Here is a 72,089-nt window from a genome sequence, read left to right on the forward strand (position 1 = left end):
GTTTCTCATAAATAAGTTTCACATTAGAAAAATGTGTTTTTAATATTTGGGGCTCGTTAAATATCGGGGGCCCTGTGCGGTTGCACTAGTTACACTTGCGAAAGTGCGGCTCTGTATATAAAATATCAATATATATATTTCTGTAAAGAGTTATTATAATTCATGGTCTTTTATAAATAGTAATAAACTAATCTGAAGTAAACACCTGACAGTGTTTACTTTAGATTAACGTTTTATTAACTTGACACTATGACAACGTGATATTTCATATTGAGACAATAAAGTTAACTTTAGTTTAATCTCCCGAAGATTTCTCTCCTGAAGATTCAAGACTCTTCAAATAAGCTGTAACAAAAAATAAAAATTTTAAACTAAGAAAAACAGCCACATTAATGACTAATTATTAGTGTGGCTAATAATTAGTCATTATTAATGTGACTAATTCACTAAGCACGAATGATTTTTCTTAAAAAAAGAACCTGTTAAAAAAATGTTAAAAATAAAATTACGAAGAGTAAAAAAAAACTAATAAAGAAAGTTTATACTTAATGGAAAAGTAAAAAAATAGAAAAAAAAAACTGAATCATTAAAATAGCTCTGGTAAAAAGGAATTTTTTGTTTAAGTTTTGTTGGAATCTTTTATTAAAGCAAACCAGTGTAAGTTTGGGTTCAAAATGTCATTTATGAGTCCTGAATAAAAAAACTTGTTTTTCATTTGGGATGATGGTAATGATGATTGGTGATAAAGTAGCAACAATCAACAATTTTAAATATTCATTTTGTATAACATTATTAATGGTAGTTTAAAATAACTGTTTTTTTTAACTCTCGGCAACTTTTTTTTAATTTCTAGGATAGATAATTTTCAGAAAGCTTAATGCTTGGGTATGTTTATATCAAATGAGAATGCTTTGCAAAAAATCACAAAAAATCAGCCTCATCGAAGTCTGGAAAAACAAAAATCCTAAAACTTATGAAAATTTGTGATGCATATTGAACTAAATAATTTTCAACCAACTTTCTTCGTCGTTTTTCTAACCAACTATCTTCGTCGTTTAACTATATATATATATATATATATATATATATATATATATATATATATATTATATATATATATATATATATATATATATATATATATATATATATATATATATATATATATATATATATATATATGTGTGTGTATATACAACCCGTAGATGTTGTCCGAAAGTTTTTTCTAGTCGATGTAGCAACACTCCCTTGCAGGTCAGGCTAAAAGATAGTAGATGTAGCAGCACTCCCTTGCATGTCAGGCTATTTGTCAGTCGATGTAGCAGCACTCCCTTGCGAGTCAGGCTATTTGTCAGTCGATGTAGCAGCAGTTTCCTTCCGCTCTTCCCAAAGACAACAAACTATAGATCTATGTATATATATATATATATATATATATATATATATATATATATAATATATATATATATATATATATATATATATATATATATATATATAAACATGTATATGAGTACTAAACAATATGCAAAGAATAATTGCAATTGCAACAAACATCATGTGTTATTTTTTTGATTTGTTATTATTATAAATGATTTATGATTCAAATAACACTTAAACTTACAAAAAACAACACAATATACTTAATTGTATATTACAAAATCAACTTTGAAAAAGAAATATTAACACCCATTTCTTTTAAATGACGATTTCGCTTATTTGAAAGTTGGGGTCGTTCCCAGCGAGTACACTGTGGTAACTTCAACACTTTATGAATTTTAGCAAATATACTCCTAAATTACAATTTATAGTAATATAGTATTTTTATGTATTCTTTAAAAATACTGAAAGCCAGAAATAATAGTTGACTTACGCAATTTGCCGCTTCTTTACTTTTAAAAGATATTCAGACTCATCAAGCTCAAAACGAGATCCTTTGCAATTCTTAATAAAAAAAAATTACATATTTAGTACATTAGGTTCAAAATGATATCAACACTCGCAAACTAAGTTATTGCGATTAACAAAGCAGTATAACAAAAGGATTGAAATCTCAGATAACACAGGTCAACAAAGATTTTTCATCGGAGATAATTTTGGGTTGTATACAATTTTTGACTTTGATTTCAAAACTGCAATCAAATTTTTTGTAGCGCTTATAGTTTTTTTTTAAGTGAATTATTTTATTATACGGCTTTTTGTTTATTTGTTAATGTTATGATTGGGTAAAAATACCGCTATAATCTTTAATTTAGTCTTTGTATATACAGTATTAAATTTGGTATCCTTTGAAGCCCATTTGTCCCACATTCCTACTAAAATTGTCATGAAGCCTTCTCGGTTTATTGTTTGAAATGTTGTAAAAAGTTTACCTCTTTTTTTGTCATATTCACGATGCATGTTCTGATTAGGACTTTGATCTAATAGTTGAGTCACCCCAGTTGTATCAGGAGGACATATAAACAAGTTAATTTTCTTTTCATGGAGGAAATGTATAACATTTCTTCCAAATCTTAAACTTTGTCCATCTGCTAGCATTACAACAGGTCGCTGAAAGTTTTCTTCTGACAAATATATATTAAACTTTTTGTGTAAAGGATGATAATCCTGAATTCCTTTTTCCGTAGATGATATAATTAAATTTTTTATATTTTTGACAGCTGTTTTTGGGGCGATATGACTTTTTTTAATTTTAAATGAATTCTACAATAGAGTATTCTTCTAATTTTTGTAATTATATTACATGCTGCTGATGCCGGTGCCTATAATCTGGCGAAAATTTCATATAAATTATTTAGTATTGAGACAATTCTTATTACATGTTTTAATGTTGATGTCCCTAGAACTCTCTTTATTGCTCTCTAAAGTGTTTAACAAGTGTTTAAATTATTCTGGAAAATAGTTACAATTCTTGAAAAATGCTGGAAAATAGTTACAATTCTTGAAAAACTCTAAAGATTACTTTGACCCCTCAAACTGATACCCAATTAGTTTTATTGTTTTATTACCAAAGTGTTAGAATCTTTAATTAACAAACTTTTAAAACCTTGAGAGAAAGAGCTTACTCTCTGACAATCTATACAGATTTTGATTCTATCTTTTTACTGCTGACTTTATGTTAACCATTATAATAGGAAGGTTTTGTCGTACATTAGATAAAATCTAACTCGTTTTAACCATGTTCTTACTACTGATTTGTTTTCTACCTCAATAAATCATATTCGTCCTAGCACAGAATACTGTTGTCATATTTGGTCTAATTTTTTGTTAAGCAGATGTGACATAATAGTTAGAACCTTATGCTAATTAGAAGTTAACACAGCATGTTCAATTAAATCTAAATTTCCTAGTTTTAATAAAATTAAAATAACAATACAAAAAATAACACTTAAAATAAAAACAAAAATAAGATTTTCTACAAAAGCAGAAATTATTAATTTTGTATTAACTTTTAATATAGTTTGGTAAGTTAATATTTTAAAGTATAAAATTCAGATATATTATTTCAAAATATATAGTTAATATGCTTTTTTCAAACGGTTTACCCTTCAAAAAAAGTCGATATTTAAGTCGATAAATTAACGTTTACTCTATTAAACTTTGAAAATTAAAAACAATAAATAGATATAACTAAAATACATCAATGATGATTAAGAAAAAAAGAAACAGTGGGAACTGAACCCTCCAAAATACAAATGTAACACAACATCCACAGCACTATATGACAGCGTTGAAGTATGCAGAAGTATAAAAAAAATTAAAAATAATTACTTAAAACGTCACGTAACATTTAAGATACATCATTTTCACGAAAACATGAGCTATTTGCCAAGCAGGGGGGGATCTAGGTGGTATCCTGTGTTGCCCAGGATTCACCCATAATATTCCAAGAAGCTATAAAAAATTCCGTTTCATAATATAAAAAAATACTAAACTTAAATTTATAATATACTAATATGTATATATGAGTTCTTTAAAAAAATAAATATTGCCTTTAAAGAAAATAATACACGGCTTTAACAATGTTTCAAAGACTTCGCTCTCCTCCGTGATGTTTTAAAACGCCGCTATTAATCAGGATTCTTTTTTTAAAGTAAACGGAACCGAAAGAACCCTTTTAATCAATCGTTATTGCAATGTATTTATTTTGGTTGCCGTAATTAAGGCCAAAAAAATCCCTATTGTTTCAGGATTCATTTGGCCCGAATTTCCGGTAGACAACAAAAAAAAGTTGCAGGAACGTTTAATCAAAAAGGTTCTCTCGGTTCCGTTTATATATAAAAATGAATCCTTAATTATTCCAATAACGCCTTAATTATTCGTATAAACTTTAACGCTTTAAAATAAAGCTCTACGTATTCCAATAAATTGAAGTTTTATCAAAAATTAGTTTAAAGTAATTTTAAATACAAATTTTATTTTTGTTTGTAATTATGGATTTGTTGCTATCCAATGCCATTAAAGCCAAGCATTTGCCTAATATTACGACTTACAAAGTAAAGCTTCGTAATAATCTCAAAGATTTAAATTCAAAGTTTCCTGTTGTAAACAAAGATCTTCTTTCTTTAAGAAATTCTGAAATGGAAGCTTTTATTCCCATGCAAAAAGAAAATGAAGACTATTGTTTTAAAGTATGAGTTTAAACGCGTTTTTTTATGTTTTATTTTGTTTATAAAACAATTGTTAACAAATAACCTTTAGTTACATATATTTTTTTTAGTAATATTTAGTTTATATATGATATGACTTTACAGGTCAATGGAAAATTCTTTACAACTAATGTCTTTACAACTCTGCTGCTTTATTAATAAATTCATCAGATAAAACACATGAAATTCTTCGACTATTAACTTCTGTTGAGTTGTTTGAGAAAGCAACCTTTTATTCAAGATACCCAATAATCTTAAACCAAGTAGAATCTAAAAGTTTTTCTTCACTCTCTAGTGTTTTCACGGCATGTGTTTCATTTGAGTCTTCTGATTCTTTTACAGAATTAAATGATATAAATATTTCTGAACTTATAGAAAAAGATGCCTATAACAATTGCAGAAACAATAAATTTGCTTCTTTTCTTTGTTTCATTTCATTATCTAAATTCTGAGTATTTTATGGTGTAACACTGATTGTCGCTCTATTTCCAAGGATAAAGATATGTGGTCACCAAATCATTTTGTCCCTATTGTGAAAAGAGAAGTTTTATGCTTAAAGAAATTTGTCAAAAGTGATTTAAAAAGAGGATCGTGTTCAGTTTTGCCAAGTGTTCTATCGCATTCTTATGTTACCACTAAGGTTCTTAATTTATCTTGTCAATCTCCTAAAAATCTATTTTCAAATAAAAAATCATTAGTTCAATCTCACATAAAGTTTTGCATAGATAATGAAACTAAAGTTGTAGATGTAAATATTGATATTACACCTAATCCAATCTTAGTTAATTGTATTCCTTGTACATCAGATCAGTCTTCAAGCCTTCCTTTTTATGATGTTTATATATACTATTTTTGTTCACTGCACATGCCATAAACTTAATTTAGTTATTAGTAAATCATGCAATGTTCAGAGTGTTAGAAATGCTCTTGATCAAATCAAAGATATATCATATTTTTTTAACTTATCACCTAAACGTGCTAGCTGTCTCAATAAATTCATTTTTCCTGGTCAAGCAAAATTAATTGATACATGTCGAACTAGATGGGTTCAGAAACTTAAAGGTCTGGATGTTTTTTTTGATAACTACATATCCGTTTTTCATTCAATGGAAGAAATGGCATACAATGAAGGTAAGAGTTATAATATTGATACTTCTTCAAAAGCTTCATGTTTTTTAAATCTTATGAAAAATTTATCTTTTATTGTGAGCTTAGTTTTAACAAAACAAATAATGGACTATTTCTACGCCATCACTGTTGTTCTCCAAACTAAAGCATTTGATATATCACAACAGTGTAATGAAATAAATTGTTTGAAAACTCAAATTTTAGATTTGAAAAAAAAATATTGATGTCTATCATAACGAATGGTACTTAATTGCTCTTGACCTAGCTAAGACTATTGATGTTTCGAAAGTTAAACCAAGGCTCTGTGGCAGACAAGTTTATAGAGATAATTATCCTTCTGACACAGTTTCAGATTATTTCAAATATTCCATTACATCTCCTCTTCGATAGATTTGATGAAGGTGAGATGATTGTTTACAAAGGTTTATCTGGTATTCTTGCAACTGTTGTAAAAAAAATAAAGAAAAATGTTTTTGGAAGTCAGATTTTATGGAATTTTTACATTTTTATATATCGGATATGCCTCATCCTACATCAATTCATGGTGAATTAGATTTGTGGGAAACATTTTGGAACAATCAATCTGTGATCCCATCCACTATTACAGAGACTTTAAAGTCTATTGATATAAGGGGTTTCCCAAACATTAGGAAAGGTTTTTTAATAATGGGAACAATTCTAATTACTACATGTGAATGCGAGAGGAGCATTTCTGTTATACGCAGACTGAAAACTTATATGCGAAGCCGCATGACAGAGTCAAGATTTAATTCTTTAGCTCTGATGTCTTTCATCAAGAAATAATTCCTGATGTAGAAAGAGTTTTAAATATTTTTTCTGTTTTAGGGGAACGACGCTTAGAGTTGGTTTTACCTAATAATAATTTATCAATTTCTTTTTAGTTTATTGACTATATTCGTGTATTTTATTTTATATTTAAGTTTATCTTATATTTAGTGAAAATTAGAAAAACCAGCATAAAAATTAAAAAAAAACAACCTATTAAAAAAAATTTGGCCTAACTGCCTATCAAGAAAAGGAAAGAATCCAGAAATGGTGGACTAACCTAAGGCAACAATATTAATACTTTACATAAACTGCCTTTCAAAAAAAAGAAAGAATCCAGAAATGGAGGGCTAACCTTTGGCCACATGACAGTTTACAGATGGAGTGCAAAGTCCTTTGGCTTACCTTCTCGTTGGTGCACTTCGTTAAATAGGTTAGACAAGTAAATAATGTCTAATTTATGAACAGAATAGCCAAGGCAATATTTTTATTAGTTTTGTTTTATATGGGTAATTGAGAACAATGCCAAGTAAATAATAATAAAGTACTGATGCCGTTTTGATGACGAATTACCAAAATATACTCAGCGATATTTTTTTGCAACCTCCCCCCCCTCGCTAGCCCGGGGGAGGGGTTTACAAAAAAATATCGCCGACTATATTTTGGCAACTCGAAAAAAAACAGGCAACACCCACAAAAAATCCTGCATCCGCCCCTGCCAAGTGTAATATAATTGCCACGTGTACCACCATTTTCAAGGAGTGTCATTTCTTTTTGAAAGTTTAATAACAATGTCTTAACTGGTTACATCGGTGATTGTCCTTCTTTAATAACACAATCAATTTCCTCTTCAATACTTAAAGGATTACTTACAGACAGGTATTGCAGAAGTCTACCTATCAGTTCGGCGTGCTTCAACCATTCCTTTAAACTTAAGTTGTAATAATCTCTGATAGTATTATCACTTCATGTGACAGAGCTATAGAATTATCTTGGACTAAGTAAATACCAATTTACTTAGCCCAAACTTTCTTTTTAGAAAAAACATCATTTAAAGTCAATTTACATTATTTGTCAAGAGACAAAGAAAATCTCTCTCCTACCTCGAGTTCCGTTTTTTTGCTCGCTTTAAATTTAGTTTACTGACATTAGTAGATTTCTGAATACCATAGCAGTTAGAGCATCACATAAGTCTGTTGAAAAGCAAATCACAATAAATGAAAGCCATCAGACGCCGTTAGGCATGCAAGTGTACCATAAAGTGTTTTATATTTCCTTTTATAAATGGAAAAGTATTCTGTAAGTGGTTTGGGTTTCTTTTTGGTGGTAAATATTAGGTTGGGTTGGACTTTCGTCCTTCACATATGCACCGACAATATGTGTATATAAAGTTATTTTCTTGAACCACTTTCTTTAAAATCCTTTTGCATTTTAACAATTTAAACATCGTTGTCTAGCTTTTCTCATCCCGTAAAAAATATTTCTAAAGAGCTGAGTTACTTTTGATTGTAGAATCCACATACTTCATGTTTATTTAATTTTTAATTTTAAGAAACGCGCTTTTTTTTCAGTTTGAGTAAAGTTTATTTTGCAGAATTACCGAACAAAACAGAATAACCAACCAGCCAACATATATCGCGAACGATATATCACGAAGATTTTCACTTATTTTTTTCTCTAAATCAAACCTTTTCGATAACTTTTTTTTTGCACAACTGAAAATACAATTATTTTCTGCAATTTTATACTATTTTTAAACTAATTTATTGAGACGCAGAAATAGTTGTTGTTTTTATATACTTTTTCATTACGCTTTGTTTTGTTCAATCTTATAGGGAATCTTATAGGGATTTCGGAATTATAAAAAACGGCTGGGAATTTCGGGATCCCGGGATTGCAATCGCTACTTATCATATACATATGTTGAAATAATTAAAAAAAAAGAAATGTTACAACTATTTAGGTTAAAAAGTTTCGTTTTTTTACGTAGGATTAATATGCTTCGTTACGTAAAAATGTTACGGCTCGTTACGTAATAGCGGACTTTTGGACGCAAATTATCCTTAATAAAGTTACGATACGTAACGTTACCTAAAAATGCTATAGGGGCATTACACCACTATTAATGACTTGGTTTAATTAATTAAGTACAAATTCTTTAATGACCTTGGCATCTTATGAAATCAATTTTAAAAAGTTTGACAAAAATTAATAACTTTATACGTTTATTATCTTTGTTTCTATTCTTTTAAAGAATGAGATTAATAATGGTATAATGGTTGACACTAATACAAAGAATGAGTATGAGTATAACTGTGGTATCTATAGACACTAGTGTTTTCACTTTACATGATTTATCACGTTTTGCTTTTTTTTGACAAGATTTTTTGACATCTTATTTTGCAATTAACGTGCTAGTAGTTACGTCGATAAACGTGTCACGTAAAAAAGTTTGTTTTAATGACTATTGTAATAATGAGGAATTATCAAGAGAGTATATAACTTTGCATATAAAGTATTTCGTGAACATTTTAATGATGATTGTTACTTTTTCAAGAGAAACACTAAAGTTTGTGTGATAAAGATGAACTTAAAGTATAAAACAATATAAATACACAAACGCAACACGTATATGACATGTCAGTAGAGTTTTTACGTATCACGTATATGACATGTCAGTAGAGGTTTTTGCGTTAGGGATTACTTTATTTTTAATATTCGTATATATATATATATATATATATATATATATATATATATATATATATATATATATATATATATATATATATATATATATATATATATATAAATATGTATATATATATATATTATATATATATATATATATACATATATATATATATATATATATATATATATATATATATATATATATATATATATATATATATATATATAAATATACATATATATTATATGTTATTAAAGTGTATTTGATAAATTCAAAAAAAGTTACTCTTAGGGTAAAAAAAAAAAATGTCAATACAATGAAATTGTTTTAGTGTTTTTGATTGGTTATATGCTATGGTTGATAGTTATGGTTGGATGAAGAGTGAGGCAAAAAAAAACTTTAAATTTTATGACACAAAATCGTAATGGCATGGAAGTATTATGCAAATTAGAGTATACAATAATTTGCAAAAATTTGCCTTAAACCTAGATGCTACAACGCATGTCAACCCAATAAAGTTATAACATGTCAGCAATAAAAGAAAATTGTTTATAAAATCCTAAAAACTAAATTATAATAAATTTAGAATTTGTTTATCGGAGTTTCACTAAATATTGTAATAAATATATTTTAATATTTATTTGTATGAATTTTAGTAGCGTTACACACCCATAACAACCCATACTCTAAGATGTTATGTATCTTTCCAATGCTGACATTCATAGATTAGAATGGAGTCTACCAAAGTCTTGTGATTTTGCTGGTAAGCTTAGTTTTAGAAGTGCAGTCAAATTTTTTCTGGCTTTTTTTTTAATTGCCCATCGATTTTCAGATACATTGAGTTCTGGGGAGTTAGCTTGGCACTCTCATGTGTTTTAATGTTTTGATTTTTAATTTTTTGCTAAGAATTTTTTTACTTTTGGGGATGCATGACTTATGGCCAAATCCTGCCAGGAATGTTTTGAATACGTTTTTAACTTCTTTGAGTTTAATTTTGTTTCTAGAACCTCGAAGTTCATCAAGTCAGTAACTGGGTAAAGTGTTAATATTATTTGTGTGTATAGTTTTATAGATTTTATTGGTTCATTCAAAAAATAACTATAATCAAATCAAAAAATAACTATAATAATACAACTCTCGTAACTTTAGTAAGTTGCACTTAAATAGTAGCTATTTTAAATACTTATGATTATATAAATATAAAGTAGCTGTATAGTCATAGGCGATTTTAGGAATAAAAAATGAGGGAGTGGGGAGCGAATCCTTAAAAAAAGTACCGGCTGTTTGTCCTCAAAACTGAAAATCGCCCTACTCAAATGTGTCAAATATAAGACTAGCTGATTATATTCCTCAGAAACCAACTATAACTTGAAAACCACCTTCTTTAGGAGAGGGAGGATTTAAGACATCCCCGTAAAATCGTCTCTTTGTATAGTTAACAACTATAAATTGCATATTACTTTTCTCCGTTGTTATTTGGTCAACTTTTTGTGTTTCAATGCTATCAAGTAATTCTACTTCATGACATCGTAGAGTAATTATTTTTATGAGGTTTTTGGGCAAATCTTCTAGCAACTAACAACCTCTTAATAAACTATTACTAAATATTACTCTCAAACTCCTTTTTTTTTCAAAAATATTCGATGAAAAATAGCAGTCATCAAATACTTCTTGTTAGAGTAAAGCGTTGTGAAAATAATTGTATATTTTTCAAGCTATTGTTACATTAACACACACACACACACACACGCACACACACACACAAAAGATAAAAAAAAATATATTTAAACATTCAGGTAGTCTAAAATTTGATATAAATATTTTTGTTATAATTGCTTTTTAAGAAAACCGGATTAGTTATGCATATTGCAAGTCCAAGTTTCTAATTGTAAAAAAGAAGAAAAAAAAAAAGAGCAACTGTAAAAACTTGACTTTAACTAAATGATATAAATATAGAATGGCTAAACGATTAATAAAACCTTAAGAACTTAGCGACATTTCAATGTTCTTATTCAAGATCAGAGAAAAGCCGTAGGAACATAATTGTCCCGGTAGATTGTAAAATGCATGAGCGAAAGTTTTCTCGTCTGACATCCCGAACTTTTTAGGGAAAAAATTCATATGAAAAATCGTCTTAAACTCAAACTAAAGTTGAAATGAAAGAAACGAACTTGAAATTTGAAATCATACTTCAAATTTAAAATTTGACTTGGGCGTATGCAAAAAACGAACTTAAACTGAAGCTATACTTTAAACCAGGCGTTTTCAAGTTAGACTTAAAAAGCAACTTGGGTAAGCAAAATTCACTTCCGAAGAACATGCAAGAAGTGTACATACATCGACTCAAGGTTTGGGTAAGAGCAGGCAATCTTAATGCCAACCCTAAACCTTTCCCTGTGTTTGTATACTCCCTGCATGTTTTCCCTATTTCACTCAGTCAATGTATGTACACTCCCTGCATGTATCTAATAAATGTAAGAACTTTTTTTCTATTTCATATATTAAACTAAATGGCCACACTCTTCCGGTGTTTTTTTTTAAACATTCAAACCGCTCCTGCTTCTGAAGTTATTTCTCACTTATATTCTTCTACAGCTTGTTGTCCGGATGACTTTCTCATTACAAATTTACAAATATGTTCTCCAGAACTTTCTTTATTGCTCTCTAAACTGTTTAACAAGTGTTTAAATCATTCTTTCCTGCTGGAAAATAGTTACAATTCTTGCAAAAACTCTAAAAATTACTTTGACCCCTCAAACTGATACCCAATTAGTTTTATCATTTTTATTGGCAAAGTGTTAGAATCTTTAATTAACAAACTTTTAAAACCTTTAGAGAAACAACTTACTTTCTGACAACCTATCCCAGTGGGCATGCGTCGTCCGGGGGACGCCCGTCGGACGTCCAGGAGACGTCTTACGGACGACCTCCGGACGTCCACTGGGATAGCATGCCCACTGGGATAGCAGGGATGGATTCAGCATTTTTTTGTCTTTGAGATAATTAAACTATGATAAATTTTAAGTTTCATAGTATAATTTCTCAGCGTTCAAAAATTATGACCATGTAAAATTTGTAACCTCCAATATTTAAAGTTTCAAAGCATCGTTATTTGACATAAGTATAAACATATGTCAAAGTCTGTAACTTACAGAGATGTTAGTTAGCTATTTTTATAGACCAAGAAATGCTGGATCAACCCCTGAACTATACAGACTTGATCTATATAATATATTGATCCTATCGTTCTACTGCTGACTTTATTGTTAACCACTATAATAAAAAGGTTTTGTCGTACATTAGATGAAATCTAATTTGTTTTAACCATTTTTTTACTACTGATTTTGTTCTCTACCTCTATATATATAATATTCGTCTATGTATAGAATACTGTTGTCATATTTGGTCTAATTTTAACTCCAAACGTAATTAATGTTTGCTTGCAGCATTATTGGAGTTGAACTTTTTTATTTAAACAAAAATTTCAACAAGAAAAATTATTAATAACAACCATAAATTCAATATATATGCTTTGCTGATAACCGCACAACAAAGCGGGGCCACCGAGAAAGGGAGGGGATGATAGGGGCAGTTTGTCCCGGGCGGCAGATATCCAAGGGGCGCCAAATAGAAGAAGATACCTAAAGAAAAAAAAAAAAAAAAAGAGGTTCCATCTATAATATAGGGAAATTTTGATAAATAAAGGCGTCAATCAGGATAGCGATCATAGTCACTGTTCCTTTGAGCCAGGGCTCTCGGGGGCTTTTATTTAACTTGTTTTTTTCCCCGCACTCTAACCCTTTTGAACATCTAATTTTTACGTTTTCCTGAATCATATAACCTACAACTTTTCAAGTTTTCCATCAACCATTTCCTTGCACTTTAACTCTATTCTTTTTATCTAGCAACTCTCAACTTTATTGTGGTTGCTTGCAACCTTTTTTTTTTTTTTCATTCTGATTCCCAACCTTGTTGGGAATCAGAGAAAAAAAAAAGAGTTAAGAAAATACCTTTGTAAAAATGTGACAGGAAAGTTGTCAGGATCACAGGCCGTAAAAAAGTGGAAAACCACTTTAGAAATTGATGCTATAATAATTCAAGTCTAGTGTCAGCACAAGTATGATCTTTAGATTCAAGAGATAAAGATTTAGTTGTATGACAATAATGAATCTTTTTGCATCGATTTCTTGTAATAATGAAAAAACATTTTCAAGAGAGTTGCTACGGTGAAAAGAAGAAACGATCACGATTAAGCTGCAAAACACTATGCGCACCATAATTTCTATTTTGTACTTTTTTAAAATTTTCTTATTCACTGATTTGTTACTTGATTGACTTTATTATCTGATCAATTTTATTTTTGTTTTTACTTTATTTGTTTAATCTTTTTTATTTATATTCTCTTTAGAGTTATCTCCTTAACTATATATGCTTTTTTTTTCGTTTTTTTTCTTTTACTCCTTAACCCGTAAGTGCCGGACGTCTTTAAAGGGACGTAAAACTATGTCCACATTAAACTAGGGTATTTCAAATATTTTTCAAAGGATAAGTACATAACTTTGCATAATGGTTTGACACACATGCATCTTGCTTCTCACTTAACGGCAACCGATTACCTTTGATAGTTTTTCAGAAGCAACTGCTCAAAGTTAACGCAAAAAAAACATGTGGAGTGGCAAGAAGCTCATCAAAGAAACCCATTCTAAAAGGTAACTTGTTGTTGTTTTTAATATTGCTTTATAGAAATAAAACCCAAAACTATATTCGTAAATAATAATTTGATTTATATTTTTTGATTTTCTACTGAATATAACTGCATAAACATTACACGTTCTTTTAAGGACGTGTCGGCAGTATCTGGATACCATCTTAATAAATAAACAATTTGCACAAAAAGTTTCAAATTTATTTTTTTAATAAATAACAATAATTTTATTAATTTTCTAGAGAAAATAAAGTTAAAAAATAAGTAAAAATTAAGAATTTTATTTTTTTATAGACAAGTTGGTCTGACTCTAAATGAGATAGCAGCCTTGTTAGAAAATCAGGATACAAATAATGTTATTGAAATTATCATGATTCCATTTGTTGATGAAACCCTTACTGACGAAGACAGTGACGAGGAAGAGGATGGAGAACATGGTAAAGACATTAATCATCTTGGAGCTGGTATTCTCAACCAACAAGCAGAGATTGTCATAAATGACAAAGATGACTAATTGCCTGATATTCAAATGGTAAGAATGCAATAAAAAATATATATACTTTTTACATATTAGTTTTATGATTGAAAAATGAAATTAAAAATAAATTCTGACTGATTTGTTTTATATAGATAAACACTGATGGTGATGTAATTAACAGTGTAGACAGTGACACTGGCAATACTAACAATACAAGTGATATTTTCAAAGACGAGGTCATGTCATAGTAATAAAAAGAAAAATCGTTATTCTGTCGAACGTAGTGAAGCTGTTGGTACACTTCTAAGGTAAGATAACTAACCATTAATGTAAATTTGTTTTAGTTTGTAATGGTGAATATTATTTAATCAAAAATGTATTTTACTTAAAGTTAAAACAAATTTTTAAGAAAATTTAAAAAAAAGGTTAGTGCATCAATCTGAGTTTGTTAGTGCCGATGAGACGATGGTCAGATATTTTGGACCTCATCCACTGAAACAAGCCATTCGAGAAAAGCCTGAAAGGTAAAATCTTTGTTTCGTTATATTTATTTGCTTTTTTTAGACAATAAATAAATCTCGATTTAAGTAAAGCAATACATATATAATATAGCTTATTTATAGGTATGGCTGGAAGGTTTGGTGTCTAGCAACTGCTGAGGGAGAACTTTTGGCCTGTCAGCCTTATGCTGGGTTGAAAACAAAAATTAAAAACAATGGGCTAGGTCAAGGCCCAGATGTTGTTTTGAGTCTTTCTGAACAGTATGGTTTGAAGAAAGGGACAAAAGTAGCCTGTGATAATCTTTTTACATCTTTTGATTTTCTTGATCATATGGGAGAACATGGCTGGGGCGTTGTAGGTTAATTTTTTGATAGTTTATTTGGTATGTTTTGAAATTTTTTTGTTTAGCCTAATCTTAAAAATACATTTTACCTCAGGTACTGTCCGGCAGAACAGGCTTGTAGGTGTACCGATGCCTACTAAGAAGCAGGCTAAAAAGGAAATGACCAGAGGTACTATGAAATCAGTTTATGATAATAACAACTGTGTAACCATCTGGATGGATAGCAAAGCTGTAGTTCTTGCGAGTAATTATACTGGTCCTAACCCTGCAGGTATTTTGTTTCATTTTAAAGTTTTAGAGTTTAAAAAAATAAAAGTTTGTTTGAAATAATACAAGTTATTTATAATTCTAAATCTCAAATTTATAAAGGCTTCAATATTGCTTTTATTTACCAGGTATTTGCGAGAGGTACAGTGGCAAGGACAAGGCATACATCAAGCTTTCTTGTCCCCGTATGGTGATTGACTACAACAAGACAATGGATGGAGTTGACTTGTTTAACCAGAATACAAAGAACTACAGCATCTCAACCCGTCTGAAAAAGTGGTATTGGTCACTCTGGACATGGTTCTTAAACGTGTAGATGATTCAGGCTTGTATTGCTACACTTGGAGAAACCGATATTTAATGGATCAGGAAAAGAATCATCACGAAGATGTTGAATTTGAAGATAATCTTAATGCAGCTGGCTTATCCAAATTCGCAAAAAGTAGGCAAAGGATTATTAGAAACAAGGGTAAGATGAAAAAAAGAGAAGAAGGTATATGAGATTACATTGTTGGAATTTATTCGACAGTTAGTTGAACTTATGTTAATGAATCACTCTGACCATAAATACAGCTTGTTAGTTCCCCAGAGAGAGGTATCCAGGCTATCTGCCAACAGCAAGCAAGCAATCAGGTTTTCAACTTTTATGATTTTTTTTAACAATTTTTTTATACAAAACTTACTTATCATAATACTCTTTTATTTTAAAGGTAAAATCAAATTATTATTTTAGGTACGACCACACCAGAGCTCACTTTGTTACAAAAACAGAGGTAAAAGGAGTCTGCCAATATTGGCATGACAGAAGCAATTTTAGATGTGAAAGTTGTGATGTTGCTCTACACCCTGGTTGCTTTGTAAACTACCACAGACCTGAAAATAAGTTATAAAAAATATTTTTATATAATTTAATAAAATATTATTTTAAAGAATAGCGTTTTTAATCATATTTTTATTATTTTCCCTATTATGTAGTCAAGTTTGAATTTTTTTCATATATTTCTATAATCCTAATTTTCCGTGATAATCAAGAGGTTCAAAATATGTACATTATTTTAAATATTTACTTTTTGTTACGTTAAGTGCCGACGCGTCCTTAAAAGAACGTGGGTGTTTGTGGGTGTTTTGGGGTGTTACACAGAAAATATTAGATTAAATTAAAAAATCTCTTCATGTATAATCAATTTTACCCCTAAGTAACATGTAAAATAAGTTTCAAAAAAAAATTCGCAAAAAAATTTCTCCGGCACTAATGGGTTAATATAGACGAGTCTGTTATTTACAATTTCTTTGCCATGAATGAATAATATTTAAATAAAATTAAAACCTGAAAAATTCACTTGTTTTTCTATGAACAGATTTTTAAAAAACAAAGCAAAACAAAACAAAAAAAACAGCATTAAATCAAACAATGATTTGATAAATAATTGATGGGCTTTTACTGAACCTATTTTTTAACTTTTTAATTTCATAGATTATGACAATTTGAAATTTCAACAACCAACACTTGTTTTTTATATTTATATCAAATTTTAACATGAACTACTAATTTTTCAACATACTGAGATTTCAATCGACTAAATTTTCTACCTACTGTACTTTTTAAAGATTTTTCAATCAACTTAAATAATGTTTATTCTGGTTAGGGGTGCACAGAGGCTGTGGGATTTGTGTCAGTATCCCCTGAGCATAATTATTAATAGGCCTCATAAAAAAAAATCCCAGAAATAATAATACTAATATTAAAATAATGTAATATACACTGATTTGATTTCGAGGTTTTAAATTAAACTAAAAGGTACCCATCCGACAAGAAAATTTAATGCGCACCATATGTGATACCTACACTCGATTTATAGGATGGTGTAGATGTGGGCTATGTATGGTAATGGTATTTATAATACATAAGTGGGCCATATGTGGCTACCACCTAAAGTGTATAAGCACCATACAGTGGCGGATCCAGCATTTTTTAATCTTTGAGATAACTTTCAGACATTGAGCTGACTCCAAACATTTTTATATTTATACTTATATCAAATGAGGGTTTGCAAAAAATTGCGGTGATTGGAGGCTGGGAACAAAAAAGCCCCAAAATTTTTGCTACACCTGCTCCAGACGTGAGAGCAACATGTTGATGAAATATTTTTTGTATTATTCTCAAACTTATATTCATCGATAATTTTTAAGTTTCATAGTATTATCTCTCAGCGTTCAAAAATTATGACCATATAAAAATTACAACCCCCTCAAATTGAGGGGGGTTTAAACTTTATATCGTCATAATTTTTGAACGCTGAGAGATAATACTATGAAACTTAAAAATTATCGATGAATATAAGTCTAGTTGAGAATAATACAAAAAATATTTCATCAACATGTTGCTCTCACGTCTGGGGCAGGTGTAGCAAAAATTTTGGGGCTTCTATGTTCCCAGCCTCCAATCACCGCAATTTTTTGCAAACCCTCATTATTTGATATAAGTATAAACATGAAAATGTTTGGAGTTAGCTCCATGTCTGGAAGTTAGCTATCTCAACGAATAAAAAATGCTGGATCCGCCACTGCCATAAACACATACGGCCCACATTTACGCCATCGCATAAACCGAGTGTGGTTATCATTTAATAAAACATGTGGCCCACATCAAATTTTCTTGTCGGGCAATAATAATTGGTACCGATGATGTGTTAAAACATATCAATACTTTACATGTGCATATGTATTCTATTGAAATCAAAAAAAAATAGACTCTCTTTTCTGAATTTTCATACATTTTTTAATAATCACTTAATTCTGCAGAATTAACCTGACTATCTAAAAACTTGAATATCTTTGAAATGAAAGAACATAGAAACTTTATGAAACACATAGAGACTTTATTTAAAAAAATCTAATCTAGAAAGTCAGTTAAATATTTTGTTTTTAAATAATCTTATTATGCGAAATTTTCAAGATTTATTATGAGCTCCTTTGTTTTATATTTAACATTTTTTTAAACATAGAAAGGTTAATGCATAAAGGCTGTTTTAAAAATTGTTTGAAATTTAGTTATCATAAAAAATCATAAACCTAAATTAAAAAACTCACAGTATTGTGTTAAAATGAACTAACAAGCAAAGATTTTATACCGAAAATGTAACTCATTGTCCTATACACGGATTCAGGGTTTAGTTTTGGTTTAAATTTTTAGTTTGGATTAGTTTGCATTTTAAAATTGTTCGTTATGTTTAATACAGATTTTATATTTACATTTATATGTAGTTAGAAACTTTTTATTACCTTTTTTTAATAAAAGCATTTTTTAAATATGTTAAAAATGGTTTTATTTAATATCAATTTTATTTATATCAATTCTCTATCATCTGGAGTTTGTTCCACATGTGAAACAAACTCCAGACGATAGAGAATTGATATAAATAAAATTGATATTAAATAAAACCATTTTTAACATATTTAAAAAATGCTTTTATTAAAAAAAGGTAATAAAAAGTTTCTAACTACATATAAATGTAAATATAAAATCTGTATTAAACATAACGAACAATTTTAAAATGCAAAATTCCTTGAAAATTGGAAAAAATTTAATACAGAATCTAGGTAGATTGCAGGATATTGGCTTATGTGCATACCCTATTTGCTGTTTTACAAAAGACAAGAAAAACTACCAAAAGATCAATTTTTCTGAACTCATTGAGTATGTTAGTAATGAACCTGAATCCTCAAATGCGAATAATGTTTCTTTTTGCACCAATTGCTTTCAAAAGATAGGTTAAAGGTAACAGACATCTTTTCACAAAATCTGCAACAGTGCAAAATTTACAATTCCACAAATCATCCTACAAGTTTTCTTCTATACTAAAAGATATGGTTAAAACCAATGACAGTAAAGAATTAACTCTAGCAACAAGTAAATGTGTATTATATCTATCTATTGCTATTATTAATATTATAATAAAGTCAAAACTTGGTGAATAGACATTTGTCAGAAAAATATCTTTTGAGGTGGTAAAGCCCTTTCTGTGACTCTCTCCTCTGGAGATGTGCATAAACCTATGAGAAAAATTTCTGCAGATACATTATTTAGTATAAAAAAGAAAATGGATCTTACCTTGTCAGCAATGGGTTGTTTAGTAAGATACATAAAAAATTGGGTTGTGGAGATAAAGATCTAATGATCTTTTCACAGAGCACAAAAGATAGGCGCGGGTGGAGAGGGGAGTTTTAAAATGAAAACATATTGGTTGAAAATAAAAAAGAATATAATTGCTTCAAAGCAACTAATGTCTCCTTAAGACTTCTGAAAATTATTTCCATATTTTGAAATAATAATAACAAATAAACACCATATTTTTTCTTATTTTGGTGGATGTTTTTTTTGAACGTTAATTCTTAACATGTTAGTTATTTTTCAACATGTTAGTGTTGTTATATGAAAAAACAAAAATGTTTTTTGTTTATTGTTAGAGATGTTTAGTGAGACTAATTTAAACTTTGCTATTCTTTCTTCAGATCTCAGTGTTGATGAGTACTATCCTTTGATTAGCGAAGAATCCAATAGTCCCATGCTTGGCTTGGGAGTATACATACGCATCAATTCACCTATTTGTCATGAAATCAGGTTTGAATCCTTTGAACATTCTGTTATGTGCTTCTGCTTAGCATCTCTTTACTCTATCGCCTTTCTCTTTGTTCTTTATTGTTCTCCTTCTTCCTTCTACACTCTTTTAGATATAATTTCTGATCAAATTGACCATGCTTTCTCTCTTTACCACTCTGCTAATATTGTTGCTATTGGTAACTTTATTGCTCATCAAACTGAATGGCTAGGCTCTAACGCCACTGACCCTGCTGGCACAAATGCCTATAACTTCTGCATTTCTTAATCTCTTACTCAGAAGGTTAACTTTGTGACTCGTTTTCCTGACAACCCTAATCATTTATCTTCACTCCTTGATTTATGTCTGGTTTCTGATTCTAGCTTGTGTTCAATTTCTCCTTTTTCTTCTTAGGTGGTTCTGACCATGAATGATCTCTTGAAATCTTTCATCTCATACTTCCTTTTCGGACACACCCTATCATCGCACTACTTACTACTGCCCTAAACCGAACTGGGATTATTTTCGTGACAGTCCTTGGGCTGAAGTCTTTTCTCTCTCAGCTGATAATTGCGCCTCCTAGCTCTTTGATTCAGGCAGGAATGAAAGCCTTCTTGTCGGTTCCAAGTCAAGCCTTATTCTACTCTAAGGTTTTCACCTTCTTGTGCAGCTGCTATATCTAATCGTAATCATCTTTTTCATCTCTTTCAAAAGAACAACTCTCTTGAGAACATGCGGCAATTTATTATTGCAAGAAATTGATGTAAAAAGGTGCTACCTGATGCTAAGCTCTATTATTCTCAGTTCACTAAATCTCGAGTCTTGTCTCAGAAGTTAGGCTCTTGAAACTTTTGGAAAAATTTTAACAACGTCATTAACAATGGCTGGTCTAACATTTCATTTCTCATTCATGGGAATGATCTTGTTACTTCTCCCAAGGATAAGGCAGAACTATTTGCAAAGAACTTTTCTTCAAATTTAAGTTTTGAACCTTATGGTCACTCTCTTCCTTCCATTCTAATTAAACAAGTTAACCCATTGTAAGACAATCAAATCACTCTAGCTTCCGTTGCTAAAGTCATATCTCAATTAAACTCTTGTAATGCTTGTGGTTCAGACAACATTCCTGTCATAATCTTACAAAACTGTTCTCCAGAACTCTCTTCAATTTGCTTTAATTTTCTCTAAACTATTTAATAAATGCTTGACTTAGTCTTGTTTTCCTGCCTGCTGGAAAATAACATCTGTTGTTCCAATTTTTAAAAACTCCAGTGAACATTCTGGCCCCTCCAATTATCATCTAAGTAGTCTTCTATCTCTTATTAGCAAGGTCTTTGATCAACAAATTTCACATATCCAATTTTGAGTCATACAACTTACTGTCAGACAATAAATATGGTTTTCGATCCTATCACTCTATGGCTGACTTATTAATTGCTGTAACTGAAAATTTTTATCGTGAATTAGATAAAGGTGGAGAGGCTAGGGCTATTGCTCTTGACACATCTAAGGCGTTCGACAAACTTTGGCATGCTGGTCTTCTCCATAAGCTTGTTTCATATGGTAAATCTAGGAAAGCTTTTGAGATTATCAAATCGTTTCGTTCTTATCGCTTTATTAAAGTAATCCTCAAAGGCCAATCTGTTCTTTATTTCCAGTAACTTCTGAAGTATTTTAAGATACTATCCTTGGTCCTGTTTGTTTATTTCCTACATTAATGATCTTGCCAACAACCTTACATCTAAAGTAGCTCTTTTTTGATGATGACTCAACTTTAAACTCCTGTCTTGACAAAAAGACTTCCCTTATAGATCGCTTAGAACAGACAGTTGATCTTAAATCTGAACTCATTTCTGTAACAGATTGGAACTTACAATGGCTTGTAAATTTTCAACTCCAACAAAATTTAGTTATTTACAGCAAACAGCTATCGCAATACTGTCAAAATTGTTGTATTACAAAAAGGCAACCCTCTCACTGAGTCATCTTCTTTACGTCTTCCATTTTCTTACTCTGGACTCCATTCTCTAACTCTACAAATCTCTTATTTGTCCCTGTTCAGAATACTGTTGTCATATATATATATATATATATATATATATATATATATATATATATATATATATATATATATATATATATATATATATATATATATATATATATATATATATATATATATATATATATATATATATATATATATATATATATATATATATATGACAACAGTATTCCATACAGGGAATACTGTTGTCATATATATTAGAACTTTAATGATTTACTTTTTTTAATCAATCAACAACATTCAAACATCTAGCCACTTAATTATTAAAAAATATTTTTTGAACTGGTCTATATATCTATCTATCTATGTATATATATATATATATATATATATATATATATATATATATATATATATATATATATATATATATATATATATATATATATATATATATATAAATATATATAAAAATATATATATATATATATATATATATATATATATACATATATATATATATACATAGATAGATAGATATATAGACCAGTTCAAAAAATATTTTTTAATAATTAAGTGGCTAGATGTTTAAATGTTGTTAATTGATGAAAAAAAGTAAATCATTAAAGTTTCAAAGCATTATTCCAATATTTAGTAACAGCTCAAATAAGTTTACTTTTCAATAGGGTCCTAAAATTAAAAAAAAAAAAGTTCCTTAAAAGTAGGTCAACCTGGTACTCAAAAGAAGCAAAATAATATATAAATTTCAAAAATAACAATTGTTTTATAAAAAATAAATTAAAAATTTTTTATTTTTATTAAAAATTTGTAAAAATGTACTTTTTTTATTTCTTGTTAAAAAACCATAGTTTTTGCGCAATTAAATCTAAAATAATAAGTGCAGTATTAAATTATCATTTTTTTTTGAAATTTTTATATAACTTCACATTAATTAAGTTTGCAATTTTGAACTAATTTTCCTGACCACAACCACATCAAATCAAAGGGTAGCCCAAATAAAGTTCAAAAATTATTTTTTTTATATACAATTTTGAAATAGTCTAATACATATATATATATATATATATATATATATATATATATATATATATATATATATATATATATATATATATATATATATATATATATATATATATATATATATATATATGCATATACATATGTTATACATCATAACCTTATTTATACATAAAAAATATATTTAATAAGAAACATTTTTTAATTGATAAAAAAAAGACTTACTTTTATTTTCGCAGCAACATTGAACCTGATGTTTTGTTTATTGATAGAAAGTAGAAGACTAATATTATACTAAAATAAACAGAAAAGCAATGTTGAAGGTAAAAACAAACAAAAAATAATAATTTCAATTTTTTTAAGACAAAATAACATACTAAAGCATGCTAAATATTTCATATAAAAATATACTAAAATTAGCTTAGATTAATATATTGAACATAACTTATTTTTTTCATGTGTAAAAGTTAAAACTGCAAAATAAAAGTATAAATTACTCTAGCTATCTTATTTTTTAACATTGTTGCTTAGGTTACACAAAGATGATGATAAAACTTTTTTGGGTGCAGACTAAAATTACTAAGGTATTCTAATAATAAACATTAAAATTTGTATTAATTTAAATTAAACGAAGGAAATTTTATATTTTTAGAATAATCATTATGAATGTAAGACTCTTATTTATAATAATTTAGGATATCTAAGGACTTTATTTTTATTTTAACTAGTAATAAATTTTTATTAGTAATAATATTTTTAAATTACCGTTTAATAATTTAACAATTTTTAAAACAAAAATATCATAATATTATAAATTATACTTGATCTTGATAACGAACAGAGATATATTTATTCAGAGAGAAACACAAAGGGTGAAATGGAGGTGTTCGTTTATGACCTTGAACCCAGTACCATTGCCATCTACTATGTTTCTCACCATTTCTTTTAAGTTCAATTCCACCTCTTGAATTTACAAACAATCTGTAAAAAACAGTTCAAGCTTAGCAATAGGTTTGTATATATATATATATATATATATATATATATATATATATATATATATATATATATATATATATATATATATATATATATATATATACATATATATATAAACATTTATAAATGTTACCTTATTTTATGCTCATCAGAGTAATGACAAATAGAGTTTCCATTAGATTCAAATACAGCCAAAATTTGAGGAGAGTGATTAGAATTCATCTTATTCTAAATTTTTATTCATGTAAGTTATTACCAACTTAAAACAGCTAACACTAATTCACAGCTAATTCTGATAAAATAAATTCCAGTTTTATAGTAATTTTATTTGTATAAATTTACATATTTTTTATTTTAGCAATAATATATATATTTACATATAAGATTTTTAAAATTGATTTAGTGGATCCAGAAACCATATAGTAGAGGGAGGGTGATTTTTGGGGGTGATTTATGATTTTTGGTCATAATACATTTTTAGTAAATTTTTCTTTGAATATCAGTCTCCTGTTGTCTTAATCTCTGTAACTATGAAATGATTTAGTATATCAATATCTCATAAGTCTGATTTAAAATTTACATTTTACAATATTGTTTAAATTTCAAATCATTTTTAAACGGTCTGCCTATTAGGCCAAATTCACTTTCTACTTTTTCAAACAACATGCTGTATATGCAAAATATATATATATTTAAAAAAAAAGTTAAAGAGGTTATCATTCATATCGCTCCCTTTCCTATGGAACCACCCTGATATATATATACATATATATATATATATATATATATATATATATATATATATATATATATATATATATATATATATATATATATATATATATATATATATATATATATATATATATATATATATATATATATATATATATGTATATGTATATATATATATATAAATATATATATATATATATATATATATATGTATATATATATATATATATATATATATATATATATATATATATATATATATATATATATATATATATATATTATATATATAAATAAATAAAAAAATCCATAAAAAAGGACATTTTTATTTTTTAGTTAAAAAATGTCATACTTTATGCAAAAAAATCTGAATTAATAACTTATTTATAAAATGATTAGAGTAGAGCAGGGTCAAACCACACACCACACCCGCACACTGATCAAAATTTTCAAATAAAATTGAATGAATATAACTATGAAAAAAATAAATATAGATTCGAACACATAATTATCTCATCTGTTCGAATTGAAAAAATTATATGCCAATTTAACTTTATTTTTATCTTATTCAACTTTAACGGGAAGTAAAATTTTTTTATATATTTCTTATCATTACAAACAAAATAGCCGAAAATAATATAAAAATAACTTTAGCACTATCTCGTTGAAAATTTTATTTCTATTCTGATAGTATAATTTTTATGCCGCTAAAACAAAAAGTTAAATAAAAAATCAAAAAGTAAAAAAATCTTCCTTTTCTGATAAAACCGCACACTTGATTATTTACTTAGTTTAGTTTTTCGCAAGTGACTAAGTGCCTATCTTTATTCAACTAACAGTGTTGATTCTGGTTTAATTAAAAAGAGTATTATGTTATTTGTCAAAACAATTATCACTCACTTAATTCAAAAATAATAAAAGCATACAAGGAAGATGATATACTAGCTGCATTAAATGGTATGAAAGAAAACAATACATCACTGAGAAATGCTGTTTTCAATCACAGTGTTCTAGTCTCAAAAATAACAACAAAGGTCTCCATGGCTCAGGTACAAAAACGGTACTCTTAAATGAAACAGAAAAAATAATGGTGCATGCGTTCCAATCACTTGGTTATGGTTTAACCCAAACGCTGGAGTTATGGTTTAACCCAAAATGAACTCCTTGAATTTGTAACCGGCTACCCTAAACGCGAAGATCAATTGTACTTACTCAAAAATGGCAAACCTGGCAAAGACTGGTTTTATCCCTTTATGAAAAGATGGGCAAAAGCAATTTGACCAAAAAAATCAAACAACTTAGCATCTAGCAAAGCCGGTTTTATGTCAGAAATAATCGATTGTTATTTTGAATGCGTTACCAAGCAATACCAACAGACTGGTATAACTTCTGGGTTGCATATTTGGAAATGAAACAGGTTTTTCGGGTGATCAAGGAAAAGCAACCGCAGTTGCTTTCATCAAGAAGGAACAAAATGTTCATTTATGTTTACTGGCAGCAATGAAAAAATTTATTATACTGTGAACAATTGCTGCAATGCTGAACCTTTTCCACCACCATTTGTGATATACAAAGCTAAATAAAACTTTCATCCTAATTGGGCATGAAGTGGTCCACTTGGCACTAAATAATCAATTTCAAATTCAGGTTGGATGGAGCATGATACGTTATTGAAATGCTGAAAGAAGTATTTATACGCAAAACTGAGCAAATTAGTGGTTTTCATATTTTAGAACTAAATAGGCATATAACTTTGGAATAGGTATTATTGTGCAAAAAAAAACAATATAATCTTGACTGCTCTACCAGAGTTCTTTACATATTCTACAAACATTTGATAGAGGTGTCTACTGCTATGTTAAACAATTGTGGAAAGAAATTCTAAACAAGTATTACAAAGACTCAAAATTTAAGAACTTGGAAAAAATTTTCCACTCTTGCTCAAACTGCTGTATGAGAGTGGTATATGTTTTACAAGCTTGCATGCATTAGCAATCACACAAACGTTTAACCTACCATTATCATCTTTTGCAGCCTTCACAGCACTTATACTATCTTGCTCAATCACAGCTTTATCATCTTCAACAGCCGTTGCATCACACACTTCAACTACACACCGATTACCATCTTTATCAAAAGTTTTGATAGGTATCAAAGATGTGTTGAGCATTGCAAAAACAGTATTGAGATGAAATTAAAGCAATTTTTTCAAGCCAGAAATTATATGCATGTTAAGAAATTGAAGCAGTGCAAAATCTCAATACATGGCAGAAAATGTGTTACCAAAGAAAATGTGATCAATTTCCTCAAACAAAAAGAAAAAGTTTCAAAGGATGCTGTAAAAGTTATAAACTTAACGGAAAGCAAACTCTCTAAGCCAAGTACTAAAATACCTGAGCAAAACAATGCTGAGCAACCAAAGCTAAACAATAGTTAAATGAAAAAATTTGTTAGAATTTGAAAAACGTAAATTACAATTACACACAGAATGTTACAATGTGAGAATTTGGTGTGCCAGGAATGGTTGTGATTGTGTTTACCAAAAAAATATGTTCGCACAAAACTTTTTTGTTGCAAAAAATGTAAAAATTTATTATAGTTTCTCAAATACAAGTTGTGTTAAAAATAATAATAATAAAAAACTCAAAATTTAAAAAAATTCAGTGTTTTCTCAAGTGTGTGGTTTTATCAGAATGTCGCACAAAACAGCACATTAAATATTTTCAATAAATTTATTATTTTTTAAATAAAGATTTATATAAACTTATATAGTTCTTTAATACATATCTAATGAAAAAGAAAAAAAATTTAAAAAGTTTAGAATAAAAAAGTTATTTAATTTTCATTGATCAAAGTTTTTTCTTTTAACATCTTCACTTCCAACAAGGCTGCAATCAACCACTATTAAAGTTGGAAGTTACAGGAAGAAAAAAGATAAAATTTATAGAGCAAGATAACGATTGACAGACGACTTAAAAGATTGAAAGTTATATGAATTAGGAAAACAAGATAAAAGAATGGAATTCCAAAGAACTGAGGTTAGAGGAAAAAAACTAAACAAATATAAATTTTTGGAGCACTTAGGAACAGTCACAGTAAAAGGATGAGACTTTATTTAGACTTTATTGACGAGTAACACAAGAATGAATTTTAGTAGATGGGACAAGAGACGCTAGCTCATTTGAGCAGCGCCCATAGTAGTATTTGTAGAAAAGTGAAAGTGAAGCAACATTACGATGATACGATAATGGTTGGAGGTTGGCTCCAAGAGCAGGTCCAACTATGTTTACAATACATTTTTGCACCTTGTCTAAAAGAGAAAGGACATCATTAGAAGATTCGCCACAGATATGGCAACAGTATTCCAACAAGGATGGATTTGAAATTTATAGAGATAAAGAATAGAATCCTGAGTAAGAAAGTGGCGAGCACAATAAAAAGATGCAATCTTAACAGATGTTAATTTTGCAATGAATTTGATATGTGGTTTCCAAGAAAGATCTGAAGTAAGAGTTAATCCTAGAAGATAAAGGGTAGATGACTCATCGAGTACATTACTGTTCATAAAAATAGGAAGACCTAAATTATTGCAATAACAATTAGGTTAAAAACATTGAGTTTCATCTGAGTTAAAGCCACTGAGAGCCACAAGCTGTAGCAGAAGTGAGATCCTTTTCAAGCTCAAATGTCCAATCCAAGCAATCAAAGAGTGTTGGCTTTTTATCAAGACTATATAGTAGTATTATCAGCAAACAATGCCAACTTAGATGTGAGAATTTCTGGGAGATCGTTAATGTAAATTAAAAAAAGTATAGGACTAAGGATAGAACCTTGAGGAACCCCTGAAGTTACAGGATATGAAGAAGAGTGCTGTTCATCAAGGACAACTCTTATACCACAATTGGTAAAGAAAAAGTTCATAATCTTTAACATGTTACCTGATACACTGTGAGAAGAAAGCTTATGGAGAAGACCAGCATGCCAAACTTTATCAAAAGCTTTAGAAATGTCAAGAGCAATAGCCTTAAGCTCTCCACCTCTGTCTAATGCATGATAGATAGTTATTACTGTAAGCAAATCAGCACTAGAACAAGAAGATCAAAATCCATATTGATGATCAGAAAGTAAGTTATTAGATTCAAGATGAGAGATTAGGTGTTTATTAATTAAAGACTTAAAAACCTTGCTTATGAAAGGAAGAAAACTAATGGGACGGTAGCAAGTCAGATCGCTCTCCAGAATTTTTGAAAATAGGAAATTTCCAGCAGGCTTGAAAACAAGACTGATAAGCACTTGTTAAATAGTTTTAAAAGTATAGGCGAAAGCTCCAGAGAACACTTCTGCAAGACTATAACAGCTATGTTACTGGGACCACCAGCTGTAGAAGAGTTTAAGCAAGAAATCACTTTAGATACAGAAGCTGAAGTGATATGAAGATCAGGCAATGGATTAACCTATTTGTTGGCTATTTCAGGTAGAATGCAACTAGTGGAATCAAGAGATGATATCAATGAGAAGTTCTTAGCAAACAATTCAGCTTTGTCTTAAGGTGGGTGACAAAATCTAAACCCTACAAAAGAGGTGGAATAACTGATTTACCCTTGTTATAGGTGCTGTTAAAGATTCTCCTGAAATCACAAGTGCCTAATTTTTGAGATGAAATACAAGATTTTGTGACCTGAGAAGAGCGGGGTATGACATTGACAAAACCTTTTACAATGGTTTTTAGCAGTAGTAAACATAAGCTTTTTTTCTGGAGAATTGTTTTGCTGATAGATATGAAAGTAATGGTTATGATTGGAGCATTGCAAGATTGCAGCAGCACAATGAAAGGAAAATCATGGAGAAGAGTGAGACTTGACTTGAAATCGTCTAAAGAAAAAAAAGGATTCTATGCCAGCCTGAATTCAAGAAGTTGGAGTACCCCAATATCATTTTATCTCTTACAACTATCTAAAAGCTGACTGCGACTTTTTCAGTGATTTTCTTCATTATAGCCCATGGGTAGAAATCTTTTTTCTTCCTGCTGATAAATGTAAGAAACATATTTGTCAGCAGGAAGACAAAAGATTTCTACCCAAGGGCTATAACAAAGAAAATCACAGAAATGGATTCCCAGTCAGCTTTAAGGTAGTTGTAAGAGGAACAACCAGAGGGGGATTCTGGTGATGAAGAAGAATGAGATAGCTTTAGAGAGATCAAACTGTGATCAGAAGCACTGAAGGGTGAATGCGGAGAAACTGAGCACTTACTAGAATCAGAAACAAGATATAAGTCGAGTAGAGAAGGTAAATGATTCGGATTGTCTGGAAAGCGAGTTGGAAAGTTGACTATTTGTGTAAGAGATTGTGGCCTTAACGCCTGCAGAGTCAGTGACACAATAGCCAAGGCATTTAGTGTGATGAGTATTAAATTCACCAACAACAATGATATGGCTGAAGGATAAAGAGAAAGGGCTCGGTCAATTTAATCAGAAATAACATCGAAAAGAGTGCAGTCTTGAGATGAAGGAGAGTGATATATAACAAAGAGAAAGGCAATAGAGTGAAGTGGTGCTAAACAAAAGCACATAAAAGAATAATCTGTGGATTCAAACTTAGTTGTCGACAAATAGGGAATTCTTACAAGTGTAAATATCCATGCTTCGCATGTAACTATTGGAGTCTTAACAAGTTTAAGAAAGATAACCATCAACACTAAGATCACAAGATGAAACAGACAAACTCAAATTAGTCTCACAAAGAGCAAGTAGGTCTAGTAAAATAAGACTCAACAGAAGAAAAGTTACTTCGAAGACCACGAATATTAATGAATGATTTAGAGAACTTGTTGATGACAGTCATTTTTTGTGTTTTTTTTTTGTTGTTACTTTAGTCATTTATAAATTTGTTAAAGAACTTGACTCAAAGCACAGATAGCACTCAGTACATTATTTAATAGTTCAAGCAATTGTCTCATTAATCCTAAGCTGTAACAAAGGGCTCAAAATGTGGCCTTGATAATGCACAACAAAAGTACAAACAGGGACACCATCTATGTGCAACATGGCACTGTTAGTACTCCGATATTTTACAGCTATTGATGAACTCTCAGTTTTATGGTTCTCAGTTTTATGGTTACAGCTGTTGATTGAACTCTCAGTTTTATGGTTCTGAGCCGGTCTCAGAACCATAAAACTGAGAGTTTTAGAGCTGCACCCTTATTTGGAAATAATAAAATTAGTTGCCTAGTCATATAACCAGAGACACAAGCAAAACCCATGTAACAAATCAAGAAGATTCAGCATTCAACATCTTAAACTGGAAGCAATGTATTATAAATACATCTAACTCAACCTAATAGATAAAGAAGGAGTGCGAAGTTGATCAACAGATAGAATCTGTTTACCTATTTGCCTAGGAGGCCTTCTACAAGACAGTAGCCAGATGCATCTAATATCTGCCCAAGATCTATTATTCTTATCGAGACACTATCTCTAGCCTTTACGCAACTAAGAGATCCAAGGCAAAGAGTAATTTAAGTCAGAGTTGGCTTCATCTAGCCTTTGCGTAAAAAAGCAAGTCCTGCAAGGCAGCAGGACATGAAGCAGGTTGTACTGGGTTACATGTTACCAGTAGCAGGATAACCTGACCTAACAATAAGTGTGCGGTTTGAACTGATTTTTTAAAACTTTTATATAATTTTGTTTTATTTGAGATCCAACATGACATAATTTTGAAAAACTATTTTTTTGATAATACTAGGGACCTATGAATTTTTCAAGGGTCTTAAGACACCTCTTAAAATATTTTTTTTATTCCGAAAGTGTTAAAATTAAATGTTATTTTGTTATATAGAACAGTTTTAGAGGGTAAGAGCAGACTTTTTTTTTAATTATTTTTAAGGACCACTCTAATATATATATATATATATATATATATATATATATATATATATATATATATATATATATATATATATATATATATATATATATATATATATATATATATATATATATATACATATACATATATCGAAACCAAAAAAGGTGATTCGCAGGGCCCTAACATATTGTATTATTGTAGTAAATTATACTAAAAGTTTGTGTGTAACTATATAAACTGTAAATATTTATTACTGTAAATAAATACTCTACCTGAAATATAATAAATGTTGACTGATGTTTTTCAGTAGATAAAATCATAACAGCAACTTCTCCATTTGGATAAATATTTAAAAGTTAAGGAAGCAGATTCTACATCATTACAAGCTGTACTTTTACTGAACAAATTTTCATTATTAAAGTTTTTATTATAAAATATAATTTTATTATAAACTTTACTTTAGTGATGCAATTTATTTTGCGCATTCAATTTATTTTGTACAATTATTAACAACAATAAAAAATATTATTACGTTCTTTTTTTTTTGTGTGTAATTTTTGTTAGCCCTTTATAATGTTCATAAAAAATGAGTTTTAAACATGTTGCAAACTCAATGATTATCAAACCAATAATTATATTTTTAACAACTCAATACTATAATTGTGGACACACACATATGAAATTTAAAACCAATTTAGAAAAGCTTGAGAGATATGAAAAAAAAATTAAAAAAGAAATGTAAAAGTAGAGAAGGTTCAGAGGAAAGATCAAGTGGTAATACAACAACAACAACAAAAATGAATTCACCATAACAACATGTACAAAAATATGAAATAGATACTAACAACAACCACTTCCATCTGGAAAAATTGTCATAAACTTTTCTCCATTTTCATAAAACTTTTCATTAATGAAAAGATTTTCCTAAAATAAAAAAACTTGGAAAATACTGAATCTAATATTATATATAATATATATATATATATATATATATATATATATATATATATATATATATATATATATATATATATATATATATATATATATATATATATATATAATACATAAAAAATATCTGATAAACAATAAATTAAAAATATCCTGCGCAATTAAATTCCAATGAAATTCTAGAGGCATCATGATTAAACCATGATTTTTGACTCACGGGCCGTGTTGCACCCCATGTGTTTCATAGTTACCCTATGGGTCTTCATGGGAAATCTTCATAGTTACCTCATGAGTCCCAAATATTAATTCATGGGTTCCAATAAATTATCCATTAATCCTAATGATTATTCCATGGCATTCAAAATATTAAAACCATGGTAACATATTACTTATAACATGGTAACATATAACATATTAACCATATAACATGATTAAGAATACTTTACCATAGTTTTAAAAGATTATATTTAAAAGATTTAAGATTTAAAAATTAAAAGAATATATACAACCTATTATCTAGGTGGTAACTGTAAACATGATTTTTTTTGTTGAGTTGGTTTTTTTATTTTGGTCACACAATAAGGCTGCAAGCAACCACTATTAAGTTAGGAGTTACTAGAAAAAAAGTATAGAGCTATACAGCAAGGAAACCGCTGACAGAAGACTTAAAAAGTTGAAGGTTGTATGAGTCATGAAAACATGAAGAGATGGAAAAGAGTTCCAAAGCATTAAAGTGCAGGGAAAAAAACTAGACAAATAAAAGTTTTAAGAGCATGCAGGGACAGATACAGTAAAAGAATGAGACTTTGCTGAATGACGAGTCAAGCGAGAATGAGTTTTAGTTGATGGAACTAGAGATGAAAGCTCCTTTAAGCAGCAACCATGATAGTACTTATAGAAAAGAGAAAAAGATGCAACTTTATGACGATGGGAGAGAGGCTCAAGCTTAGCAGATAGAGGGGTCCAACTACGTTTTCAATGTGTTTTTGGACCTTGTCTAGAAGAAAAAGAGCATCATTAGAAGAACCAGCTAAATATGACAACAGCATTCCATACAGAGACAAATAAGAGATTTGTAGAGGTAGCAAATGGAATCAAGAGAAGCAACCTTAGCAAATGCTAATTGTATTATATTCTATATATGGTTTCCATAAAAGTTCAGTAGTAAACAATAATCCAAGAAGACATAGAAAAGAGGACTCTTTGAGAGGGTTGACATTCATTAATATAGGAATGTCGACAGTATTGAGATAGTTGTTTGCAGTAAATAACTTGATTTGTTGGGGATAAAATTTACTAGCCACTGTGAGCCCTAAATTTGTAACAGAATTGAGATCAGATTTAAGATCGGCTTCCTGTTCTAAGCAATCAAAAAGAGAAGACTTTTTGTCAAGACAGGAGTTTAAAGTTGAGTCATTATCAAAAAAGAGCTACTTTAGATGTAAGGTTGTTGGGAAGATCATTAATGCAGATAAGAAACAAAACAGGACCAAGGATAGAACCTTGAGGTACCCCAGAAGTTACTGGAAATAAAGAACAGTGTTGATCTTCAAGGATGACTTTAATAAAGCGGTTAGAAACGAATTGATAACCTCAAAAACTTTCCTAGATACGCCATATGAAACAAGCTTATGGAAAGGACCAACATGCCAATCCTTGTCGAAAGCCTTAAATATGTCAAGAGCAATAGCCCTAGCCTCTCCGCCTCCATCTAATGCATGATAATCTTTCAGTCACAGCAGTTAGCAAGTCAGCCATAGAGCGAGAGGATCGAAAACTGTATTGATTGTCTGACAGTAAGTTATTTGACTTAAGATAGGATGTGAGAAATTTGTTTATCAAAGACTCAAAGACCTTGCTAATAACAGAAAGAAGACTGATTGGACAATAATTAGAGGGGTCAAAATGTTCACCAGAGTTTTTGAAAATTGGAACAACAGATACTATTTTTATTTCCAGTAGACAGGAAAACGACTCAGTCAGGCACTTATTAAAAAGTTTAGAGAGAATTGAAAAAGGTTCTGGAGAACAACTTTGTAAGATTATGACAGAAATGTTGTTTGAATCACAAGCCTTTGAAGAGTTTAATCAAGGTATGACTTTAGTAATGGAAGCTGGAGTGATTTGAATGTCTAACAATGGGTTAACCTGTTTAATTGGAATGGAAGGAAGAGAATTGCCATAAGATTCGAGAGTTGAATTAGAAGAAAAGTTCTTTGCAAATAGTTCTGTCTTAGGGTAGTAGTAACTACTAATTTAATATTATCACACATGTATTAATAAAAAATTGTTCAGCTTCTAAAAAGAGCTTTTGAAAAAAAAAATTTATCTTGTGAATCTCATGAATGCAGTGTTAGGGAGAGTTCGAGTAGGAAGTATGAGATGAAAGATTTAAATATTGCATGGCCAGAACCAAATAAGGGAGAAAAAGGAGAAATTGAACACAAGCTAGTATCAGAGACTAGACATAAATCAAGGAGTAAGGGTAAATGATTAGGGTTATCAGGAAAAGGAGTCACAAAGTTAACTACCTGAGTAAGAGATTGAGAAATGCAGAAGTTATAAGCTTTAGTGCCAGCAGGGTCAGTGGCCTTAGAGCCAAGCCATTCAGTGTGATGAATAATGAAGTCACCAATAACAACAATATTGGCAGAGTGGTAAAGAGAGAGGGCATAGTCAATTTGATTAGAAATTATATCTAGAAGAGTGCAGTCTTGAAAAGAAGGAGAATGATAAAGAACAAAAAGGGTGATAGAGTGAAGAAGTGCTAAGTGGAAGCACATAAAAGTTTGTTCATTGAATGGAAAAATCCAGATATGAACAAACAGTTGAATCATTATAAGATATCTCTTTTCACATAACAGTTACCATTTTATAAGTCGTTAACCCTTTTTTTTATATTTTAATATCCTTCTTATTGCAGTTTTAGCCATTGCCTATTTTTTTATAATAAAAAATTGTAACTGTTTCATTACCATTATCCTGCAGATATATCTATAACATAACAGTTAAAAAATTGTTTAAAACTTTTAAAGTTTTATGTAAAATTTGTTTTACAAGATATTCAAAAATGAAGAAATTACCAACCTAGTGTGATAATTTAAGCACAATGATTTGGTACATACTATAGGAAATTAAGAAGTTCATTAAAAACCCATTGATATATTTAAAATATCATTAACAAATATAAATCTGCATCCTATAAAGTAATTGTCTTTTAAATGGAATTTAATACACCTAGTTAGCATATTTAAGGCATTGTAAATACCTTCATTAATTAAGAATTCATGTTTATAAACTCATAAGTAGATTATAAAATGTTATTTTAGATAACTCAAAAGTTGAACATAAAAAAATAAATTGTCAAAGACAACTTCAAAACAAGTGATTTATTTGAGAAAGAAAAACAGTTTATCAATATATGAAATTTTTTCAAAAGCATCAGTGTTTCATACAGACATCACAAGCAAATGCTTTTTTAACATATAACACCACATATAGCAGCACATGTTTCATGCCACCATCTACAGTGTTTATGACATTTATTCCAATTATCCTTTAAATAAGTATCAACAGGATAGCTGTATTGACACATTGCACAAGATTGTTTATCAATCAGCACCAGGGTTATTCAAACATGTCTTTTGATTTGTAGATATATATTTTTTAATGCACTTTTTATGTGGTTATGTTCTTTTGTTTCAAAGTTAAAGATTCCTCTAGCTGAGATTTATATGGTAATCGAGTAATTTTTCCAGCATGATTTACCCTCCTTTTCTTACCTGTTTGTTTTCTATTTTTAATGTAAAATCCGGTGTAAATGATGAAGTTTATTTATTTATTTATTGTAAAATATTTATACAGGTAATGCCAAATCAGCACAATAAATTAGGCTGTTATCCTATTGGGCCTTGATACATTAAAATATAAATAAATTTAACAGTTATTTAAGAATATAAAATAATATTAAAACATTAGTAGATTTATCACAGAATAAAATAGAATTTAAAAATTAGAAATATCCATTAGTTTAGTTTTAAATTCTCTCAGGTTCTTACTCTGGCGAGCAGCGAATGGAAGACTATTATACAAAATTACTCCTTGGTAAAAGAAACCATTTTTCGTGAATTCAAGCTTTACTTTAGGTATGATCAGTGATATTTCATTATTTCTTGTGTTTGCTGAATGACAAATTGCCTTAAAACTGTTAGAAAATACACATGAACTTCTTTAAAATGCGACAAATTTATATTATTGTTTGAAATTTTATTTGCATTTAATATTATTTGGTTTATTCTACTATATAAACGGTTGATTTAGTATAATTGGGTTGCAGTGTGGTTTAAGTTGATTAAACCACAGTATGTAAAAACTGGCAATATCATTGAGACATAAATTAATTTAGCAGCGTTTATTGTTAGCAGGTGTCGTGTTTTGTTTAGTAAGCTAATACCCCCACTGATCTTATTACATTTAAAATTAAAATCGTCATTAAGTGAAAGGGTTGGATCTAGATGGATTCCTAAATATTTGTATGTTTTGGTATTGTTTATTTGAACTTCACTGATATGTAGATTTAAGCACCGACATTTAGATAATTTTCTTGCGGTTCCAAAAAGCATTGCTTCAGTTTTACCTTTTTGAAGGTTTAACAATAAGTCATTTATTTCAAACCATTCTAATATTCCGTTTAAGTCTTCAAGTAGTTTTTCCTCTATTAATTGAATGTCATTATTAGCTACAAAAATAATCGTGTCATCAGCATACTTTAATCGAGCTATGTTTTAAAACGTCTGATACATCATTAAATTCAATCAAAGTTAGTGAAAAAATTGTACATCTTTTAAAATTATTTATTGTAAACACATTTCTATTAACATGGATATATTCCACATTTTTTTAACCCTGACTGACAATTTTGAACAGTTGATGCTTGCCCATAGGCTATTGCAAATAATTTACTAACCCCTAATTCAGTTACAGGGCGACCTGGATGGTGACGAAGCCAAGTACCAACTTTAATAGAATATTTGAGGCTTTTTAAGAATGAAACATCAAGTGGTTACAGTTTGTGCATGCAGTGAGATAGAAATGATTTTTTTAAAATTTTTTTTATGACTATGAAAAATTTTTATGACTTGAATGTCCACCCAAAGAGCTGGTTGGTTTCTTGACTGTAGCTGGACTGCTTATAAAAATTATCAAACCATTTTTCAAACAACTCAATTAAAACCTAGCCATTTTTGCTGCAACAAGAAATAGAACATTTTGGAGCTTTATCTAAAAATTCAGGTCTCACTTGAATACGTGGATAGATCGGCATTTGTGGACAAAAATCTGCTGGCTGTTTGACAACAAAATATTGTGATTGTTTTTCCTCTTTTGGAGCTTGTTGAGCCACTAACACTGTGTTTTCTCTTCAGGTCAAAAATATTTTCTGTTTTATGACATATAGGCAATCCAGATTTGTCTACATTGAACAAGTTTGATATAGGAGTAATCTGCATTCCATAAGCATTAAAAATTATTTTTTCTAGTTCATCATAAAATCAATTAATCTTAATTCTATTAAAACCAATGGCTCAATGCAATGACATTGACTCAGCAACTCTCACAGAGAGTTTATTACGATGTTTCAAAAATCCATTCTTTTCATCCTGATGTAGTTTTACAATTAAACTTGTGAATAACCTTGTGTAATTGTCTTTACAAAACTGGAATACCATTTGTTTCACATCTTTTGGAGACCAAAAAACCTCTGTGTTGTTTGGTCTCCAAAAGAAGAAGAGCTTGTAGAAGTACTTTCTGTGGTCAGAAAGTACTTCTACAAGTTCTTCTTCTTGAAAAACAAATATATATATATATATATACATATATATATATATATATATATATATATATATATATATATATATATATATATATATATATATATATATATATATATATATATATATATATTTGTTACATAATATTAATTCATACTTTGGGGAACTACTATTTTATTAGGTTTTACAGAGGCACTAATGAATTCACTTTTTACTATCTCGTTATTATTGTATTACTATCTGAATGCAAATAAACTATTAACAAATATCAACTTCTTTTATACATAATATCTCAAACGCTTTTTTCCATTTTAGTTTTGTAGAAAGCACAGGTCGGCAAAATTCAGCGCTGCCAAAATAAAAAACTGTTTATCATCCAAAATTATCTCCATACTTTGAGTTTCATATTATTGTTGCTCACATTTTATTCAGTTCATATTTTTGAATAAAATAAATAATAATTTTTAATTATTAATAAATAAAAAATTCACAAGAAAAAATCATTTATCCTACATTTTCAAAAAAGGTAAAAATGTTAATTACATTACCCTATATATATATATATATATATATATATATATATATATATATATATATATATATATATATATATATATATATATATATATATATATATATATATATATATATATATATATATATATATATGTATATATATATATATATATGTATGTATATATATATATATAAATATATATATATATATAAATATATATATATATATATATATATATATATATATATATATATATATATATATATATATATATATATATATATATGTATGTATATATATATATATATATATATATATGTATATATATATATATATTATATATATATATATATATATATATATATATATATATATATATATATATATATACATATACACAGTGCCGGCTCAAGGTATTTTGCTGCCAAAGGCAAGATCCCAGTTTGTTGCTCTAACTAAAAAGCACCAATATATTAAAAAAATACCTTAAAGTAAAACTATGAGTGACATATAAAATTGTATATTTGCACAACATTAAATCCAAACAGTACAAACACAAAAAGCAAGCAAAATACATACAAAATGAGCATATTTTAACACGACTTAGTGAAAGGAGTTTACTTTCCTACTCTTTTCAGATGCAAAAGCCTTCAATAATTCAGTAAAATCTAATTTTTTAGCCATATCACTTTCTATGGAAATTAAAGAAAGACCTGTCAAACGATTTTGTGACATAGTAGATCTTATGTAATCTTTAATTAATTTCAGTTTTGAAAAACTACGCTCTCCATATGCAACTGATACTGTGGCTGTGTTAACAGAATTTGTAAAGCAATAGAAACATTTGGAGTGAAATTATTGTTTCTTAAAACAAACTCTAGTACTTTTAATGGTGATGTTTTTGGTTCAATTAATTCAGACTATGCAAGCAATTCATCTAATAATTCCATGCCATCAATATCTGCAGAAGTATCTGTGCTTAATATTTTTTGAAGATTTAAACATTTTTCTCTAAAACTTTCCTTTGAAAAATCTTTTTTAATATTTGCAATATTGTACAGGAATTGAAAAGCATCACAGTGTTCATTTAACTGGTTAAATCTTTCTTCAATCGAATTTATAGCACTATCCAAAATGCAATTAAAACATTCTATTTTAAATCTATCTTTTGGATTTATAATGGGATCATCTCAAGTTTCATAAGATAGTATTTGTTTTTTAAACCTTGGTCTAATAGAAACTTCAAATGAAAATGATGGCTCCAAATCTAATTCAGTTGCAATTAATTCTGCATCAGAAATAACTTTTTCAAAAGCTTCATCTGAGCGATTTAACTTTAAGAAGTTAACAGTTTTGTTCAAAGTTTGTTTGGCTTCAGAAATGTCAATTTCAATATTCTGAATAACTTTGCTTGCTAAGTTTACTTGATTCAAAGTATTGAACCATATCATAGTACAACAACAAAATTTAAAATTTTTTATCTTTTGAGCTAATACCTCTGCTTCATGACGTGAAGATGGATCATAAGAAATGTCCTGGCTGATTTCAAAAAGAGCATCAAAGATTTTTCCAGCACAGTATCAAAAAGGTTGCACAGCTTCAATTCTGCTTTCCCATCTTGTTGCACTCAAAGGTTTTGGAAAAAATTTTTTTCCAAGATGATTTTTCAAAACTGTTCATCTACGAGATGATCCAATAAGAAAGTTATAAATGGCTTGCACCATTCCAAAATAAGCCACAGTCACTCTTGATGATTTTGCAGCATCATAAATGACCAAATTTAATGAATGAGCATGACATAGTACAAAAAAGCTCTGCTGTTTTTTTCCAATATTTTTTTCTGCACTCCTGACTGATGTCCTCTCATATTCGCACCGTTGACGTAGCCCTGCCAACGCATATCTTCAATTGGAATCCCAGTTTGAGTCAACATTTGTAGAATAACATCTGTGAGTCCTGCACCAGTTGTCTGCTCTACAGGTATGAAATCGATGAAATGTTCACAGACTTTAACTTCAGCATTTTTCATCTGAACAAAACGTAGCACAATTGCAAATAATCTTTCCAGAACTGCCAACGCTGTATCTCTGCACTGAGAAGTTGTTATTGTGATGCATCAATTGTTTTATTGGTATCTAGTTGGTTTGCTAATTCCATCCATTTGCTTAATGAACAGATGTGAATTTTAGAAGTTTCAAGTTCCTTCAGCTGTCTGAGCAAATTTTTCCAGTCTAAAAAAACCGATTGTCTTCAAACGTATGTCCATGTCACCAAACAACTTACATGAGAAACAAAACAAAACATCTTTTCTTTTAGAGTATATAAGCCAGGATCTTTTAACAACTTCACCATTCTTGAGTGCTTTTTGCATGCATGAAGGATTAAATCTTCTGTTGTTGGCATTGACAGGAAATAGAAAAGATGGATTAGGTGTTGATGGACCATTTTTAACAAGAGTCACTCAAAGATCATCTGGAATCCGATCAGGCCAATTGGCAGGATCTGTCAGGTCTGTAGTTGGTAAAGTTTGAAAACTCTGTTCTTCTTCTGGCGATGCAATTTGTGAAGTCGTAGATAAATTTGCTTCATCTCCCAATTTAGATTTTTTACCTTTCAGCTCATTTTTCACTTCCAAGTTTGAACTTGTTGTTGCATCTTGAATTTCATGGATTTTATCACAAACACTAACATCACAAGGATCTCTCATAGTTGTTGTTGGCTTGCTTTTGGTGTTATTAAAAACATTGCTTAAAGATTCAGACATTTGTTCATCTTCTTCTCTTCGTTTTTCTTTTTGCTTTCTGTAGAAATCACCAGATTTCATTCTTTTATGTCCTACCATTTTTATCTATGGATGTCAGAAAATATATAATCAAAACTCAAAATGCATCTCTAGGAAAGTGTTGCTCGAGGCAGCTGCCTCTTTTGCCTGTGCCTAGAGCCAGCACTGTATATATATATATATATATATATATATATATATATATATATATATATATATATATATATATATATATATATATATATATATATATATATATATATATATATATATATATATATATATATATATATATATATATATATTTATATATATATATATATATATATATATATATATATATATATATATATATATATATATATCTACAGTGCTTTTTTTCTAAAAGAAAAGGTGCCAGAACTCACAAAAAATTCTTTTTTGCCAACTTGGTCAGCTGTAGTTAGTGTAATTGTTAGCAGAAGGTCTGACATTGAAATCTGACATGTAACTTTGATTTATTTATTTTCTTTTGCACTTATTTGAATTTTTTTTTGAACCTGAGTATCAAGCAAGAAGAAGCTGGTGATTTTTTTCATACTTAGGTTTGTGTTATTTTGTTTAATTGATATTTTTGTATTCTTTTGTAAATATATCAACTAAGTTATAACTTTTAATTTAAAATGTCGGGAACAGGAAATTCATTAACGATAAAATAAAATTTACTGTCAAAAATAGCGGAAAATTTGTGTTCTAAAAAAATCTTTTTTAAGTAGAGTAAGGCATTATGAGATATTCAGACAAAAATTGCACAGAAACAACAGAATTTTTTAGAAAGACATATGCTTGTGGAATTGATATTTAGACGAACAGATAATTTTGCATCCCGTATTATTATATAATGAATTTGTTCAAAATGAACATATTCATTAAATAATAATGAGGGGAAAAAAATGTTAAGATATATATAAAGAAAAAAAAAAGGTGCTGTAACGCCGTTCCAATGCGTTCTAACAGAAAAAAAGCACTGTATATATATATATATATATATATATATATATATATATATATATATATATATATATATATATATATATATATATATATATATATATATATATATATATATATATATATATATATATATATATATATATATATATATATATATATATATATATATATATATATATTAAATAAATAAAAATTAATTTATTGCTCTGTTCTTTTAAAAATATTATTTTGTAGAATACATCTAAAATTATTTGTATTTAAATTCAATCAGTAATAACCTTAAAAATGGTGGAACTTTCTTTTATGTAGTCTAAATCTATTTTTATTTCATCACTGTTCTCAATTAATTCTGATGATGTGATTGAAGTTGAAGGTTTTATTGTCCACCCTTCATCCATACATTTTGGAGAGGACACTGAATACTGAATAGTTTTTATTTGACGTCCACCTAAATTATAAACAAAGTTGATTGCAATATTTTACTTTTGTTTAGGTAGCAGGTTTGAGGTGTGCAAAAGCAAAGCAAAGCAAATTTGAGGTGACAGAGTGAGGGTAAACTTAGCATAGCCAGTTCAGGGTAGTAGGAATAAAGTTAAAGTAACAGGGTAACAAAACTTTTTTGAAAGTTTTGAAATTTTATACCAAGTTATAAAAATAATAAATTCAACATTTTTTTAAGATTTTTAAGTTATATAAAAATAAAAGTAAGAGAATTACCTAGAAAATCTTCATCCTGAAAACTGTCAGACTGATTTGTTTTAAAATCAAACTTCTTAAATCTAAATAAGGATATGAACTGCAAAAACTAATGATAAATAATTAAATCTGTAAATAATGTTGATATTTAATAAAATACACACATATTTTCTTTAATAGTAAATAGTAATCTTTAATAGTAATAGTTAAATAAATGTATATATTATAAAGAAATAACAAATTTTCAAAAAGTTACTCTATAAACTAACCCATATGAATGATAAAGCTGTTTAATTGATTTGAAAAATCAAGAATATTCTCACAAACAAACATTTTTAAATTTACTTCATTTACTTTTTTTGCAAGCAAAAAGTCTGTACAATTGTAGAGTAAATTGTCGTGGTCTCTTGGGCATTAGTCCCTAATGTCCAAGAGGTTAATACAATCTTACAAGCTACTCATTTTTTATTACTTTTAAAAATCTTTTTTTTTGTTATTACAAACCCCTTGATGAACAAAGCTGCTGCAGAGACTTGATAAGGATCAAAAATGGAAATTCTTGCATACAAAGCAAGCATATATGAGTGTTTCAGTGTTTGTAACCATCATAGTTTCATCTCATCAAATATTTTTTTTAGAAGTAAAGAGTAGTAAGATAAAATTTTTAAAATCTTCTCATTCACCTCAAATCCTCTCAATAGGTGAAACCCAGATACTTCAATATATCTTGAATATTTGGTTCAAATTAAACAAATATCTGAAATATCTGATATATAAGCAGATAAAAAACAAATATCTGGCATATCTGATATATAGGCAGATAGAAAAGTTGATAACATAACTTATATCCATTTCAACTTTACTTCTTATATAAAAGAAAACAATAGAAAAAAAAAACTAACCGGTTGAGAGTATGATGTTTTTGAGAGTTAACAGAAGTATTACGATGTGTTATATCAAGAAGTTCATCATATGTTATACCTGTATCTTTTGTTGCTATGTGCAGTAATGAAACAAAATACTCATACTCTGCACAACAATAGACCTAAAAAAGCAACTTAATATCAATGATATAATCATGAAGTTTTATAATTATTTTGATATGAAAGTTTTTAAATCTTCCAATTTTTAGTCATATAATATATTGTTCACATATTTTTATGATTATGATTTCAATAATGCATTTTATGATGATTAAAAACTAAAAAAATTAAAAATACTTTTGCAAAATTAGGTTTGTTTAGTGAATTTTCCATGACAACAGTTTGTTCTTGGGTAACTTCGACAAGGAAATTATTACAAAATTGACAAACTTTATCAGAGGAAGCAATTACTTTATTTGTTAACTCAATCAATGACTGAAGTTTAATACTAGACTTTTCTGTATGATATTGTAAAATTTCTGGAGTAGTTTTAAAGCAAGGAAACATGAGTTTTTTGATTATGCTCATATCTTGGATATTGCTTCGACATTTTTTAACTTTATCTTTAGACTTTTTATTATCCGATAAAAGATCATTTAACGATTTGCTAGTTTTAACAAAATTATCTTTTCTTATTTCCTTTTTAGATTGTTTATTAAAATTTTTATCAAACTTTTCTTTGTTACTCTTCTGTAGTTTCTTAGAGGAACCTAAAAAAAAATTAGTATGTTACAATTTAAAAAATTAGTATGTTAAAAATTAGTATCAAAAAACAACTTAAAACAAAAAAAACAACAAAAAAAACAACAAAAAAACACATATTGTACATAAATAATGTCTCAAAAAAACACATAAGCACAACAATATTTATTGCATTTACACATCTGAAAATTAAGGTGTTTCATGTAAACACTTATAAATATCTCACATTTAATCATATAAATATTAGAGTGTCTTGCATAAATACATATTCATGTCAAAATGTCTTATTTAAGAATATACCAAAACTTAAACAAAATCAGGGTGCTTAGTTTAAACATATGCATAATAAGGTGTCTTAAATAAAAACATAGACAAATTTTAAACTCCCAAAAACTGATCAAAAATATGTAAATAATTTTTTTTTATTTACATAACTCATAATATTGAGCTATAAACCTCAGAACATCATATTAAACAATATTGAGCAGCTTTTTTTTTGTTTTTTTTAGCATCTTTGCTTCCAACAAGGCTGCAAACAACCACTAATGAAAGTGGGAAGTTATTGGAAGAAAAAAGATGAAGATTGTAGAGCAAGATAACGATTGACAAACAATTTAAAGAATTGCAAATTATATAAATCAGGAAAGCAAATAAGATTTTTTAGAGCACTTAGGAACAGTCACAGAAAAAGGATGAGACTTAATCAAATGACGAGTAACACGTAAATGAATTTTAGTAGATCGCACAAGAGATGCTAGCTTTTTAGAGCAGTGCTCATTATAGTATTTGTAGAAAAGAGTAAGAGAAGCAACATTACGATGATGTGATAATGGTTGGAGGTTGGCTGCAAGAGCAGGTCTAACTATGTTTACAATGCGTTTTACACCTCGTCTCAAAGGGAAAGGGCATCAGAAGATAAGCCCCAGATATGGCAACAGTATTCCATACAAGGCCGGATTTGAGATTTAAAGAGATAGAGAATAGCATCTGAAGTAAGAATGTGTCGAGCTCGATAAAGCAACCTTAGTAGATGCTAATTTTGCAACAGATTTGATATATGGTTTCCAAGAAAGATCGGAAGTAAAAGTTAATCCTAAAAGATGAAGAGTAGATGACTCATCGAGTACATTACCATTCATAAATATATAAGATCTAAATTATTGCGATAACGATTGGGTGGAAAAAATTGAGTTTTATCTGAATTAAAGTTCACCAGCCACTGTGAGTCCCATGCTGTGGCAGAAGTGAGATCCTTTTCAAGCTCAAATGCCCCCTCCAAGCAATCAGAGAGTGTTGGCTTCTGTTCACGACAAGAATAAATGGTAGTATCATCAGCAAACAATGCCACCTTAGATGTTAGAATATCTGGAAGATTGTTAATGTAAGTTAAAAAGAGTATAGGACCAAGAATAGAACCTTGAGGAACCCCTGAAGTTACAGAATAAGAAGAAAAGTGCTGTCCATCAAGGACAACTTTTATACGACCGTTGGAAAGGAAGAATTCAATAATCATAAAGATGTTACCAGATACACCATAAGAAGAAAGCTTATGGAGAAGACCAGCATGCTTAACTTTATCAAAAGCTTTAGAAATATCAAGAGCAATGGCCTTAACCTCTTCACCTTTATCTAATGCACTATAAAACCTATTGGTTATTACTGTTAGGAAATCAGCTGTAGAACGAAAAGATCAAAATCCATATTGATAATCAGAAAGTAAGTTATTAGATTCAAGATAAGAAACTAAGTGTTTGTTAATTAAAGATTCAAAATTCATTGCTTATGATAGGAAGAAGACTGATGGGACAGTAGTTAGATGATTCAGATTGCTCTCCAAAATTTTTGAAAATAAGGATAACAGATGCCGTTTTCCAGCAGGCTGGAAAACAAGACTCTGATAAGCACTTGTTGAATAATTCTGAAAGTATAGACGACAGCTACGGATAACACTTCTGCAAGACTATAACAGGTATGTTGTCCGGACCACAGGCTGTAGAAGAGTCTAAGCAGGAAATCACTTTAGATACATTAGCAAACAATTCAGCTTTGTCTTTAGGTGAGGTGACAAAGTCTGAACCATACAAGAGAGGTGGAATTACAGATTTGCCTTTATTATTAATACTATTAAAGATTCTCCAGAAGTCACGAGAGCCTAATTTTTTTGATGAAATAGAAGATTTCATGACCTGTGAATAGCGGACTTTGGTGTTAGACGAAACCTTTTTACAATGGTTTCTAACAGTAATAAACAGATGTCTGTTTTCTAGATTGTTTTGCTGATAGATATGGAAGTAACAGTTTCAATTGGCAATCATAGCAACACAATGTGAGGAAAACCATAGAGGAGAGTGAGGCTTGATCTGGAATTGTCGAGAGGGAATAAAAGATTCCATGCCAGCCTGAATCCACAAAGTTATGTAAGAAGCACATTTGTCAGCAGGAAGATGAAGGCTTTCTACCCAAGGGCCATCACGAAGAAAATAACGGAAAGAGTCATAGTCAGCTTTAAGGTAGTTGTAAAAGAAGAATGAGATATTAGTTTTAGAGAGTTTTAGAGAGATCAAACTGTGATCAGAAGCACCTAAAGGTGAATTTGGAGAAACTAAGCACTGACTAGGATCAGAAATAAGACATAGGTCAAGTAGAGAAGGTAAATGATTCGGGTTGTCTGGAATGCGAGTTGGAAAGTTGACTATTTGAGTTAGGGATTGAGAAAGGTAAAAGACGTGGGCTTTAATGCCTGCAGAATCACTGACATTAGAGCCAAGCCATTCAGTGCAACAATATTGGCTGATGGATAAAGAGAGAGGGCTTTGTCAATATGATCAGAAATAATATCAGAAAGAGTGCAGTGTTGAGATGAAGGAGAGCAATACAGAACAAATATATACTTTTTTAGTGGTGCTAAACGAAAGTACATAAAAGAATAGTTTGTGGATTCAAACCTAGTTTCACGACAAATGGATGAATTCTTACAAATGTAAATGCCCAGGCCAAGCATGTGACTACTGGAGTCTTTACAAATTAAAGGAAAATAACCATCAACACTAAGATTGCAAGATGAGACACCTGAGCCCAAATTAGTATCACAAAGAGCAAGTAGGTCTGGTGAACTTTGCAAGAGATAAGACTCAACAGAAGAAAAGTTACTTCAAAGACCACGAATATTAGTGAATGATAAATTTAGAGAACTGATGATGGCTTTTTGTATTTTATAGTTTTTGGTACTTTATGCATTTTTAAATTTGTTAAAGAAATTGACTCAAAGCATAGATAGTTCTCAGAACACTGTTTATTAGCCCAAGCAATTGCCTCATTACTATTAATAAACCCTAAGCCATAACAAAGGGCTCCAAATGTGGCCTTGGCAATACACACCAAAAGTACAAACAGGGACACCATCTACGCGCAATATGGCACTGTTAATACTTTGATATTTTTCAGCTTTTGATGTAATCAGCCTCTCTGAGAGCTTCCACAGAGTTCGGGAAACCTGACTAACATCTAGGAGAAACTGGGGTAAAATGGGGTACTTAAGGAAAAAGCCCTTCTAGAGTAACAAAAGTTGTCAAAATCCATCAAATTTACTTGAAAACAAAAGAATACAACATTGACAACATTGTAACAAAAGAAAAATACTGTAGAGTATAAACTTTTACTATACTCAGTACAAAAAACACAACTTTCAACACTCCAGGAATAAAGCTCTTTAGAATAGAAGAATAAAGAGCCAGGAAAAAAGAACTTTAGAGCCATTGTATCATTATCCACATAAGCCAAAGCAGCAATAGAGGCTTGAGTTGAGATGGGGCAGTGTGTTAGAGACAGTACTCAAACTCAAAGCAGCAACTGGAGCTTAGTACAATTAAGCTAGAAACACTATATCATTGTAGTGTGGCACATTAAAATACGTTATAATCAAAAACTGGGTTGACTTTATTGTTGAGTAATATATTTGTCAACAATTAGATATTCAGATACAATAAAAAATTTAATTCAAAGCTTAAATTATTAAAAGTTTCTGAAGTTGTAAGTTAAAAAAATTAGAAAAAAAGAGATGCAAAAATTTATATTTACTTTGCAAAAATAATGCTGCATGAAAAGTGGGCTACAGCTCAAGATGGCACCGCCTTGTATTGCATTACTTCAAATCCAATTATTTGAGTTTTTGAGGCTCTGAAGGGTGTATTTGCAAAATCCCATTTAATTCTAATACCCCATTTGACCCAAGTTTTCTCTAAATACGGAATAAAAGTCTGTTAAATTTAGTTTTGAACATTTGTTCTTTAATTTTACAAAATATATTCTTTTAATTCAAAAAAAATGTTATGGTTTGTGTTTCAAATTAAGAGAGGCTTGTGACAAAATTATTTATTTGAAATTACATCTTATTTAAAAATAAATTCAAATTGCAATTAAAAATAAGAGTTGTCAGAAACTTTGAAAATTTTTTAAAAAAAAATTATAATTTATTGCTTGCATATATACTAATTTCACAAGAAATCCTGGGATTATTTTATACTTCAAAATTGAAAAAAAATTATTACTCTATTCAGTATGATCCAATAAAATAACTAGTACAGAAAATTATTTCTTTTCTCTTTTGAAAATGTACAGAAAGCTTAAAATATTACCTAAGCTACTTCATATTTTACAGCAAAGTAGTCAGCAGTTTGTTTCTGGTTGTTGCTAGATAATCTTTTTTCGAGTTTGGTTTAGTTGTTCAATAATAGTTTTTGTCATTTTCTGAGCAGATGTCTTCTTCACTTGATAAACCTTCAATGTTGTCTTAGAACTTTCTAGGAAGATTTTAACTTGTGATATTTAATTTTTTTACTTTTTTAAATTTGAAGGTGTTATTTTTTATGTTTACGCTAAAGCTTTAATTTGTTTTCTCCAAGAATTTGGTAGTTGACTGCAATATCTAATGTAGATATTAAAGTAAAATACATAATTCAGCCCTTTTTTTTTTTATTCTGCATTAAAAAATTGACAACTTATTGTAGTATTTTTTTGTAGAGTTGACATTTTATAGTAGTATTTTATTCTTTTAATTTAGTTTGCACAAAACATAATATTAGCAGTTATAAGATTTGCATCACGTGGACAACGCACATTTACTAGTTTTTCTGGGATTATCATGTTAACTAGTTCAAACATAATTTTATACTCACTACCAGCCATTTTCTAACCAATCATTAATACTGATATCAATAAAGATCTTTTTTATGCAATTTCAAACGTTTATAGTAAGCTGCTTCAATCTTTGATTAAATGACAATTTTTTCAAAAATCATTTTTTAGGTATTTTCAATTGTCGTTTGTAGTTAATGACTTTAATTTTTCATTTCCATCAGCATCGTTATCTGATTCACAGCTTACAAAATGCAATTTAATTTTTCAAACTTTTTATAATATCATCGTCTTTCTTTACTAATTGTTTCAGTGTACAAACTGATGCTGATGTATTAAATAAAACTATATCCAGTTACCATGAGCAACATAGCTGTTGATTAATCTTCAATAAGCGATAGTGGTGCAGTGTTAAAGCGTTTCCCTCATAAGCAAGAATTTTCAAGTTCTATTCTCACCATGTCCCTGTTAGTACCACGGTCAAGTTGTTTCTTCACACAGTGGCCTTGTTCGTAAATATTTGTGTTTTGGAGTTATAGAGTTGAGATAGGGTTGTAACCACGACTAAAGTAGCCAACTTGACTAAAGTGTCCTTCTCAGTCTTGAGGAGGTAAATTAATATAAAATAAAAAAAAAAGTAAAAAAAATTGTTTTTAAATTTTTGGCAAATTACCTTTCAGCCAGCCCAGCACCTGTACTAATAGAAGTGAATATTATGTAAAAAGATAACCCAGCTGAGCTGAAATTTTTTTTTTACTCATTGCTGTTTCACTATTTTATAACCTTTTCTTTTGCTTGACCAGAACTTTTCATCAATTAACTTGTCTACAAATTCAATCTTTATTTATTAAGTCATCAACTTATTCGGATAGTGCTGTGTATGTAATAATGCTCTTCTTTTGAGGCGCAGTTGATAGTGTTGCAAGTTCAAGTCCTCCTCATGGAGATTTAAATTTTGATGTTTTATTTTTAAAAAAGTCAATATTTGTATGCTTATACAATTGTACGTTCTCATTGTTGCTCACATTATTTGTACGCTCGTTAGGGTATATCATACTTTTTTTAATTTTCATTCAGTATGTCACTTTTCCTATGTATTCATAAACCCTGAGTTGAATGGTATAATTTATTTTGGTGAAAAAACAAGTCTAGCTACTGGGAAAACGTTTTTAATTTTCAAAATATTGTGTTTTTTTACTAAATGATGACTGTTTATGTTATAAATGTACATATAAATTATTTAAAATATTGTTTAACCTCATGCTTAATTTTTATAATATGCTTTGAGTTTTCAACAATATTATTTTGTGTATAAGTATCAGTTAATATTCAAATATACTTTGAAAATATTATAATTACTATTTTAGATTTCATTTCAAATTAATTGCTATACTTGCTGTATTTATATCTTCCAGATTCATAATATATTAAAAAAAGAAAAATGGCATTATCAGTTAGCAAGAAAACCAGAAAATCGATTAACACCAAACTAAGTGAGTATCTTGGAGGTCCTAAAAAGTCTCTCCAAACTGAATTTCCAACACTACGTGGTTGTTTGCAGCAATGTCTAGATCTGCAGCGAAACAGTATACTAGTCTGTGAAAAAAATCTGCCTAACATATCAATGCAAGAAATTTTTTCTAATGTTGCTAATGAAGTTGCAGAACGGTGGCTTATTTCAAACACAGAATTTAAAGAACCCATAGTTTGTGGAACTAAAGCAATACCACTAAGAATTAATAGAAGTTTATTCTCTAAGATAGCTCGACACAAATCTCAAAAGGCAAAAAAAAAACGCTGGGAACCTAAACTTGATAAACTTTTAGATATTGCTTTTTGCAAATGCAGAATCGTTTACTGCAGTGATAATGATGCCCCTTGCAACAAATCTTGTGATGACGGTGCTCATTGCTTTTGCAAATGTGACTTTAATGTAAGAATTCCTAAAAAAAAACTTATTTGGATAAAAACCAAGCGAGAAAAACAAGGCAGTGTTTCATGTATGCAAGAATTTGGTCTTGATCTTAAAGAGACTGCCAAACTTAAGCTAAAACGCTTACGCAAGTCAACTGATCAAGCAAGACTCACGCGACAACGTGAAGAAGCTTCAAAGTATAAGTTAGAATCATCAGTCTCTATTTATCCAACCGATGTTAGATTTGATGATGAAAGTACGGGTGTTACAATAGAAATTAATAATAATTCCAATGATGTGATAGTCAGTGATAGAGATAAAGTCAGTGATAGCGAAGAGGAATCGACAATTGAAAATCAAGAGAGTTATGTCAAACGAAACTACCTTGATATTAGTAATGCTGCCGTTGCCTCTATCAGATTTGGTGTATCATCGACTGCTACTGCTGCTATCATTAATGGTCTACTGAAAGATATTATGAAGGCAGGGAAACTTGTTGAAGATAAAAAAAATCTCATATGTGATAGTATGAAAGTTTTTCGTGCCAAAGAGTGTGCTATGAAGTATTCCAGAGTAGAAGAAAATTTTGACTGTGAAAGAAGTATAATTACTGGAATTTTTGTTGATGGTAGAAAAGATAAAACTTTAGTTCTTATCCATGATAAAACCACAGGCACCTTCAGAAAACAAATTATCAAAGAAAATCATATAACTGTGACAGAAGAGCCTAGAGGTCGCTACCTTACTCATTATACACCAAAACCAAAGTCAGAAATATCTAAACCAGCCAAGCAATGTGCTATTGGATTATTCGACTGGTTAATGGAAAGAGGTAAAGATCTTAATCTCCAACTAATTGGCAGTGATACTACAAATGAAATGTCTGGATGGAAAGGTGGAATGCTTCATTTTGTGGAAGAACTTCTCAATCGAAAACTTTTTAGATCTTTTTGCTGGCTTCACATTAATGAGCTTCCATTCCGTCATATTATGGAAAAACTTGATGGACCAACTTCTTCAGATAAAGGATGGAGTGGAGCAGTAGGTAAACTGTTTCCAAAGTAGAAAACCTTGAAAGAATTACTAAATTTACGCCAATTCCGCTTCTGGAGCCTTGTGTTACTATAAGCGAAGATTTCTTAAAGCATGAGCACTGACAGTTTAGTCGCATGGAAGTATTTAAATGCAATGTTGAAAGGAAAGCTCAATCCTGAAGTAGCAGCTCTTAAATGTGGTAGATTGTCTCACAGTCGATGGCTTATTTGTAGCATGAGATGCCTGCTTCTCTATATGAGTAAACATGATCTTGAACCTGATAATGCAGAGATCTTAAGACTGCTTGCAACTTGGGTGACTCAGGTATATTTTCCAATGTTCTTTGAGATTAAAGTTAAGCATGACATTAAATATGGTTCTTGTCATCTTTTAAAGCTGTTTCAACTTTGGCAGAAGCAAGATGATAGGATTAAAGAAGCATCTAAACTTTATCTCAAAAGTGAATCTTGGTGGGCTCATCCTGAGAATATACTTGTCTCACTTCTCTGTTCTGATAACTCAGAACAAAGGTTATTTGCCGTCGACATAATATTGGCAGTTAGGGCGGGAAGTAAACTTGGCTCAACTGATGTTAGACCATTTAAAGTTCCGCAAACAATAAACCTTGATGCTTGTGACATCAAAGAAGTTATTGACTGGGAAAAAGATGTCATCACTGAACCAATTTTCACTGCAAATATGTCGTTAGTCCAACTCAATGCATTGATAGTTTCTCCCCTGCAGCTACCTCTATACTCATTACATACCCAAAGTTGCGAGAGAGCAATCAAATTAGTCACAGAAGCAGCTCAGTCAGTCTGTGGTTGGGATAAAAGAGATGGTTTTATAAGAACTCAATTGTGAAATCGTGAACTAATGCCTTTGTTTAAATCAAGAAAAGACTTTAAGTAATTTATTTAATTACTAATTTAGTATTTTTGATTTTTATTTATACTTTGTTGTGCATAACATTAAATGTTAAATAAATACTTGGTTTTAATGTTGATTTTATAAGAATTTTGGGGAGCTAAAACAAAAATTAAGGCAGCCAGATTTATAACTTGAATTAGTAATTTGAGTAAGTGTAAGGGGAGGGAGCTTTTGCAACTAAGCCCCTTGCTCCTACTCTACCTACTCTATCTCCTACCAGTGCGTGTATAAATATATATATACTAATTGTAATATATCTTGATCTTATAATCATAAAAAAACTATCTAATATTGAAAGAAGGGAGAGGGGCGGAAGCCCTAGCCGTGCATTCTGGCTCAAGAATCCTGGAAGCTAAATGATAATCTTGTGTTTTATAACAAATGGTTTATTTTTTACCTAATATTATTTTAATTTTTATTATTAATTGACTAAAAACATTTAAAAATTAGGCTTTAGTTATAAAAGATTTTTTTTTAAAAAAAAGCTAGTTTTAAAACCAGTTTCCCGGTAGCTAGACATCAATATTTTGCAAAAATATTATTACATTTGAATTCCCCATACCCAAATACATAGGAATCCAAGCGTGCTAGTCCAAATTCTGAAAATTTAATTTTTGGCTCAAGTATGATATACCCTAACGCTTGTACAAATAACTTTTACATAACAAAAATCTTATTTGTACACAAAAATTTAAATTTTTCAATTTTTCTCCTTACTGATATAGTAGTATAGTCTTGTGGATGTAATAGATGTCTAATTTTGTGGTGCAGCTAACAGGATTGCAAGTTCAATTTCTCCTGAGGAAATTTTTTAACTTTAATGTTTTTTCATTGATTATGATAAAAAAAAAGGCATTATACTGCAGTTTATATATAGCCAATATTGTAAATCAATATTTGCTATATATATTTATATATATATGTGTATATATATATATATATATATATATATATATATATATATATATATATATATATATATATATATAACCAATATTTGCTAAATATATATATATATATACATATATGAATATATATATATATATATATATATATATTCAATATTTGCTAAATATATATATATATATATATATATATATATATATACATATATAAATATATATATATATATATATATATATATATATATATATATATATATATATATATATATATATTCAATATTTGCTAAATATATATATATATATATATATATACATATATGAATATATATATATATATATATATATATATATATATATATATATATATAATCAATATTTGCTATATATATATATATATATATAATCAATATTTGCTAAATATATATATATATATATATATATATATATAATATATATATATATATATATATATATATATATATATATAATCAATACTTGCTAAATATATATATATATATATATATATATATATATATATATATATATATATATATATATATATATATATATATATATATATATATATATATATATATATATATATATATATATATATATATTATATATATATATATATATATATATATATATGTTTAATAATAATATTGCCACATAACATTAAAAATGCTATATAACAAAGACTAAAATCTAGAAAATAAAATATAGCAAAAACATTTGCTAATTTGTACTATAGAGGAAAATAAACTTTTTAACTTAAATTTAATAATTCAGTAAACTTAAGATTGATAAATCTGTTTTGAAATGAATCTTGTGCAGACCTGTTAATCTTTAGTTTACTGAACTATCAAATTTAAATTAAAAAGTTTATTTTCCACTTTAGTACAAAAAAGGTTTTATCAATTAGCAAATTTTTTTGCTATATTTTATTTGTTGCATAGAAAATGCTTTTATATAGGGGTTGTGTTGATAAACTTTGAAATGGCATCCTGGAAACTTTGAAAATGACGTTTGAATTTTGAAATGGCATCCTAATTTGATGAATTAAAAAAAAACTAGGAACTTTAAACTAATACTATTTTAACTTTTTTATAAAAGCTTTAAGTTTAAAAACTTGTCTTTGGTTTTTGCTTTTAATTTTTTGTACATAGGGAGTGCAAATTTTACTTGTACATGCATTGAATGGTAAATAAAAAAAATCTAATTTTAAATAGAAGACATTTTTAGACACACACACATGAATATAAATATATAATAATAATAATAATAATAATAATAATAATAATAACAATAATAATAATAATAATAATAATTAGAGGTTATAGTGCCATAGTTTGACAACAATCATAAATATGATGAAGTGATTCAGAAGCACTAATAAACAAGCATTTGTTTAGGTTGAGGAAGCAGCTTTAAAAAGCTCGGTTTTTAGTCTTTTTTAAAATGTTTTTAACAATGTTGTATCACGCTTTTTTACTTAGATTGTTCCAAGTTCGTGGTGCAGATGTGTAGAAAGATTTTGTACCAGGCAATTTTCTTGCTTGATGGTGTACAAGTTGATAACTGTCTGACAATCCTGTGTTGGGGAGCTGGGAGGTTTGAATTTTTAAGAGATCAAGCTGATGCAAAACAAATGCAAAATTGGCTTTTTTGGATAAATGCATCACTGAAAGATAATTAAAAAGCTTAACAAATAGGTCAGAGAGTAACAACAACAAAAATTCTAGCTGAAGTAGTCAAGCATTATAGAAAAGTCATTACCAAGCAAACAAAAGAAGAAATTGCTTCTTGCATCTTCAAAAAATTGATTAACATGCAATTGTTTTATATAATAGATTCTTATACTATTATTAGTAATGATTATAAATTATTAGTAACGATTAGTATTTAGAGTTATTATTATTTTAAAATTTTTATTTCTTAATATTTCAATTACCATTAGACTTGTGCCTTTTTTGAATCTCTTTTTCTTTATCAGCTGCAATGAACTCATCTTTTAAACAACTCCAGTCAGTTTGCACAATTTTAGAACAAAATTTTGGGTTCTCTTCATGAGGAATATTAGACATTTTCTGTAAAACAAAAACTGAAATTATTTTTTTTAAATTCCATTAAATAGAAAATATATTTAGCATTTTTTATTTTACACAATTTTTTTGCAAAAAAAAAAAGGTATGAAAGTAGAGTACTTACATTCTTCCGTGCGCTCTTGATTACAATTAGTAAAAATTAAACTTGCAAAACCATTAACGGTTTGTTATGAAATTTATATGAAACACCCATTTTATGTATAAATCACTCCAATAAGCAAAACAATTTTTGTAATAAATTATTGAAAACTTTTTTTGAAACTTTCCTTACAAATGATTTAAAAAGGTATAACTTTATTTTTAAATATACTCAACACCATTAAAATTAAAAAGAATCGATCACTTTCAGCGAAAATATTATCATCAAACGAGATGGTTTGCTCTTAGTAACATTTGTCAACAATAACGTCCGCATGATCCCAAAATGGCGCCTGCTTCGGTGCAATTAATTTGTAAATCTAATGCATTTTGGAGTAAGTGCAAATCTGCATAAGTGCAAAGCATTGGAAAAACTTTATTTTAGTGTAAAGTTGTAAAAGTACAAACCAGCATAAATGCTCCAAACAAATTTTATTTTTTTATGTTAAATTTTAAAAAACAAAAAATAAACCGCCTTCTAACCAAATTCAAAAAAGTATGAAAATTGCGAACAAATTGCTACGAGTATTCTTTCCTTTTTATTTATTTGTTAGACGTATTTATAACATATCTCTATGGATGTATATATATACAGACACATATTAGAGCAACTACGATAAGATATTAAAAAAACTTTATTGCAAATAGTTAAACAACCAGTTTCTCAATTGAGGAGGTTTTATTTTTTTACATGGTCACTAATAGAAAACTGAAACATCTTTTGATAAAATCTAAATTTTATTGATGAACTTTTATTTAATATAGCACTGAAAACTATATTTTTGAAAATATTATTTTGGTGACACGAGTCTCGAGTGTAATTTTTTATTTTCTGTTTCAAATTACTATGATTGATTTTTTTAAAATTTAACACCAGTGCAAACATACAAGGGTTTAAACTAATCTTCAATAATAAAAAAATATTGTTTCACTCATGCAAATAAAATAAACTATTGTAATATAAAATACAAAGATAATTTTTTTTTTTTTAATCAACCAACTAGAGTTACCTGCAGCTGAAACCAGACTTACACAGGGCCCTAGAAGGCGATATTATTTGGGAGCCGAGAACCCGTATTTTGGCCCATTTAAGGGTTTGTTTAGGCCCACTTAAAGGGTTAGTTGCCACTCAGCCGAAACTGAGCAGCGTCGACTTAATTTCATTTTTTCTATTTCACATCCGGGGTGGACGGATCGCTTTAAGATTTCCGGACGTAGAAGGAGACACTAAAAAAGCGACTGCGCCAAGAACCTCTATCGACTGTCACGGTTTCGATCTTGTGCTGTTTCCGCTTTCTAACAACACCATAACCAATCGAGAGATGGTCTGGAGCCGAAATAAGAACAGATACTACACTTGATCTTAGCCATTAGGCCGAGAAGCAATTACAAAATACAAAGATAATATTCATACAAATATTTTAGCAAAAACATTTGGTAAAGCATCACTATTGTTATGACTTTAGATTGATTTTATAGCTTATTGCTTGTGGTACTATTATTTATATTTGAATCAAGCTCTCTAATAACTCAAATCATGATAATAACACTTTAAAACATAAAACACAAAAAAGCTACCACCAATTAGTTTTAATCTATCATTTACAAATATCGGTGTTCTTCATAGTAAATTTTTAGGTCTTTAAAGTAAATTTTTGGGCTCTAACATTTTTTTGAATATTAATTCATTTAACTGTTGTACAATCAAGTTTAAAGGCTCTGACTATTCATGGCCGATGACACGGGTTTCAAATTTGTGGGGCACAATTGTCTATTTCTAAAAAAAGTCCTCTATTATCTAGAATTTTGTTAAAAAATTTTTTTAAAAAAGGTCCCTTAGACCTGTGCACCCCGTCTCCTTCCCCCGGCGGCATTGGTTCTGCTATTCTCTTACATTCTTTTTTTAACTTTAATTAAATATCTTTTTCTTTGCTTTAATCATTCTTCTTCTGATGCAAACCATTTTAATACTATTTCTGATTATGTTGGTTCCTTATTTTCTAACTAAATAGACTCATCACTAACCAATGGACTCATCACTAATCGCTGACATTCAAACTTGCAAATTTATAATCTAATTATTGCTAAAACTATTTCTCAGTTGAAATTTTTTACAGATAATGACCCTTATAAATTTTTGTTGAAGCGAATTCTAAAAAAAATGGAGGTGTTTTTCAGAACAATCTAAAATATTTTCCAAACAAACAAGTAGTTAACTTAATCTTGTTTTTCTGTGTGCTAAAAAAACGGCAACGATAGTTTTAACTTTTAAGTATGGAAATTTTAAATGAACCCTCTAACTATTACACAAACAGTTTTCTTACTATTATCAGCAAGATTTTTATCTTTTATCTTGAGTCCGATAACTTAATTACCAACTGTCGGGTGTCGAATCTCTTTTTACACTGCATATTTGTTAACTATAATAACAGAAAGATTCTATTATAATAACAGAAAGATTCTATTATAATAACAGAAAGATTCTATTATAATAACAGAAAGATTCTATTATAATAACAGAAAGATTCTATTATAATAACAGAAAGATTCTATTATAATAACAGAAAGATTCTATTATAATAACAGAAAGATTCTATTATAATAACAGAAAGATTCTATTATAATAACAGAAAGATTCTATTATAATAACAGAAAGATTCTATTATAATAACAGAAAGATTCTATTATAATAACAGAAAGATTCTATTATAATAACAGAAAGATTCTATTATAATAACAGAAAGATTCTATTATAATAACAGAAAGATTCTATTATAATAACAGAAAGATTCTATTATAACAACAGAAAGATTCTATTATAATAACAGAAAGGTTCTATTATAATAACAGAAAGATTCTATTATAACAACAGAAAGATTCTATTATAATAACAGAAAGATTCTATTATAACAACAGAAAGATTCTATTATAATAACAGAAAGATTCTATTATAATAACAGAAAGATTCTATTATAATGACAGAAAGATTCTATTATGCATTGGATGAAAAAGATAAGAGTTTGTATTATTCTTAACAAACCAGGAATTTATAATAAACCTGACATGCTGGTCTCCTCCATAAACTCTTTTCGCACAGTAAAAGTTTTTAAAACTATTTAGTTATTTCATTTGAATTAACGTATTATAGCTATCTGCCGTGTAAAACACTTTCTGTTATTCTCCAATAATCTTTTAAGTACTTCATGGTTCTTATTCTCATGTTGTTTCTCATCTAATATAATGATTTTTTAGAACTAATCCCTCCAGTATTATGAAAAATATGACTTTTAATTTTGACTTAACTAAGTCCAACTCTGCGACCGTTCGGCGCAGAGTCGGTTAAAAAAAAAAGTTCCAAAAAAGTTATGGTGTAATTGGGGTGTGTGTCTGGAAGGAACAACACTATTAGCTATTTTGGATTGGATGAACATTGTCTATTACAACAAGAAAATTCTCTAAACAATACCTAAATGTAACCCACTGGTGAAACATAGACAACACACTTGTTTCAAGAACCTGCATTAAAAGATCCTCCGCGGGTTTCTATTATGACTATATTTTCTGTTTGCTGCAATCAAATGCATCTTTTTTTATGCACCTTTTGAATTAGGTATTTTCATTATTGCTCTTATTCCGTGCTTGGCACGTCCTAGCGTTTTCTACAAAAAGGTTACAATTTATTTTTTTCTAATAAAGCTATCTAATGACCATTTGTGATATGTTCGTTGATGTTCCTAAAATACCCAGCTTTTTCTTGTTTATTTTCCATATTGCTTATTGTAAAGGGTTCCTAAAACACTTTTTTTTTAATGAAAACAATCTCCGTTTGAGATAATTATCTCCGTTTGAGATAATTATCTCCGTTTGAGATAATTATCTCCGCTTGAGATAATTGGCGACTGTTGTTGTGCTAACGCTATTATTAAATTGTCTTAATATTTTTATTTTAATGGCCACCAATTTCAATTAACAGTCACTTTTAATCCATGTTAAAGTTTCTTCAATTTGATTCTTAGTCAACTTTTTTGGTTTAAACCACCTTATCTGGTAAAATTTGATTTTCCGCTGCATATCCAATTGTAATCTGTCTTATATTTGACACCTAAAGTTTACGCCAGAGTCAATAAATTGTCATTTTACTCAGCATATTCAACCACTATTTTTCTACCATTCGGTGAAGATAAAACGTAATATTTTCTTTTAACATGTTTGATTATATGTATTATTTGCTGACAAATTGGATAAGTTGGTTCTGGTTGTTCCAAAAGTGGGTGTTAGCAAATTTGGTGAAATAAATGCTGACACGGTAGTTTTGAATTTTCCATGGGCTACATCTATTCCTTCGGCGGTTTTTAGTGATTCGATTAAGTTAAAGTCACCTGAAAATAGAATAATCTAATAACAAAGATATAGAATATTTTATAAATATACGTAGTTTCATAATTTATAGATGCTTGATACTTAGTTTTACTTGTCTGGTTCACCAGTAATGAAGTAATGCTCCTCCAGCAGTGTTTAAGTGTGATATTTACCATTAATTTTACAACTTTCAAGGGTTGCATCTTTTCTGCCATCGAAACCTATACCTTTGTCCTTTTTGAACAGAACTTTTTCATTCTGCGCTTCTGCTTGCTATTTTTTCCTTTTCCTTCTTAACTTATTTCTGAAAGATATTGTTGTGTCATAGCAATTATAATAATAGTAATTACAACTAAATGAATGAAGAGAGGTATTTAGTAGTAATTTATGTGGTAGAAATATTTGTCAATGACATGCTGCATTTTGTCTTTGGGGATAATTCCAAAAACTACCAATGCACAGTGGGCCAGTAGTTGGCAAAAGCTTTCAAAACCAAATTTTGTATTGGAGTGATTTCTTTTTGTAAATGTAAACTAGAGACCACCAGCACTCTTAAACTGATATAATTTTTTCCTTACTGTGAATTTTGAGCTCAATATATTAATTTGACCACAAAAATGGCAATATTTTATTTTTCAAATATTGGTGAAAATTTAAAAAATTATGCGAAAAAAGAAATTAAAGACCAACAAGATAATTTTACAACATTTTAATTTCTTAAAGGTATATTAGCACTATAATAGTCAATTGACAACATATATTGAAATAAGAAGAAGAAAATTAAAATTTATTTTTTATGCTTGCTTTTTTCAGTGTTTTTTAATAAAATCCCTTAAAATGTGCAACATTTTTTTTAATACTTACTTTTACACAAGCAGAAAAATATTAGGCCGTACTAGGTCTCACATATGATCTAATTTAAACTGCACTCTCATATATAGATAAAAATTTACAACCAAATTTTTTGAGCTCAGCTAAGCGCAGGAGGTGCGAGGCTTTTTATTATAAATGGCATCTAATTGTAGATTTTGCTTTAAAAACTGAAGAAGACGCATAAAGAACAGTTTTAATCATTTAAATTTTGCTAAAATCTTTTTTAATAACTCTTTTAATGTTACTGTGAAAAGTTATGGAACATATTATGAAGGAGGAGGGAACTAAAAAGATTTAGAGGCTGGGAATAAACAAACCCCAAAATTTCTTCCCTCCCCCCTTCTCCCCAAACGTTAGGGCAACAAGTTGAATTAATGTTTTTTGTACTATTTTTAACTAGACTTATACTCATTGATAAATTTTAAGTTTCATAGTATTATCTTTCATTGTTCAAAAATAAGATACAAACAAAAATAAAAACTTTAAAGCTGAAGACACTGGTCACAACAATCCAGCGAAAATTTCTTTTAAAAATTAAATTTAGTATCGAGAGAAACTCGTGTTAAATGATGTTCATAATAATATAATAATAATAATAATAATAATAATAATAATAACAATAATAACAATAATAATATTAATAATATATACAAATATATATATATATATATATATATATATATATATATATATATATATATATATATATATATATATATATATATATATATATATATATATATTTAACGCTGTCAGAACTTATGTTGATTACTTTTTATTCAACTTACGGTGCCTTAAGTAATGTTGCGTTCAGAACGATTAAATTAAGTAAAATAAATTAATAAAATTAAACAAAAATAGCGTGTACTCTTTTAAAATTCTCTGAAACTAATAATGCCAAATATGTTTGGATACAATTGGTATCCAAATATATATTACGCATAAATTTTCTTAGCTAAATCAAAAGATATACATGTTGCGGTCAGACGAAATCATTCATTGCGTTCAGATATTCTGTATTTATAACAAAACTGAGTACATATATTTGTCAAAAAATGTGTTTTTACAATGTTCAACAGAAAGGTATACGAAGACACTCTTCTTAAGCTGCTTAAACAGTTGACAAGGTGTTCTTTTGGGTAGTGTCGGATAGATACAACAATTTTGGGAGGTGGCAGTGCGCAAACAATTTCTTCATGAGAGTACACTACTATGTCCTCAGTTGGAAAGTAAGTGTAATGCTTAAGTGTTAAAAGTATTAAGTATAACAACCTTTGGTGTAGTGAATGTTTTAAAATTTTTCAAATTTCAACGGATAACATTTTAAAAATAATATGGCCTATAAATAATATACAAAATAATATGGCCTTATGAATTGTATGAAAATAAAAGTGGCGATGTTTATGCTTAAGTCTTATTTTATATACTTTGATGATTGCTTTGATGATAGTCTTAGAGACTTACTATTGTCATTAAGGAGACAATTAATTGTATTTTTGATGATACGCTTCCATCATTACTGAAAATGGCTGATGTTATGCCTTGCTTTAAAAAGGACAGTGTAACCTATATATAACGCTACACTAGCGTCCAATAATTATAATTCTTTATCTATCAAAGACTTTTAATTATTTTTATACGAGAAAATTTTTCTATTTTTTGAACCTCAATTAGATGCCTGATTGTGTGTAAATTGAAAATGAGCACTTTGAGTTCGCTTCACAAAGTAGTGTCTCAAAAAAGCAGGTAAATTAGTAAAAACTGTTGCATGAATTCAGTAAAGAGTGTTGTTATAACTTCCTTAAACTCCACTCCACTGTTCAAGAGTATTGTTTTAACTTTCTTAAACAGCAATCAACTGTTCAAAAGTCACTTCCTCTGCACCATCCACCAGTTCCAACCAGCATTCAGTAAACTTCTCATATAGAAAATTACCACATTAATTACAAAAAAGTATATACACTCTTCGCGGGATAGATCGCAAACAAAATTTTGATGTATGGGTTGACCAAGTATAGTGGCGAGTGAGTTGATCATAAATTGAAAATTCGCATGTATAGCACACACGCATACATTTTCTGGATTTTCTCTTTGGAGCTTAACATAAAATGGTCTGCTGGCGAATTTTGAAAAATTCAAAGACACACCAGCATTGTCGTTCTTGAATACCTAAATGCTTCCTTCAGTGTGAATAGCGAATGACGAGTTTGCCTTTTCTCCCGAGTAACTTTATTGATAGTAACATCTTTGATGCCAGGTGCCTGATGGGAAATATCGTCGCGTTCATAAAACTTATGAGTTAGTAGAGTGAGACAATTCTTCTGTTCTATAAGTGTACTACTTGGTCCATCATTATTAACTACTCGTAAACTAATCCTTTTGCCCACTTCTACAAACACAACCCTCCGACGGTCTTCATCCGTTGATAAACACTTCATAGCTTTGTTTACTGCCTTGCCAAAAAACTGTGGTGTAAAAAACGTTTGTTAATCTGTGGATGCACTTTCTGCCTCTCTTCCTTTTTTTTTCCTTTTCTGTCCCTTTAACGTCGTTCTTCTAATTGATCACGTATCATGTTTTGTCTCAAGGAGCGTACTCGTTTTATTTTTTTCACTTTGTTATCTGGATGGGAGTCACGAAATTTTTTAAATACAGATCCCATATCTAAAATAAAATAGTTTTAAAATATAAATTATGACAAACAAGCGCTTAAAAGGTTAATCCAAATTAATTTCCTCAATTGTTAAGTTTTGTAAATAGTTGTTTACAATTGTTTGATACGTTGAATTTATTAACATAAAAAATACAGATTTTTGTTTATATAGGGTTATGCAAATAGTGTATTGGATGTTGGAATTAAGGTATGCCTTAAGTTTGAAATACTTCACTATGTCACGTTCAGACATTTTATGTAGCGTTCAGACATTAAGACCAAGACATTCAAGCATTGCATGTTGCCTTGAGAAACTTCATGATGCGTTCAGACAAATTTAAAAATCATTTTATTTAATAAACATTGAATAATAAGTTAAAGTTAAATTTAAAATTATAAATATATTGATGCTAATTATAACTTATATAAATTTAACGTTACAAATGTCACGAAAAATTACAGAACAACAATAAGTTATTATTATTGGTGTTGTCTAATAGTATTTAGAAATATAGATAACTTCAAAACAACAGATAAGAGGGATTACGACCTTGTGTTGAAGAAAAAATGAAGAGTAATACTCGCATTACAAAATAAAACACTTAAACAAATAAAAACATGTTGTAATTAGATGTATTCTGCCAATCTAATTAGCCTATATTTACAAATTTAAATTTTATTGTTATTATATATTTTTAATGAATAAAAGATCAGTGAGTCGCAAAATACTTTTTCATAATAATCATAGAAAACATGTTCAATGTTTATATTTATGTTGAGAAAATGTCTAGATGTACAATCATAATCACTCCTGGAGACCAAATATAGTCAGATTTGATTTTTCTGATATCAATTACCTATATTTAGACATGTAACATGTACCATCTAATCGAAAAACCATTCTTAAAATGATCACCTGAGCGGTCATGACCACTCCTTAAGACCAAATATGCCGAGTTTCAAATTTCCTGACCGCAATTACCTATATTTAAACATACAACATGTCCCATCTAATTGAAAAACATCGGGGCATCTCAGGACCACCCTTGACCACCACTTCTAAAAACAAAATATGTCCAGATTTGAATTTGCTGACAGCAGTTACCTTTACTTAGATATTCAACTTGTCCCATCTAATTTAAAAACCTTCGAGAAACCCCATGACCACCCTTGACAACTCCTGAAATAACCACTTGTGTGGTCATGATCACTCCAAAATTAAAATGGAGCCCAAAAACAATATATATATAAATATATGTATATATATATATATATATATATATATATATATATATATATATATATATATATATATATATATATATATATATATATATATATATTATTTTGGTTACTCTGTGCTCTATCACTATGCTGATGACACTTTACACATTAATAACACTAACTTTACTTATATATTAATAACACTGCTTTGTGAAAAGTTCACCGTTTCTAAAAACTTTAGATCTTTACCGTTTGAGCGACAGGCCTAATAGTAATCAGATTTTCTTAGATATCAATAATACATTTTCCATCCTCTATAAAAAACTTGTAATATAAATATTACAGTTAACTGAAAAAAACTCTTTAAGTGTTTCTTGACAAAAATTTTATTGATCAATTAAATCATATTTAGATGATCATACTATTAGCTTGTAAAAGCTTTACAAGTTAATATCAGGGCCGTCCCGAGGGAGTGTAAGGACGGCCCTGACAGCCCATGATGTTTCTAATTCGCTACTATGAGTCTCTAAAAACCTTCGATTTATTAATTTTGTTATTTTGTCATCATAGTTGTTTCTGTGTGAGTTGAGGTCAAAAAAGCTATTTTTTAAATTATATAATATAACTTACAACTTTTTTCTATATATATGATTACATTTTACTATATTATGATTACAAATTTAAAATTTTAAAACTGGACAATCGAGTAAAGTTTCATAACTGTCCATTTGCATTTTTTCAAAAATTAAATTTTTAACAAAAACTTTTTTGCTAAAACAAGTGCAAAATCAATATTGTACCAAAATTGTTATTCACCATTGCAAGAAAATAGTGAAGTAACTCTTTTTTAACACAAATTTATGAAATAAGTTTCAACTAAAAAAAAATTAGGTGAAACCAAGCTACGTTTTTAATAAGAAAAAGTTATTTAGAAAAATGCCATCTTGTTAACGATTTTATTACTTTCGATAGTAATCAATTTAATTATGCTATTCTTATTGTGCAATCAAAAAATAACGAAAACGGTAAAAAAATTTCACTAAAAGAGTATTGTAAAAATCACTTTTTTTATTTTTAATTATTATTGTTGTTAATTATTATATACCAACATTTATTATTATTATTTTTTTATTTCAATGATTATAAGTTATATGATTATTGAGTATAATAACTTTGTTAAACACATCTAATTTTTTATAAGCGTAATCATTTTATTTGAATTTATGGAAGTTTATTTATCATTTTATATTATATTGTTATTTTGTAATATCAATAGTATTTTATTTTTTATTGCAACTTTGTATTATTAAAATTATTATTCGTATTCACATTTATTATTGAAATTATTATGTTTTTAATATATAGTATTAATATACTAATATACTAATATATATTTTTTAATAATCATAGTAACTTTATATATATATATATATATATATATATATATATATATATATATATATATATATATATATATATATATATATATATATATATATATATATATATATATATATATATTTATATATTCAATCAAAGTCCTTTATTGATATAGAACTTAATTAATACTTTAATTTTCGGTTTTGTTAAATAACAACGGTCAATTTGTAATTGGTACATACGTATCTACGTATATATTAATTAACCAAAAATTGCTAACTTGCTAAATACGTTGACCGCAATTACATTAAATAGTTGTTTCAAATTGTACCCAAACAATTTTTTTCAACTTTACGATAATTTTTTTAAATGTTTGTAACTTCCAGAAAGCAATCTAACAATTTGCAACCACGTCTAATGATTTAAACTTGTTACGTTTTTATGAAAAGCTTGTTAATAAATAAAAAATCGCAACAACCGTTGGATTTATGCCATAAATTTTTTTTTGTAAACCTTTTGTGTAACAATGATTATATTTGATTTTTTTTTAAGTATAAATAAACTTATTAAATGCAATGATTAGAATTTTTAGAATGATTTAAAATTACGGCTATTGGCACGTTTTTTACAGAATAAGGAATAATGTCGCAAATGAATTTAATGAAAAGTGTCGAAAATGAAAAAGTAATAATGTTGCAAAGGAGTTTAACGAATAGTGTTGAGAATAGAAAAAAAGAATAATGTCCTAAAGGAGTTTAAGGAATAGTGTCGAGAATAGAAAAAAGGAATAGTGTCCTAAAGGAGTTTAAGGAATAGTGTCGAGAATAGAAAAAAGGAATAGTGTCCTAAAGGAGTTTAAGGAATAGTGTCGAGAATAGAAAAAAGGAATAATGTCGCAAAGGAGTTTAATGAATAGTAACAAAAATAAAACAATAATAATAACTATAAATTAGTGTTTAGATAACATTTCTGATGTCATACTGAAATAGCTTTCTTCCGGGGGCTTCAGTACACCAACTTTGTTATATCCTGCTGCCGCAATGGAGTGCCGCTACATTGACTGAGGGTTTGGGGTTGGGTAGCAATCTTTTTATTCAATATTCTTTGTTTTTTTCTCTTTTTTTCTGTAGAAACCGTATGCTATAAAGATAGCAAAACGAGTAAGTAATTGCCAAAATTAACTATTTGCGACACGATTCCGTTTTTACTATTTGCGACAATATTCCCTTATTTTTGTTTTTGATACTATTCATTGAATTCATTTGCGATATTATTCTTTTTTATTTTGTTTTCGACATCATTCATTAAATTCATTTGCGACGCTATTCCTTTTTTTTTTTTTGCGAGATTAGGCCTTTTTAATATTATTTTAATATATTCGAGATTATTCTAAAGTTCATTTTTTGACACTATTACTGTAACCCATAAAATACTTTCAATGGCATTAGATTTATCGTGTCTAGAACTTTATTTCTACTTTTTTCAGCACAACGAATTACGTTCAATTGCAGCTCTAAATATCGTGGAACCTATATTATTTTGTCATTACATACAGGAATCGTCCCTGGTCACCACCCACGCAAATAAATACGATCGCAATTTATATAGAAAAATTTTATATTAAAGACAGTTTTATAAGAAAATACAAGAAACATTAAAAAAGAGTTCTACACAAAAGTAATCAAAGTTCAAATATTCTAAAAATAGTATTATAAAATGAAAAAGTTTTATGGATGTTTAAAGAATTAAGTTTTATGGATGTTTAAAGGATTAGGTTTTATGGATGTTTAAAGAATTAAGTTTTATGGATGTTTAAAGGATTAGGTTTTATGGATGTTTAAAGAATTAAGTTTTATGGATGTTTAAAGGATTAGGTTTTATGGATGTTTAAAGGGTTAGCTAATATCTAGAGTAGCTTTCAAATTTAAGTTAAAATCTTCTTTTTACAAAAAAAAAAAAATATATAACAAAAAACTGAACTTCTACAATACTCGTATATCTCGTATGGATCTGGAGCCAATTGATCTCATTTGATTTAAAATCTTTGCTTTGTTTTCTTGAAAATAATATGTTTCCTTGATTTTAACCATACTTAAAGAAGTGGCATGAAAAACATTTTTAATCAGTTCAATTTGTTTAATAGTGTCATTCTTTAGATTTACTAACTTCTCATCAATAATGATTATATCTCCTTCAAGATTTTTTTCTTTCCAATCAGGTATTTCAATGATCGACTCAATGGTTGCTTGCTTAATAAAATTTAACTTATCTGTAATAGAACTTGCTTCTGAAAGAACTTTGTTTGCATTTGAAAAAAAATCTTTCTCGATTAGTCCGTTTTTATCTTTAGATAAAATGTTGTTACAGTCTTCTATTAATTTTTCAACTGCAAGATAATTCAAACTAACTGTCTTTAGAATATCATTGCATTCATCAAGCAACACTTCAAACTGTGAAGTTATAAGTGAGAGTCTAAAATCTTGGTACATGTCTAAATCAGCATGCTTTATTTTTTCAATTTCGTTTCGATCAAAATTAATTTCATCTAAAGCTTGGTTTAACAACTGCCATAACATCTTAGAACCATTGTCGGATACGATCAGTTCTTTGGTTTTCTTATCTGAAACCGTAGCATGAATTTTTTCTACGACTGTTAGCAACCTTTTACCTTCTTCAGATAAATTGTCGGCGTACTTGCTTGGTGCAAAAATATCTGCGGAGTTGTTAACGTCACACACGCAATACCTTATTATTGTACGTATTAGATTTAATGTGAACGTTTCTGACAAAGTTTGTTGGTTTTCTGGAAAAAGAAAACTCCACTCTCTATTATTTAGAACGTTTCCTTTAAGACGAGATAAGCACCCTTTAAAAGCCTGCAACTCATTGTAAAGGTGCGGTCCTTCTTTTGAAAAACCCGCGTAGCACGGATCGTGAAATATTTTACGATAAAGTTCTAAAGCTACAAAGTGACACGCAGTTTTAAAACGCACATACGCGTCATTCTTCTGGATTATGCCAAGTGTTTCATACGTCATTTCATGCGTCGCTTTTTCTTCCATTTATTTATTTGTTCTAAAAAAAAAATTACTAGAATCTTGTTACAAGACACTATAGCAAAATTTTAGCAAGTGTAACTTTTTCAGTAAAAGTTGAAGTTTAAATTTAAAAAGCAATTTTATTTATTTATTCTTTTCATCACCCATAATTACAGGTAAAAAATACAAAAGGCATAAAACTAATAGTTTATACTCTAAGTTAAAATTCTAATTTAGATTCTTCTTGGAATATTTTCTTTCATCAAATTTTTGAATATTATTCTTTGTTCTATGATATTCCAGAATTCACAGGACTGGTTTAAAATTTCCGCTATATTATCATCTATATCATCGTTACGACGTTTGTAATTGTCTATTATATTGTAATTGTCTAGTATAGTAATTGTCAAAAACTTAGTTGTCGGATGCTTTCTTTATGGTGTAGTCGTTAAAAATTAAGAATATTTTTTTACATAATTGATTTTATAACTAATTTAATCTTTAAATTTTATTATCATTTGCAATTGTTGCATTTTAAATATAGAGTATAAAAACGGATGTATCATTCCAAATAGGAAATTGAACCAAATGGGTTGAGTTTTATTTAATTGCGTTTAATTAAATATATTTTATTATTTATTTGCACTTTCACTCGATGAGTACCTAATCGTTTAAAATAGTATCATGTAATCGACGTTTCGATAGGCACAGCGAAAGTAATTATCGTTTAAGTTGGTCCAGCGTTTGGTTAAGATAAACAATAATAAAAAACCTTTTTATGATATGCCTAAAATACATGGTACATAATGATTCGTTTTGCTATCTGTAACATTTTGATATTAAAACGTATTCAAGTTAAATACTTCATTCCGTTGTTTAATTTGAATAAAACATTTTTAATAAAAATAATGAGTTAAAAAAAACAATAATAATAAAAAGCATAATAAGTAGTAAATGAAAAATGAACATTAATAATAAATAATTGTGTTCTTACCTTTAATGAAGAGATTGTCTTTATCTCTTAGAACGTATTTCTTCGAATGCAGAGATGCGCAGTACTCTTTAAATTATTCTAAAAGATTTTAAAGTGTAATTAAATAACAGTTTCTTTCAAAACCAATAATTAATTTAACAACCGCAAATAGTTTATGTCATCTAGTTTTACGATCCGCGATAACTTTTAACTAGAGATGTACTGATTTATATT

At 28.7% G+C, this 72,089-nt stretch overlaps 3 protein-coding genes and 1 pseudogene across 4 annotated transcripts; 1 reads left to right on the forward strand and 3 right to left on the reverse strand.

The window, feature by feature from the left end:
* Positions 1-1,640: 1,640 nt before the first annotated feature.
* On the reverse strand, positions 1,641-57,585 carry LOC101238987 (glutamate-rich protein 6). 2 transcript variants are annotated; one of them, XM_065788198.1, is made up of 13 exons: positions 57,321-57,585; positions 57,064-57,199; positions 44,787-45,199; positions 44,469-44,611; positions 43,588-43,649; positions 43,149-43,318; positions 32,641-32,723; positions 32,072-32,144; positions 24,332-24,426; positions 24,021-24,180; positions 23,425-23,493; positions 1,874-1,944; positions 1,641-1,793 (listed from the first exon to the last, which is right to left on the reverse strand). In XM_065788198.1, the coding sequence occupies exons 2-13, from the start codon at positions 57,194-57,196 to the stop codon at positions 1,655-1,657; spliced, it is 1,611 nt and encodes a 536-aa protein (XP_065644270.1). In that variant the 5' UTR covers positions 57,197-57,199; positions 57,321-57,585; the 3' UTR covers positions 1,641-1,654. The 2 variants fall into 2 exon arrangements, with proteins under 2 accessions (XP_065644270.1, XP_065644271.1); XM_065788199.1 differs by lacking the exons at positions 32,072-32,144; positions 32,641-32,723 and having other exon boundaries at positions 57,321-57,579.
* Positions 14,878-15,871, forward strand: LOC136074881 (piggyBac transposable element-derived protein 3-like). Its single transcript, XM_065787106.1, has 4 exons — positions 14,878-14,965; positions 15,065-15,300; positions 15,380-15,556; positions 15,681-15,871. Exons 1-4 carry the CDS (start codon positions 14,907-14,909, stop codon positions 15,866-15,868), a joined length of 660 nt encoding a protein of 219 aa, XP_065643178.1. The 5' UTR covers positions 14,878-14,906; the 3' UTR covers positions 15,869-15,871.
* A 1,090-nt stretch (positions 57,586-58,675) lies between the features above and the next one.
* On the reverse strand, positions 58,676-58,742 carry LOC136075637 (U2 spliceosomal RNA; annotated as a pseudogene).
* Positions 58,743-69,806: 11,064 nt separating this feature from the next.
* LOC124809699 (uncharacterized) lies at positions 69,807-71,962 on the reverse strand. The gene is made up of 2 exons (XM_065788200.1): positions 71,877-71,962; positions 69,807-70,919 (listed from the first exon to the last, which is right to left on the reverse strand). Exon 2 carries the CDS (start codon positions 70,904-70,906, stop codon positions 69,827-69,829), a length of 1,080 nt encoding a protein of 359 aa, XP_065644272.1. The 5' UTR covers positions 70,907-70,919; positions 71,877-71,962; the 3' UTR covers positions 69,807-69,826.
* Between the last annotated feature and the right edge of the window lie 127 nt (positions 71,963-72,089).

This window comes from Hydra vulgaris, chromosome 01 (genome assembly GCF_038396675.1).
Source record: "Hydra vulgaris chromosome 01, alternate assembly HydraT2T_AEP".
NCBI classification, from domain to species: domain Eukaryota; kingdom Metazoa; phylum Cnidaria; class Hydrozoa; order Anthoathecata; family Hydridae; genus Hydra; species Hydra vulgaris.

Bases quoted from the DNA above. Each gene is read 5' to 3' on its own strand.
- LOC101238987 (XM_065788198.1), bottom strand. From the start codon at position 57,196: ATGTCTAATATTCCTCATGAAGAGAACCCAAAATTTTGTTCTAAAATT. The intron at 43,319-43,587 runs GTAATTCTCTTA...TTTATAATTTAG, and splicing joins TCAGGATGAAGATTTTCTAG to GTGGACGTCAAATAAAAACT. The intron at 24,427-32,071 runs GTAGAGTATTTA...ATAAAAATTTAG, and splicing joins CAACATTTATTATATTTCAG to AATAAGATGAATTCTAATCA.
- LOC124809699 (XM_065788200.1), bottom strand. From the start codon at position 70,906: ATGGAAGAAAAAGCGACGCATGAAATGACGTATGAAACACTTGGCATA.
- LOC136074881 (XM_065787106.1), top strand. From the start codon at position 14,907: ATGGTCAGATATTTTGGACCTCATCCACTGAAACAAGCCATTCGAGAA. The intron at 14,966-15,064 runs GTAAAATCTTTG...GCTTATTTATAG, and splicing joins ATTCGAGAAAAGCCTGAAAG to GTATGGCTGGAAGGTTTGGT. The intron at 15,557-15,680 runs GTATTTTGTTTC...TTTATTTACCAG, and splicing joins TACTGGTCCTAACCCTGCAG to GTATTTGCGAGAGGTACAGT.